At 38.3% G+C, this 61,197-nt stretch overlaps 1 protein-coding gene across 1 annotated transcript; it reads left to right on the forward strand.

The window, feature by feature from the left end:
- The first annotated feature begins 26,847 nt into the window (after window positions 1-26,847).
- PRRG4 (proline rich and Gla domain 4) lies at window positions 26,848-54,383 on the forward strand. Its single transcript, XM_074230434.1, has 5 exons — window positions 26,848-27,013; window positions 33,189-33,352; window positions 35,366-35,414; window positions 37,580-37,712; window positions 49,943-54,383. The coding sequence occupies exons 1-5, from the start codon at window positions 26,908-26,910 to the stop codon at window positions 50,172-50,174; spliced, it is 684 nt and encodes a 227-aa protein (XP_074086535.1). The 5' UTR covers window positions 26,848-26,907; the 3' UTR covers window positions 50,175-54,383.
- The last annotated feature ends 6,814 nt before the right edge of the window (window positions 54,384-61,197 follow it).

The raw sequence follows: 61,197 nt of genomic DNA on the forward strand, positions 1-61,197 counted from the left end.
TTGATTCCCACATTAATGAGAAAATCAAAACCGCTATTTGAAATATGCCTATATTTCCATATTGCTATGCCACTCCAGAAATCTTTTAATCTTCCTCTCCTCTTTTGCTCTGGACTCTGACAAAGAGGCATCTTTTCTCCTTGCCAAAGCTTTGTAACCTTAATCCTGTCCCTTCTTGTCTAGTTTTTGGAACTTGCTCCCTTGATTTCTTCCAGCCTTTCTCATCTTCTATTGTTTTAGCCATTGGAATCTTTCCTAATGCCTAAGAATACTCTCAGGACCTCAATGCCCTCCCCACCCTTGGCCAATTCTTTAAAAACAAGCAAACAAACAACCTTTATTTGATTTTGACATTTCCTTAAGTCCTATTCTTAAACTTTCATTTCTTTTGAAGCAACATTCCTAGAAAAAGTCATTTATTACTTCCATTTCCTTATTGCCCAACTTACTTTTCAACCCTTTGTAACCAACTTTCTGAATGTAAGACTAAAAGAAACTACTTTCTCATAATTACTAACAGTCTCTAGCCTGCTAAATCCAATGACCATTTCTCAGTTTGGGACACTATTGACCACTGATTTTTTCTTTTAGATACTTTTCCTTCCAATGGCTCCTCTGTCTCTGATTCTCTTCTAGACTGTGTTCTTCTCAACTACCTTTGTTGAATCATGATGATGTTTTTCTTTCATTCTGGAAGAAGACAATGAAATTAGGTTGGTGATGCCATGACAAGCACATGAATTGGATTTGAGTGAAGAAATGCTGCCTCATTTTCTCCTCCAGAACCTTCTGGGTCCAGTGGCCAGATATGAATCCAGTATATGGCCCTGGAGGGAAGACAGTCAGGGATAAGTGACTTGCCCAAGGTCACACGAATTTGAACTCAGGTCCTCCTGATTCCAGGGCTCTATCCACTGTGCCACCTAGCCACCCCTAAGACTACAGGGAGTTAAGAAAAAAGGAAAAGGAAAGTTAAGGTACCTTTGCAGATGGCCTTCTCAAGGAGTTTAATTACAAAAGGAAGAAAAGATATAGAGGCAAGAATCAGCAGCAATGGATGGATCAAGGTTTTTTGAGAATAGGGAAGACTGGGGTGGCTAGGTGGTGCAGGAGATAGAGCCCTGGAGATAGAGGACCTGAGTTCATACATTTGATACTAGCAGTGTGACTGTGCAAGTCACTTAACTTCTTTGCCCCATCACACCCCCAAAAAGCGAGAGATAGAAAATGGGGAAGTCTTGGACATTCAAAGGTCATAGGGAAACAACCAGTAGAAATTGAAAAATAGTGAGAGTGTAGATGATAGAAAGGTCAATCTGATGGAAAAGACAGGATGGAATAGCATCCTTAGTGCATATAGATATTTGTCTTTTCAAAAAGGGTGACCTCTTCTTGTGAGACAGGGTGAAAGAGCTAGAGATAGGGGATATCTGAATACATAGAGATAACGGGTATTTATTAGGTTACTTCTATGTGCCAGGGCTACTCTTACTAGGAATTAAGGATAAAAAAAATAGTCCCTGCCTCAAGAAACGTATTACTAATTTTTTCCAGTTTATTTGCTACCATGGGAGAGGGAAGGAGGGAAGGGAGGGTGGTAGAAAAATATAGAACTCATAAATTCGCAAATGGATGAATGTCAAAAAACTACCTTGTATGTATTTGGAAAAATAAAATAAAATTTCACTTAAAAAATACCCTTCTGAAGAAACAACAGGTCCATATGAAATCAAATGCAAAATACATATAAAATAAATATCAGCTAATTTCTGGGAAATTTTTGGAAGATAAGAAATGGATGCTGTGTTCCTTGGTAGAATAGAAGTTCATTGAAGGCAAGACACAGTTTGTTGTTGGTCTTTTGTCTTTGTATCCCTTGCCCCTGGTACAACTCTATGTATATGAGAGTCTGATTGAATTGAATTCTGGTTCACAAGCATGGTTTGTCCTTGGCTATCTAGCTACCTAATTTTCATATAGTGCTTATTTCATACAGGTACTGTGCTAAGTGGAAGCAATTCTCATCTCATTTGATCCTAGGTTTTGTTGTTAGTGTTTAGTTGTGTTTAACCCTTGGGGTTTTCTTTGCAAAAATATTGGAATGGTTTGCCATTTTCTTCTCCATCTCCTCCTCAAAAAGAAGAAACAGAACCAAACAGGATTAACTGAATTGCACCGGGTAAACTAGTGTCTGAGGTCTTCCCAACTCATGGCCTGGAGCTCTCTCCACTGAACCACCTAGCTGACCTTACTTGTACCTTAGTTGTAGGGAAGAAGTGTACTACGCAATCCAGAACTTCAGTCTCTGTATTGGAATTAAATGAACCACTCCTAAAAGATCTGACAGCTAACAAAAAGAAACTCATCCATCCATAGCATAGGAAGGATGTTTAGCAAGGACACTTGGTGGTTTCATCTGAGTCCAACTCCCCTGCCTGTATATTGCCCAGAGGCAGCTAAAGCCCTTTGAAGCTTTTTGTACTTAGTTGAACAGGAAACCAACTCCATGGCCTTGGTCCCCAAAGTCAATTATGGAGAGTTCCAATAGCTTCTAAGGAAAATTAACCTAATCTTCACTGGGAAAGGGACCTTAGAATATTGTTCACACCACAACTTTCAAGTAGTAAATAAAATATTACTGGTATGTGAGACCCAACAGAACAGTATACCTCTACAATATCATCAGTTTGCAGATTGGGTGTCACGGTGGTCAAAAAAAAGACAGTTGTCTTTCTACTAGAAATAAATTAAATCCTTTGGCTGTTGTTCTTCTAGGAGTAAAGGGTAACAGAATGTCTACAAACTATCTCTTTTTTATGAAAATATACTCAAAATCCATTAACTTATAAATCTATGTTAATAATAACAATCAATTTTTATAAATATATTTTAAAGGACTTTTTCTATTAATTACATTTATTTTATTGAGTAACAATTATTTTCCAATGACATGCAATTTTTTTTATATTCCCACAGGAGTCATCAGATCATCAATCTAGAGGCAGAAGAAACTTAGAGTGTATTTAGTTCAAATTCTTCCTTTTTTAGATAAGTGAATCCTACAGAAGTTAAGGGACTTCCCCAAAGGCCCAAGGGTATTAAGTGGTTAAGTGGCCAGGATTTAGACCAGACCAGGTTCTCTGACTCCAAATCCAATAAATGGCAGAACTGGGATTTGTTTTGTTTTGTTTTTTGGTTTTGGTTTTAGGTTTTAGCAAGGCAGCGGGGTTAAGTGACTTGCCCAAGATCACACAGCTAAGTGTCTGAGGTCAAATTTGAACTCAGGTACTCCTGATTCCAGGACCAGTGCCCTATCCACTGTGCTACCTAGCAACCCCCAGAACTTGGATTTAAACCCCATAGCATACTAGTTCTGGGCATCAGATCCCAAGCAAGTCTCAGGGGATATTTTTGAACTTCATGAAGTAAGAAGTTGAATCAGATGCTAAGCTGGTAAAATGAAGGGAAATCATATCTCTAATTTGGGAGTAATTTAAATAATACAAGTCAATGCTCTAATTCTCAGTATGAGATGGGAGCATCTTAAAAGGGATGAATTTAAAGAAATCAAGGGAAAATTTAGCCTAGACTTGAATCTGAAGAAATAATAATAATAATAATTATAATTATAATAATAATAATAATTAGCATTTATACAACACTTTTTAATGTTAATTCTCTTGTTTGATTCTCACAAGAATCCCATGAGAATTCCAGATAATAGATGAGGAAACTGAGGCAAAGAAAGGTTAAATGATTTACTTAGGGTCATACAGGTAGACCTGTATGTCTGAAGCAAGATTTCAACTCAGATTTTCAGTTTTCGAACTCTGACTCCAATGCTCTGTTACCCCATTTCCCTACTCCTCTCACCCCCACACCACACCACCTCGATGCCTAAATTGTCTATGGGAAACAATTGTTCTTTGTGATCTGGACTAACCCAAGTCATTGACTCCTTGGGGCAAATCTCAAGATTGGAGCAGGCTCAATTAAAAGCTTGCTGCTCTCCCAGACCAGGTTCATGACTTGTAAATGAGGCATGCAACTTCCTGTGACTACTTTAAAAACCCTAGGAGGAAAATGCAACTTCACTGAGGTTGAGTTGGCAGTGAAACTCTTAGTATTAGATAATCAGATAAAATGACAAGATAATAATAACTCATGATAAGCCAGACTTGTGAGACAGCCATACAGAGTCATGCTTAAGAGAATGGATGAGGTGATAACCTCTTTGATGCTGGAAAAGGAAACCTCTTCATCTCATCAGAACTCTGGACAAAGGAAACCAGTTTGCCAAAAGTGAGACCAGGATCAGATAGACAACACAACCAGATTGCATTGTTGGCTCTTCCATTCACTTAAGTGAATTTAATGACTCAAGTCTTTTAAGGGCCAAGTTTGCTGAAAGGACCTGACTATAGGTTTTTGGGGAAAGAGAAGAATAACCAAGACAAAGACTCTAACAATTTTTTTCTCCCAATTATACAAAATGTGAATAAAGATTTGACCAGATGGAGCAGAGGAGAAGTGAAATGGATATCATAAACAAAGATTTGGACATTGAAAACCATAGGATACACTCAGGGATCCCTGAGTGGACCAGGTTAACCATAGTAAAGAGTTCACCATCAAGAATAATTAAAAGGGGTAGCTAGGTTTTTTAAGTGGATGGAGTACTGGCCCTGGAGTCAGGAGGACCCGAGTTCAAATGTGACCTCAGACACTTAATAATTACCTGTGTGACCTTGGGTAAGTCACTTAACACTTTTGTCTTTTGTTTGTTTATTTATTTATTTAGGGTTTTTTGCAAGGCAATAGGGTTAAGTGACTTGCCTAAGGCCACACATCTAGGTAATTATTAAGTGTCTGAAGCCAGATTTGAACTCAGGTACTCCTGACTCCAGGCCTGTGCTCTATCCACTGTGCACCTAGTCGCCCCCTTAAGGCTGTTGTCTTGCAAAAAAAAAAAAATAATTAGAAAGATAAGTTAGGGTCAGACTAAGGATGATCTTGAATAAAATACTAAATGAACTTTGGCAAAACTATGGGCAATAAGGAGCACTGAAGCTACCTTGAACAGGAGAGCCAAATGTGCAATCAGTACTTTCTAAAGATATACTCTAGAAGGACAAATTGTCAATTGATGCAATTTTAAAGCTAATTTTACTATAATTTCTCCCATTGGGACAAATGTACATTAACTATAAATAAGCATATATATATATATATATATATATATATATAATATGATCATTTATTTCTTTTTTAAAAATATAAATATTTGATTTGATTTTCCAACTACCACAATGGTAGTTTTTACTGGTCATTTTTAGAAGGTTTTAAGTTTTACAATTTTTCTCCCTCCCTCCCTTCCCTTCCCCCTCCTCCCCAACAGAAAGCAATCCCAAATAGACTCTAAATTTAAAACCATATTATTTTATTTCTAAATAAAAATATTCACCCTACTATTTTTATTTTTCTTTGCTTCTAGGTGGTATAGTGAGTAAAGTAATGAACCTGGAGACAAGCAGACTTGAGTTCAAATCCATTTTCGCTGTGTGATCCCTAGTAAGTAACCTCTGTCTCCTTTGATTTCCTCAGCTATAATATAGGTATTATAATAACAGCACCTATTCTCAGTAATAGAATGGTCTATGACAGTTTCAAAGGACCTATGATGAGAAATGCTGTCCACCTTCAGAAAGGGAACTGATGGAATCTGAATGCAGGTCAAAGCTTACTTTTTTATAACTTTATTTTTCATGGGATTTTTTTTTGGTCTGTGTTTTCTTTTACAATATGACTAATATAGAAATATGTTTGGCTTGACTATACATGTATATCCTATATCAAATTATTTACATTCACAATGAGGGGAAGAGGAGGAAAAAAGTCTTTGGAACTCAAAATTTAAAAAAAAATTAATGTTAACATTGTTCTTACATATAATTGGGAAAATGGAATATTTTTAAAATAAAATATTTATGATTTATTTTTCTTAATGTTTATTTGATTATTTAATTCTGTTCATTATTCTTTTTTAAAAATAGCTCGTACAGATCTGGAAGCATCAAATGAGTAAATATGAGTGAAACATTTAATACAGTTCTTGTACATAGAGGGAACTTAGAAAATGCTTATGCCTTTCTTTCCTTCTTTCCTTAAGGATTAAAAAATGATTCACTGCATCAGTTAATGCTGCTTAGTTCTTCTAAGTACTCTTAAATTCTGAGTCAATTGATGTAGCTTGGTCCCTTGAAGTATTAAAATCTGGCAAGATAATATAGGAGGCTTGGTTCCAGAGGACTGGTGATGAAATATATTTTCCTCCTCTCGGTAGAGAAATGGGAAACTCTAAATACAGAATGTTTTTTATGCTGTGTGCTGAACAAGATGAGTTTTTCTCAACTGTTTTTCTTTGTTATGAGAGGATTCATTGTAGGGGAAGACATCAGGAAATGACCCTATGAGAAAGATGAAAAAGCTTTTAAAAATTAATCTAATGAAATAATCTATAGACACAGATAACCACAGAGTCAAGATTAGGACTTATGACTTCTAGTCTACTACCCTTTTATTTCAAACAATATCCAATAAAATAAAATTAAGACATATTTGTCTTGAGTGAAATCTGCATTACATGAGAGATGGATCACAAAATATTGAATATTGAATCTAGCATCTTAAACTGTGACTAAAAACAAAGGAAGTACTTCATGAGTCACAGGGAGTGAATTTGAAATGAAATTGCTGCATGATTAACTATCACTCAAAAGGCAGGGTCTGAAAATGGAAAACACACAGGTTAGAAACCAGAAACCCTAGTTTCAAGGCTCCCCTGACTCATTGTATCACCTCGAACAGGTAGGTCCCTCCATACCTCTGCACCTGTTGGGCCATGCAATAAATGAAGAACAATTTTTATTGCCAGGATTAAGGAAGATTAATGAGTTAGCATTTAAGGTACACTGAGCGCCTTAGAGTAAAGGCATTATTACATAAGTGATGTCAGCAAGACAGATTGAATTACCCAATAGACAAATGAAGAACATGCTTCATAGAACCATAGAATTAGAACTGGAAGAGATCATAGAATACATCTACTTCAACAAGTTCATTTTACAGATGAGGAAATTGAGGTTAGAAAGTCTGAGTCATTTGCCTAAGGTCACACAGGTAGCAAATGACAGACTAGAGATCTGACTCTAAAGCCAGTGCTCTAGCCTAAGAAAGTTAAAGGGTTTTAGGTAATTCAAAATAACTGACCTCACAGGTCTTGATGGTCTATCAGAATTTTTTTTTGGGGGGGGGGCAAGGATCTGAACAGTTAAAGTAACAGTTCTCAAAGTGTGGTCTGTGGATTCCTGGAGATGACCCTTTTCAAGGGTTCTTCAAGGTCAAAATTATTTTCATAATAACACTAAGATTTTATTTGCCTATTAAAATATTCCTTTCCAATATCTGTATGAGACTGAATTTTTTTCACATACTTCAACCCAACTAATGGAAAACAGAAGCAGAATTGACAGTCTGTCTATCTTCTATTAGGCCAGACACTAAAGCAATTTGCAAAAATACATAAAACAATGCTGCTCTTCTCACCAAATTTGATTACTTTGCAAAATAGTTACTTTTATTTTAAAATGATATTTCATATTAACATACAATTAATTTATTATTATTTTAAATAAATCAATAGTATTTTTAAATTTTAGCAGTTTAAAGGTTAGTAGTTTTTCCAAAGCTAAGCAAATACTTTTATTTTATTTCATTTCATTATTTTTGTTCTTATCTTAAATTTCCATAGTAGTCATGCTGTGAAAGCAAACACAGACAAAAAAAAATAAGAAAGGTTTTTTGTTTGTTTGCTTGCTTTTTAAAGTATGCTTCAATCTGCATCAGACTATATTGGTTCTCTCTCCAGAGAGCATTTTTCATCATGAGTCTTTCAGAATGTCTGAAATCATTGTATTGATAAAAAATAGCTTATCATTCACAGTTGATCATGATATAATTGCTGTTATTATATACAATAGCAGTTTTAACTTCTAATATAGTAAATATAGGTAGATATAACCCATAAAAACAAGAGTTCTCTGGCGTCTTCAGTGATTTTTATGAGTGCTTTCCCTTTTATTTAGTTATTTATATTTATATTGTGTATAACTTGCTTTTCATATATTTGTTTGCATGATATTGTCTCTCCATTTAGACTGTAAGCTCCTTGAGGGCAGAGACTATCATTTATTTCTTTTTGTATCCATAGCACTTAGCACAGTGGCTGGTACATGGTATGCACTTAATAAATGTTTAGTGAGCAGAATTATTAAATATGGGTTGTAAAACTTAATAATTTAGGATTAAAATAAAAATAATAGAAAATAGAAGTTAAACTTGAAATTTATGTCTAAGATTTATCATGAAACCTATATGGAGGTCATCTATCCAAGAGGACCACCAAAACCTATACGTAGAGATCATTAATCCAAGATGACTCCAGGGAGTTTAGGGAGAACAGGATTTTTATATATAAACAAGGATAAGGAGAACATTAAACATCCTTGGAGGCCATTCCATTAGGCTGCACAATTGCTCATCCTATACGATGATATCTTGTCTAAAGGAAGATCCAGTTATCTCTTTTCCTGGACTAAAATATAAGGAGGGCAGGACAAGTTTTCTAATCATTTGTCTTCCTGAGATTGTAATTGACAATAGAAAGAAAATCACTTTTTACCAAGTATGTCGATTTGAAATTATTAAACTTTGACAGTGTATGTATGTTTATTATTATTATTATTATTATTATTATTATTATTATTATTATTATTACTGTCATTATATGCTGGCCTTGCTAAGGGGAATACAAGATAAATACTGTATAGACTCTGTTCTTAAGTAGCTCGTGATCCAATATAAGGCAAGTCTAACATTTGACTTGTGATATATTAAACAATTCACTTAATCTATCTGGACCTCGGTTTTCTCATCTGTAAAATAGGATTAAGAAGCTTCTAAGGTATCTCTAAATTTTTGATCTATGATCCTTTGTCTAACTGCAGAGGGGAGGGGGGGAGAGAAATAAGCCCCTAGATATGTAAAAGAGAAAAGGGTGTGATGTCAGTGTAATGGAGAGGACTAGACAGCTTGCTATTGAGAAGGGAGAGATCACTTTCCCCTCAGAGAAGGGGAAGCCAGAAAGCTTCCAGGCCACAGAACTCTACATGAATTTATAGTTCCACATTCTGAAGCAGAAAAAAACTGAAAGAGTCAGATGATAAAATATAGGAAAGATGCATCAATTCAGTCAGAGATCCACCTTCATATAGGAAGTCAGTCAAGTTGGAAGGTAATAGTACATAGACCAATGGAGAAAAAGAGATTGTGATAAAGGTAAATACTAGAAAGATCACTGACCCTATAGTTAGGGGATATGAATTCAAATCTCATTTATGATATTTCCTATCTCTGTGACCTTGGAAAAATTACATCATCTGGCTGGGCCTCAGTTTCCATATCTGTAAAATAACTCTCATTTTAGTTGGATTAGAAGGTCTCTGAAGTCCCTTCCCATTTTAGATTTATAATCTTTGAGGAACTGCAAGGGTACCTCTAAGTTATGTGATGTTAGGGTTGGGAAGACCAAAAAATACAGACATCAGATTTAACGATTGAATTCTTCCACATAGCAAACACTGGGATGGATGTGGTTTCTGTGTTTATTTGATAGATTTAGATTACCTAATTGTCATAGCAGAGAATTCAGACTTGGTTATGGAAGAAAAAAATTAAAGTTTTTGTCCCAATTTCCATATCAGGGAATAACAATTTACAAAATTATTAGTTTTAATTTTACTTCTAATGTTATTCATTTTAAGTTAGCACTTATTACCATCAAGTCATTAAATTATACTTATATTCATTAAGTCAAAAATGAAGGTGAATGGTGTATAATTATAAAAACTCCTGAGAAAATACATTCTCTCTCTCTCTCTCTCTCTCTCTCTCTCTCTCTCTCTCTCTCTCTCTCTCTCTCTCTCTCTCCTCTCTCCTTTCTCTCTCTCTCTCTCTCTCTCTCTCTCTCTCTCTCTCTCACACACACACACACACACACACACAAAATCTCTCTGCCCCTGTCTTTCTCTGTTTCTGTCTCTCTTTAATCTTTGCAAAAGTGAGGGAACTTGGGCATGAAAGATTGATTATATTATCAGATCAGGTCAGAATCCTTAATCTTTATTGAATCATGGACATTTTTGAAAGTCTGGTAAAGCCTCTGAACTCAAAATACTGTTTTTCAATGTGTAAAATAAAATGCAGAAATTTATGAAGGAAACTAACTATAATGAAATGCCTTGATCAAAATATTTAACAAACAAAATCACAGACCCAATTAAGTCTCCCTTAGTAGCTTGTTGTGGTTATTTTTGCTGAACTGCTTTTATCCCCTTTTTAAAAAAAATGTTTATTCATTAGATGTGGATATATTCTGAGATGTAGGTGATGTAAAAACAAAATATATCAATAAAAATTAAGAAAAATAATAAAACAATCAAGAAAAATTAAGAAAAAATAAAGGTCATTAGTGTATATAAGTAAATGAAACTTTGATTACTCTCCTTGTGTTTACTCTCAGCCAACACTTCCCTTTCCTTTGCTTAGACTGTGAGTTTGGGAGTGAAGGAGGTGGAGGAAATTATTTAAATAACCATCTTTAACAATGCAAGTTCAAACAAAATTATGATTCATTGACTTGTGGTTAATGTTAGTTCTTTAACCACTAATAGAAATAAAACATTGGCTGTCTCTGTCAATGATGTAGAAGTGATGAGTTAGTTTTCCATCATCTCCCCGGTAAGCCAAGTTCAGCAATGCGGAATGAGTTATATTCACTATTTTTCAAAATTTGGGCAGAGAAATTATGGAATCAAAGAATTTTAGAAGTTAAAGAAACCTTAGATATCATCTACTATGGCTCCTTTGTCTAACAGAAGAACAAATTAAGATCCAAAGGTGATCCAAGAGAGGCAGTGGCAAATACTCCTTCATGGATATCAAGTTGCCTTCTAATGTCAACTTTTAGTTTTAAGATATTCTACTTTTAAGCATACTTGCTATGTGATCTCAAGGGCAGCTAGATGGTATGGTGGATAAAGGGCCGGGTCTGGAGTTAGGAAGCCTCATGTTCCTGTGTTCAAATCTAGCCTCAGATACTTATTCACTGTGTGACTCTGGGCAAGTCACTTAACCCTTGTGCCTCAGCTTCTTCATCTAGAAAATGAGCTGGAGAAGGAAATGACAAACTTCTTTGCCAAGAAAACCCCATTGGGGCAGCTAGGTGGCCCAGTGAATAGAGCACTAACCCTGGTGTCAGGAGGACCTGAGTTCAAATGTGACCTTAGCCTAATAATTACCTGGCCATGTGACCTTGGGCAAGTCACTTAACCCCATTGCCTGGTTAAAAAAAAAGAAAATCCCTTGAAGAGTTGGACACAAATTAAAACAACTCAATGTGATCACTCCTTTAACCTACATTTAGAAAATTATTTGATTCCATTTGACATTTGTCGTATTCCAAAAAAGATAGGAAGGAGGGAAGAAAAGAAGGAAGAGAGGAAAGGAGAGAGGGGGGAAGGAAGGAAGGAGGGAGAAAGGAAGAAAATACCCTGAAATAAACCTCTGCCCTTAAGAAGCTTACATTCTACAGGGAAGGTACAACATGAACAGAATAAATAAGTAAATAAGTAAATCTGGCATTTCTAAAAGAAACTGAAAAAAAACACCTTGTAGCATAATTGCAAATTGAGATTGTGAAAGGGGGTCTCTGTTAATATGCTGAGTGTGAGAATGAGTTATGGTTATAAAGAGAATTGTGCTCTGTTACACAGAACAGGGAGTGAGAGTTCCATGACAATTGGTGATAATCGGTGACATAACTCTCTGTCACAGGTGCAGCTCAACCACAATGATTCAGTTTCCGATGAGCACTGTCAGGGATGCCAGAATTACTGTTTGTCAATCATCAAATTCATGTCTTACTACCCCTTCTAACAACCTGGCTCATTGCTGTTGACCTTTCACCCAGAAACCTAAAATTCTCTTGTCTTTACCCTCTCTGCCTGGTAAATTTTTAATGATTCACAGGTATCACAGAATCTAAAAGCTGAAAGAGCCTTAGTTTCAATCTGAACCTGACCAACAACCTCTCCAAAGCATCCCCAACAAGGGGTCACCCAGCCACCAATTAAAAACCCTTCAATGGGTATGGGGTAGGGGGACCCTGTCACCCCTGTGAAGGGGACAATCCACTTCTGGACATTCCAGTGAACAGGAAAGTTATATGTGGGGTTTGGGCTTTCTTTTCCTTAACATCCAACTGAAATCTGCCTCTCTGCAATTTCACTAATATGTCCTAGTTCTTCCATCTTGGGCAAGAACAAAATTAAATCTAATCTCCATTCCACAAGACAACCTTTCAAATGTAGCTATTAGATTCTTTCCACACCTTCTCTGCTTGAGGCTAAACATCCTCACTTCTTTCTACGGATCTTTGTGGAACAAGTCCACACTTGCTTTCACTCCTCTGATAACCCTTTTATAGACATGTTTTAACTAACATCTTGAGGATGCCTAAAATGCATTAAAGACAGCTAGGTAGCTCAGTGAGTAGAGTGCCGGGTCTGGAGTCAGGAAGACCTGAGTTCAAAACCATCTTTAGACACTTACTAGCTATAAATTACCTAATTTCTGTTTGCTTTAATCCATTGGAGAAGCAAATAGCACATCATTTGTTTGCTTTTTGCAAGGCAGTGGGGTTAAGTGATTTGCCCAAGGTCTCACAGCTGGATGATTACAGATTTGGGTGAGGACTGATTTAAACTCAGGTCCTCCAGGGCCCGTGCTCTATCCTCTGCACCACCTAGTTGCCCCCCATTCCAATATCTTTGCCAAGAAAACCTCGTGGACCGCATTGGACTGCTATGGTCCACATGTGACAAAGAAGTTGAGCATGGATGGAACAACAAAAATGTCATGTCTCAAATGAAGCAGAAAAATTCAGATGTGGCTTGAGAATAGCAGAGACTGCCTCATTAACAAGATCTAACAGTTTTACATAGCTTTTTAAAGTTTGCATAAGCTTTTCAGATATCATTTCATTTGATCCTCACAACAGCCTTGGGAGGTAGGTTTGGTTATTATGCCCATTTTACAAATGAAGAAACTGAGGCTGAGAAAGGAAAAGTGATTTGTCCAGGGACACATAGAAAGAAAATATCAGAGGCAGATTTGAATTCAGTTCTTCCTGACTCTAAGATCAGCATTCTTTTCACTCTTCCACCTAACTACCATAGCTGCCCTATCCTTGATATCATTAACTTTATTGGAAGTCACATCACATTGATGTTTCATATTGACCCTCAGATCTTTTTCAGAGAAATTGCCATTTAGTCATGCCTCCTCATCTTCTATATGTGCTATTGATCTTTTAACTCCAGTATAAAATTTTATATTTATCCTGTCAGTTTTGCCTTATTTACAGAATTATAAAACTTGAGAATTGGATGGGGATTTAGTGGTTATCTAGTCTCATACGTGAAAGGAATCTCCCCTGTTCACCTTGGCCCATCATTTGTTAACTGAATCCTGACTCTTATCCGTAGCTACATGTTCCTTAATAAATCTTACAACCTTGTCTTATATGAGAAGATTGGCAGGGAGGTTTCTGTTGATAAAATTTTCTTTATAATTGCTTCAATCTATCACAGAAACTTCTCTGGATGAAGTGAGGTCTAGAGATAAACATTTGGAGACTCCTTCACAAACACCTAAAAACAGTCATAGGAAAGAAGCTTCACTTGCCCAAACCATGCCCCTTCAGGCAGAGAGTACCAATGAGAAGCCCTGAAAGGAAAAGTGAGACTTTTAGTCATTGTAGTAACTGTGCCAAAGACTGTTTCCTGTTCACAGTAGACATACCATGAAATAATAACTATCTAGCTACCACTTGACAATTATTTTATTTGATCCTCACAACAAACATGTAAGACGGATGTTGTTATTATCTCCATTTTTATAGCTGAGGAAACTGCAGTTAAGTGACATGCACAAAGTTATACACTTAAGCATCTAAGTCTGAATTTGAATTCAGGTCTTCCGGACTGCAGACCTGGACCCCTATTCACTGCACCATCTAGCTAACTGACCTAGAGATCACATAGCAAGTTTATTTAAAATATAATGACCTACATGGAACACTATTGTTCTATTAGAAACCAAGAGGGATGGGAATTCAGGGAAGCCACGAGGGATTTGCATGAACTGATGCTGAGTGAGATGAGCAGAACCAGAAAAACACTGTATGTCCCAACAGCAACATGGGGGCGATGATCAACCTTGATGGACTTGCTCATTCCATCCGTGTAACAATCAGGGACAATTTGGGGCTCTCTGCAATGGAGAATACCATCTGTATCCAGAGAAAGAACTGTGGAGTTTGAACAAAGACCAAGGACTATTAACTTCAATTTAGGGAAAAAATCCTGATATCTTATTGTCTGATCTTGTTATCTCTTATACTTTGTGTTCCTTCCTTAAGGATATTATTTCTCTCTCCTCACACCCAATTTGGATCAATGCACAGCATGGAAACAATGTAGAGACTGACAAATTGCTTTCTGTGGGGTGGGGGTAGGGAGGGAAGTAAGATTGGGGGAAAAATTGTAAAACTCAAATAAAATCTTAAATTAAAAAATATATAATGACCTAGTATAATGAGATTCATCAAACTTCCTGTGACACAGACCCTTCAAGTGTGGGGATCACTGGTTGGTGTCACATGCCAACCTTCAGGGTCAAAAGACGACTGGGGAGGAGTCACATTGATCTGAGAAGAAATCACTGAATCGAGAGAAGAAGGAGTTAGGGATAGAATAGCTGTGAAAAAAAGCAGAAACAGCCCTTGTGCTCAAGTCCTACTGAATTCCAAGAGTAAGAATCTCTGATCATAGTGCCATGGCACTAGGCTGGTGTCCCAGGCTACGCACAATATTGCAGAGGAATCGACAGAGCTTTCCAATCTCCCAACTGAGATCCTATTGGCACTCAATGACATTAATGAGAAATTCCATTCTCTTCTGAAAAGGTTGTATATTTTTAATGGTGCTGAATGAGCATCAGAAGAAGCAAAGCGGGGCAGCTAGGTGGCGCAGTGGATAAAGCACCGGCCTTGGAGTCAGGAGTACCTGGGTTCAAATCCGGTCTCAGACACTTAATAATTACCTAGCTGTGTGGCCTTGGGCAAGCCACTTAACCCCATTTGCCTTGCAGAAACCTTAAAAAAAAAAAAAGAAGAAGAAGCAAAGAAATTGGTCACAGTAAGCACAGCTAAGGCTGTGACTGTATTTTCTTTCTTATGGAACTCTAAACAACCTTAGCTTAGAGAACAGTAAGGAAGTACAGCAGCACAGTCCAAACTCACACAAGCCCTGGCTACTGGGAGCATCATGTTGCTGTGGAAAAGAGCGCTCAGGAGTCAGAGGTTGTGGGATCAAATCCTAGCTTTCCCTCTTGTTGTTCTAGACCTCTATTTCCTCATCAATGAAAATGAAAGGATTGGAACAGATGTCCCTTTCTGGGCTAAATTTAGCATTGCTGTTGGTTTCTGTGCTAAATCTAGGATCTCTGTTGGTTTTCCCTTGACTACATACAGTAGGATTATTGAGAATCCCCATGCTAGACTCCATCTGTAAACGATAATAGACTTTATTTCCTCCCTTGCCCTCAGAGCATATTTACTTTGTGGTCCCATCAATTCATAGGCAGCTAGGTCTGGAATAAGCTTTATTAAGGGTAATAGTTTACACTTAGAGGATTGGGGGTAACTATGGCAGCATGAAACTATAAGGAGTAGTTTTATTGTAAGAATTTTTGAACCACCCTGTTAAGAAACTCTTAAACTGGTATTCACTCTTTTGTCATCAATGATGAGGCAAATGTTTCAACCATATCTTGAAATCAAAGAGGCAATGACCCTTTATATTTTTTAAAGATTTTGAGTTTTGAGTTTTACAATTCCCCCCCAATCTTACTTCCCTCCCCCCACCCCACCCCCACAGAAAGCAATCTGTCAGTCTTTATTTTGTTTCCATATTGTACATTAATCCAAATTGAGTGTGATGAGAGAGAAATCACAGTGACCCTTTATAACCTGCATACTCATAGATGTATTTAAGAGTTATTATTTCAATGAATTGATTGTATAAAGTCAATGCTAGCTACCACTGGGCAATTGGTAAATTAATTCTAACTTTAATATATATATATATATATATATATAGATATATAGATAACATTTATAAAACTTCAAGGTTTTCAAAGCATTTTACAAATATTCTCATTTTATCTTCACAACAATCCAAAGACGGCCCTTTTCTACAGATGAGGAGACTGAGGTTGAGAGGTTCAGTGAATTGACCAGCATCATACAACTAGCAAGCATCTGAGTGAAATTTGAATTCAGGTCCTGCTGACTTCAAACTTCACTTTATTCACTGTATCAACTCATTGCCTCTATAGTTACCTATAGATATCTATATTCCAGAAAATGTGGAAAACTCTACAGAGAAAGCCTCCAAAGTGAAAAATTGTGGACTCATCTATGTAAAGACAGTCAAATAAAGATGTCTAAGACAAAGAGGAATTAATTAATTCAACAAGTTTTTATTTTTTTCTGGGTTTTTTTAATTTGTTTTTTGTTTTTTTGCAAGGCAATAGGGTTAAGTAACTTGCCCAAGGTCACACAACTAGGTAATTATTAAGTGTCTGAGACCGGATTTGAACTCAGGCCCTCCTGACTTCAGGACTGGTATTCTAGCCACTGTTTCACCTAGCTACCCCCCCACAACAAGTATTTATTAAGCATCTAGTTAGATGGCATAGGAGTCAGAGGAGGACTTCGGTTCAAATCTGGTCTCATACACTTACTAGCTCAAGTCACTTAACTCTGATTGCCTCATATCCAGGACTATTTCAATTATCCCAATTCATATCTGGTCACTGGGCCCCGATGACTCTGGAGGAGAAAGTGAGGCTGGTGACTTAATACAGCACTCCCTTGCTCAAATCCAATTCACCTTCATATCATGGCATCACTTTCTTGATGTCATGGTCTTCTTTGAAAAAAACAAACAAACTTCCAAAATCACTCGGATCAACATTGACTAATTTAACTAACTGACCAACAAATATTTATCAAGCTCTGTGGGGTAGGTAGGGCAGTTAGGTGTGGCAGTGGATAAAGAGAAAATTCATGTTCCTGAATTCAAATCAGGCCTAGCTGTGTGACCCTGGCAAAGTCACTTCATCCTGTTTGCCTCAGTTTTCTCATTTGTAAAATGAATTGGAGACAGAAAAGGGCAACCAGTATCTTTGCCAAGAAAATCACAAATGGGATCACCAAGTCAGACGCAACTGAAAAGTGACTGGATTTCTATCTTATCCAACTCCTAGACTGTAAAATCCATGAAGGCAGCAACTTACTCTTATCTAAATTGTGTGTCTCCCTAAGCACCTAGCTAATCAATAGGTACCAAATATGTTTGTCAAATGTTAAAAAACTGATACTGTCATTTAATCATCATAATTCATATACATGTGGATGTGTAAAGACTCTCCCTAGGCAAGGGAATCTTAACTTGTTACTACATGAAGGCTTTATTTTAACAAATAAGGGAGATCAATTACAAAGCAAGATATTTTGCTCTGGAGAACAGAATTGGAGGAATATTGCTATAGAATGTCTTATGTTGTAACTGTGTTGCCTGGTTTCATTTCACTATTTTTCTTTATGACAAGGTAAGGTTCCATGGAGAGAATAGGAGCTTGTGGTGTTAAATATCAGGAAATGACTGGTTTTAAAAGGAACAAAAAAAAAAGCATCAACAGAGCTTTTTTTTTTTAAGTTCAGGGTTCCATACCTAAGAGGGGAGGGAGATAACTACCTTGTTCAAAGAGGATCTGAAAGACCCTTTAACCTATTTACCTTTTGGGTTCCCCTGAAAATTCCAGATTGTTACACAGCAACCTGTTCCTGGTGGAGGCCTTTCATTTTCCCTCTGTCTGATGTTGTTGGGCAAGTTGCAGACAGAAAGAAAGAGAAGCTAAAATGTCACAGAGAAGTCAGGTGCCCCAAAGTTGCTGCTCCAGTTCCAACTATGAACAGAAGCAGTGAGGGTGTGGAGGCTGATGCTGCCTTAAGGCATCTGCCCTGGTTGCAATTTTCATATTACCTGTGATTTTCCTTAAAATACCACAAGATCCCTTAGTCCAACTGCCCCGGCCAATTAGCAGGACAGCTTCTGGATCCCAGTCCTTCTGACTCTTTCCTCCTGTATTCTTTTAAAGGAATGATGGCAGGGGCCACCAGGGCCATTGAACCCAAATATCTCATCCTATAAGACAGGAAACCAAGGTCAGGGAAGTTATGGGACTTGTCCAAGATGTCATAGTTGGTAAATGGGGGTGGGGTGGAAATCTGGATCCAGATCTTCTGACTCTAAATCCAGTGTTTATCCCACTGAAGACATTTTGTTTTAGGATAACTCCAAAAAGCTAAACCAGCACTTTTCAAATCTTGGCGAAGACCCAGCATCAGGGCATTGGCTCAGCCTTCCTTTAGTAATGACTGTATGTCTTTTGGCAAGTCCCTTAACTTGTCTTTGTTTTGTCAATGTGGGTCACTGACAGATATATTGTAATAACCAAAGGAATGACTTACTTGGGAGTCCTTTGAACTTTTCTGAAGAGGAGATATGGTTTTTCCTAGAAACACCTGGATTAGATCTAAAAAGAGACCTTTGAGATGATCTCAGATCTAAACAAGGTGGACAACAATGAGGCAACTACACTCTCAAGTCAGGCAGAACCAGATTGAAATATAATTGGGAAATTATTTAACAAAATATGTAAATATAAATATTTATATTTCATTATTTAACAAAATGTATTAAAGATACAATAAAACACACATAATGTTGCTTTTGTTCAGTCATTTCAGTTGTGACCCTTCAGGACCCCCATTTGGGATTTTCTTGGCAAATATACTGGAATAGTTAACAATTTCCTTCTCCAGTTCATTTTACAGATGAAGAAACTGAAACAGAGTTAAGTGACTTCCCCAGGGTCAAACAGCTAGTGTCTAAGATCATATTTGAACTTGGGTCTTCCTGACTTTAGACCAGTACTCTATCTACTGTGCCAAATGGCTGTCTGAATATAATATTAATATGTGGTTTTCTAAATCAATATATGGCCTACAGGGACTCTTAGGTATGCCTTCCCCCCCCCCATTTCCACTTCAATTTGATACCACTGATCTAGTCCAACCCCTCACTAAATACAATACAAAGCATTGGGCCTGAAGTTAGGAAAGCCTGAGTTCAAATCCAACCTCAGATAGTGTGTGACCTTAAGCAAGTCACTTAATTTCATTTTTCTCAACTGTAAAATGGAGATAAGAACAGCACCTACCTCCCAGGGTTATTATGAGATAATATTTGTGAAGCATCTTGCATATAATAGACAGTATATATGCGTATGCCCAGAAAAATGAGATGATTTGTCCAAGACCAAACAAGTAGCAAGAACACAAATTCAGGTCCTCTAACTCCAAATTCATTCTTTCCACTATATTATGCTGCTTCTACTTATTCTGTCAATAGATACAAGACAAGAAGTTGATTCCAGAAGTCAATAGAAATGGAGATCAGGACCCTTGGATGTTGACCAAGTCAACAAGCATTGATTAAACATCTATTATATATACAAAGCATGTACTACATGCTAAGGATCCAAAGACAAAAAATCAGACAGCTGCTGCCCTCAAAGAGCTTACATTCTCCTTGAAGATATAATTCTGTTCTCTTCTCTTTATTTCTGTATTTGCCATCTAACCCCAATATGACTGTACTTCCATATTAGGTGAAGCTATACTAAGCCTGCAAATTAGATTAGGGTCATAGCCAAGCATTTACTTCATTCAGTTTCTCCTTAAAAAAAAATCATAAAATTATTCTCAAAATTTAATTAATGATGGGGCAGTAGGTGACTCAGTGGATAGAGCCAGACCTGGAATCAGGAGGACCTGAGTTCAAATCAAGACTCAAGACACTTCCTGTGTGACCCTGAACAAGTCACTTAACATCGATTGCCTCTCAAAAAAAAAAAGGTCATAATTAATGATTTTAAAGAACCATTGGTTCCTTTTTTAAAGATTTATTAAGGCAATGCCCAGGTTCACACAGCTAGGTAATAATTTAAGTGTCTGAGGCTGGATTTGAACTCAGGTCCTCCTGACTCCAGAGTCAGTGCTCTACCCACTGTGCCATCTAGCTGCCCCCCAATTAATTGATTCTTAATAATGATCGATGGAACTGTGAATGACTTACCTTTTCTCAGCAAGGCTGTGACCAAGACAATTCTGAAGAACAAAGAATATTATCCATCCCCAAAGACAGAGCTGATGGTGTCTGAATACAGATTGAAGCCTACTTTTGTTAACTTTATTTTTCTTGAAGTTTCTTTTTTTGCGGGGGAAGCCAGCTATGTTTTACTTTCACAATGTGTCTATTATGGTAATACTTTGTATGACTACACATTTTTAATCGATATTAAATAACTTGCTTTCTCAATGAAGGGGAGTGGGGTGGGAAGAAGGGAGAGAATTTGGAACTCAAAACTTTAAAAACGAGTATTAAATTTTGTTTTTGCATGTAACCAGGGGAAACTTTTTAAAAATGGTTGATGGATGTCCTGATTATTGAAATACAGGAGCATGAGAAGCCAGGGGATCCTCCAACTTGATACAGGCTTCTAACTTGGTGCACTAGCATGGCAAATGAATAAAGGAATAAAGTGGATCCAAGTGGATCTAATATACATTATTGACTATTCTTCCCTTAATACCGGTGAGTCAACGTTTCCTGTTAAATGTTAGTTAGAAGTTCTACAAGCATCTCATTTCACTCCAATACAGAACTTGAACTATCAGAGCAAGTTGAGCCAGGTCTGACCAAGAATGCATAGTCTAGTCATTTGTAATCTATTGGTTCAGCCCAACCATGGGCAGTGAGCATCCCTTGAAATATTTGTCTTCTGTTAACTTTCTATAAACCAGGAATAAATAACTCATGTGTTCACAGGTTGAGAGTTGGAAGAAATTTACTTATCATCCAATATCATTTCTTATTATTTTTATCAATTTTTTAAATGGGATTGCACTATGGTTCAGACAAACTAAAGGTCTTAAATGTCTTTCATATGCATCTCCCATCCCCATGCCTGTGCAAAGACTGTCCTAATCTGGAACCCTTAGACTTTCTGGCATTAGAATTCCTAGCCTCCTTTAAAGCATCTCATGTTCCTGTTTCCTACACAAATCCTTTCCTGACAATTCCACCCTCCCCAGCACTAGGGCCTTTCTTGTATTTAAGCAAATTTTTGCATATATTTTTGGGGGAGGGTTGACCCCCCCATTGGAATACAAACTCCTTTCAGGGAAGGGACAATTTCATTTTTCTTTGTATCCCCATTACTTAACACAGAACCTAGCACATAGCATAAGATCTTAATAAATGCTTGATTGAATAAGTGATTGGCTAATATGTTATATAGTATTCTTTAGGATTCCATATTGTAATGAAAACATGTAGAAACCATAATTCCAAACTCTGGCAGGTCTATTTTTGTGCTCCATCCTCCTCAGTCAATAGTTTGAGCTATTTGATTTGAGTACAAAGTTCTGTTTATTTTCATCTGTAGCTTGTAGATGTGTGGGTAGAAGCCCTCACTATGTAGGAATTTATTATAAAGTTGATATTTGTTGAAATCAGAGTTCACAACATTCCCCATTTCACTCTTCTTCCCATCTTCTCCCCAATCCTTATCTTTATACAATGTTATGTATTTCTCTTTGTCACCAACCTCTTAAAATTTTCTTCTTTCAAGGTTTAGTTTCTTAAATATCTACCTTTGATGGAATAAAGTTATTTCCTCTAAACTGAGACTTTGGACATTTTTTTGCATAGTTCAGTTCAACCTGGTCAAGAGACAGAAACTTGGACAATGTCCTGGATGTATTTTTTTCTAATCTTACCCATTCTAGTCTCTGCACAAAAAGTTAAATGTCACTTATGTGGTAATATTTGTTCACAACTGGTAGTAACAGTAGAACTATAAACAGGAACTTTTGCACCTAGGATAAGAACAACATACTGGACTTAGGTTGAGAAGCATGACGCTTGCCTTCATTTGGGAAGGAAGTTTGCAGGACAGTGGCTTTAGGGAGACCACCATTGGGGAGATCCAAATATAGTGGGAGGTAATCTCATACTAGTGTTTTTCAGTCAATCAACAAGCATTTGTTAAGTATCTATTGTGGGCCAGACACTGTAAATGGGAGAAAACAGTCTCTGTCCTCAGAGAAAGCCACAGGAAGACAACCTGTATATGAATGGAGTTTTGATTTCATAGATTTGGATATTCTTTCAAATGTTGCAGATGGCAATCATCCAGGCCTGCTTGACTCTTATCCATCCTGACTTTTGACCATATCCTTTCAGAAATTCATAGGATCATTAATTTAGAGGTAGAAAACATCTTCCAGTTCCAGAAACTAAGGCAGAGAGATTAAGTGATTTGCTCAGAGGTATGTAACTAGTAAGCAGGATTCAAACCCAGGTCTTCCAGACTCCAAGTTTAGTATCTTATTCACTACATTATACCACCTCTCACCACTTGTATCCCTCAATTCCTAATGACGTCTCAAAGGGGGCTAACTATCCATCTCTCATCTTCACCCTTGCCATGTGACAAGCTTGTTCTTTTCCTATCATTCGATTCTTTTAAAACATCTTTTATTCCTGCTCTTCTCTGGACTTTTTCATTGAGAATTTGCTTCCCTTGCCCTGAAGTATGACCATCATGTTTAATTTTTGAAGATTGTTGTATCCCATTTCTTGCTGCTCTATGACAACCAAGGTAGAATATCAATATTGCAAAGCCTGGGAAGCCTGTAGTTTTCTTCTTCCTGTTCAACTCTGGACCCAACTCATTTTCCATCTGTCTCAATCTGGTACCCTCCTATCTCAGCTCTTCTTTGCTATTTTTCCTAATTAGTCTTGCTGACCACATGCTAAATTTCATTGTTTCCATGAATTCAAGCTTTCTTAATGCTTTCTAAACTTGAGACTCTGGAGTAAGCCCCAACTGCCTCTTCTCTCCCCAGTTTCATTTTGGCTATTAGAGAAGGAGCTGCCTTCAATTATCCATTGTTGTTTGAAAACCACAAGCTTATCTTGTAAACAGAAAGCACTACAGTTACAGAAGAATTTGACTAAATTTGCTAAAACCTTGAGATTCAGAATTTCAAAATAAAGTCATACCTTTACAATATTACTGGGCAAAGGGAATGTCAAGCAATGTAGTGAAAAAAGAGCATTAGATGAAACCCAGTGTACTCTGGACAGGATCTTGGCTTTAACAATTACTAGCTGTCTGACCTTGGAGGAATTCCTTCACCTCTCTGGGCCTCAGTTTTTGGTAAAATGAGAGGATTGGAGTAGGTGACCTTTGAAGTTCCTTCCAGCTCTTTAAGTTTACGATCCCAAGATCAGAACTTGACTGTGGCATTTCTCAGCTACATTTGGAAATGGTGAAAATGGGGTTCTTAATTTTGAGCCTTTCTTCCCTTGTGTATTACTATCTATGGGAGACTTTGCACGCTAAATCAGTTCAATAAAATATTTTTTTAGGTTTTTTTTGTAAGGCAATGGGGCTAAGTGACTTGCCCAAGGTCACACAACTAGGTGATTAAGTGTCTAAGATCAGATTTGAACTCAGGTCCTCAGAGCCAATGCTCTGCCACCTAGCTGCCCCCTACAATAATGTTTTATGATTATTATAATACAATAATATGTGTTGTTATTATTAAGGGGTTTTATTATTTATTATTATTGTGCAAACTTCATTGTTGTAAAACAATGCCTACCTTCAAGAAAAGCACATTAGGAAGAGGAAAACTATACGTAGTTAATCTAAAGTAATTTGATGAAGGGATGAAAGACTGGGAGATCCCTCAGGTAAAAGAAGGCACCTAAGATGAGCCTTCAAAGAGGATAAAGAGGGGCAGCTAGGTGGTACAGTGGATGGACTACTGGCCCTGGAGTCTGGAGGATCTAAGTTCAAATATGAGCTCAGATACTTAATAAGGACATCTCAAAGGGAGCTATCTGTCTCTCATCTTCACCCTTGCCATGTGACAAGCTTGTTCTTTTTCCTAACTGCAAGACCTTGGAAAACTCACTTAATGCCTTGACCTTGTCAAAAAAATCAAATGAAAAAACAGAGGATAAAGAGAAAGGAGTGTAGTATTCTCTGAAGGGGAATAACCTTCATAAAAATGTGTATATAGGAAACAATATTATGTAGTGGATTGGAATAAGTCAGTCAGTTTTGTTGGAATAGAGAGCAGAAGAAAGGGACCATGGAAATGTCTAGAAGGATAGATCTGGAGATGGATTGTGCAACACTTTAAAAAAACAGTCAATAGGGAGCTGCTAAAAAAGGCATTAATATATATATTTTGAGAGGCATTCAGATAAAATCTATGGACATTTTATCAGAATTGTGTTTTTAAATTCCTAAAACAAAGGGAATTACAAAGGTAACCAATAATAAAGATGTCATTTTCTCTCATCCAAGTTCAGTCTCCCTGAAACCTATCCATGGACTTGGGGTGAGCCACTTGAGTTTCTTAGGAAGCAGTTGGTGGCAGCATAGTTCATAGTCAGGAAGGCTCATCTTGAGTTCAAATTCTGCCTCAGAGACTTCCAACTTGTGTGACCCTGGGCAAGTCATTTAATTCTATCTGCTTTCGTTTTCTCACCTGTAAACTGAGCTGGAGAAGGAAATGTCAAACACTGCAGTATCTTTGCCAAGAAAATCCTGAATGGGATCACCAAAGAGTAGGATACAGCTGAACAACGCCCAACAAAACCCTTCTTGGTCAAGGAAGTGAATAAAGTCAGATCTGTTCTTTAGGGATATCAATTTGGAAGCCGCGTGGAGGGCATGGGAAAGGGGAGAGATTAAAAACAACGAGATGGATGGTGGCTATTGGAATGGCCCACGAGAGGGAGGATAAAGGTCTGATCTAAGGTGATGGTTATGTGGGGAGAAAGTAGGGGCCAGGTGTGAGACAAGGTGCGAAGGTAAAGTCGACAAGACTTGCATCTGATTGGATGTGGGAGTAAAAGAATGGGATATGGGAGCTCCAGAGGAGGTAGTCACTGTGTGAATGGAAACAAGAAAATGGATGTGAAGAGCAGCTAGGTGGTGCAGTGGGCAGGACACCAGCCCTGGAGTCAGGAAAACCTGAGTTCAAATCCAACTTTGGACTCATTAGCTCTGTGTCAGTGTCCACCTGCCGTTGGATGAGGATAATAGCGGCACCTTCCATGCAGGTGGTTGTGAGGATTGAATGAATAGTTGTAAAGTGCTTAGGGCAGTGGCTGGCCATTAGGAGGAGTCAGTGTTGTTCCCTTTAGGATCTCGGCGGTGCAGTGGATAGAGCCAGTCCTGGTCCGGAGGACCCGAGTTCAAATTCAGCCGCAGACACTTGCCGCTAGCTGTGTGGCCTGGGGCGAGTCAGCCTGCCATCTCCGGTCCTCCTGCTCCATAACTGGCCCCTGGACCCAAATGGCTCTGGAGGAGAAAGTGAGAGTGGGGTGGCTTGGCCCGCCCCCCAAATCCAACTCACTCGTGTGTCTTGGCAGCCCCTCCCTGCTGCCGCGGTCCTCTTCGGGTCCCCCCCTCCCCTCCTCCTCCTCCTCCTCCTCCTCCTCGGCGCTTCCCTCGGATCTGGCTCCTGGTCCTGGCGCTGCCCCAGCCTGTCCTGCCCCCGGCCCCGGGCTTGGCGCCCCAGCGCGGCTTCTTCACGCGGGCCCCGGGGTGCAGCCGGCCCGAGCCCCCCCCCAGTGGCCCCACTGGGACGGGCAGGAGCTTCGGAGCGCTGCACCCGGGGCTTGGGGGCCCCCGTGTCTGGCGCCTTTGCACGTGCTGTGCTTGCATCCATTGCATGTCCGTGTGAACGCGAGTGCACGCGCGTGTCGGTGTGTGGGTTGTAGGTGTGTGTGTGTGTGTGTATTGTATGTGTAGGGATGTAAGTGTGTGTGTGTGTATTGTATGTGTAGGGATGTAAGTGTGTGTGTATTGTATGTGTAGGGATGTAAGTGTGTGTGTGTGTATTGTATGTGTAGGGATGTAAGTATGTGTGTGTGTGTATTGTATGTGTAGGGATGTAAGTGTGTGTGTGTGTATTGTATGTGTAGGGATGAGTGTGTGTGTGTGTGTGTGTGTGTGTGTGTGTGTGTGTGTGTGTGTGTGTGTGTGTGTGTGTGTGTGTGTGTCTCCGGGCCGCCCCTCCCCTCCCCTCCCCCCGGCGCGGCCCCTCCCCCGGCGGCGGGGCGGGGCGGGGCGGGGCGGCGGGAGCGGCTGGGGGCGGGGACACCTGCGGGAGAGGAGCCGCCGGGCCGGGCCGCCCTCCGCCCTCCGTCCCCTCCGTCCCCTCCGCCCGCCCGCCCGCCCGGCAGCAGCGGCGGCGGCTGGCTCCTCGGAGGGAGGAGTGGGGGCGCCGGGGGCTCAGCCCGGGCCCCGCGGAAGCGGGCGCGAGGCCCCGGAGCATGTGCGGGCGGCTCCGGGGGGGGGGGGCGGGGCGGCTCCAGGGGCGGGGCGGGGCGGGGCGCCGCGCACCTGGAGGCGGGGCGGGGCAGGGGGCGGGGCGGGCGGCCACCCCAGCTCCCCGCTGCCCGCTCCCTGGGCCCAGGTGCCCGCTCGCCCCGGCGCCGCGCCATGCTGCGGCTGCTGCTCCTGCTCAGCGCCCTGCCGCCGCCGGGGGCCGGGGCCCCCCCTCCGCGCCCCGCGAGCCCCCGGGAGCGCCCCCCGGCCGGAGACGAAGGTAATCAGCGCGGGGGGCGGGGGGCGGGGGGCGGGGCCGGGCCTCGGACCCCTCGTTCTGCCAAACGTTAAAAAGCCCCGTTGGAGCTGAGCCCGCGGGGGGGGCAGCGCGGCGCTCCGAGCCCCGTGACGTCACTGGCGAGAACTTGACTTTCAGAGCAGCGGCGCCCTGGGCCGAGCTCCGCCCACCCTGCGGAGCCGGGGGGGCGGGGGGCCGGGGGGCCGGGGGGCCGGGGGGCGAGACCAGGAGAGGTGGGGTCCCCGACTCCGGGCTCAGCGGCCCGGCGACCACAAGGGGAGACACTCGGGGAGACACCGAGATCCGGAGGCAGCGTGCATGGAGGGGCACAGCCCGCCGGGCAGAGCGCGCCGGGCAGAGCGCGCGGAGGTGCCAGCCAAGGGCTCGGCGTCAGGGAAAGCTGCCAACTGTTGCATGGGAAAGGAGTAGGTCTGGGTTCTAGGTAGGAGCCATCTTCCTAAAGTAGCAAAAAGGGTGCACGTCAGCATTGACAAGGTGCCCCTTATGCTCCAGGGTCCCCACTTCTCAGCGTGGGGAATGAGGGTGAGACGGGTTGCGTGACTTTCCCTAGTCACCACTCATCAGCGCACGGAGGAAGACTCAAACTCGAGTTTTCTAGGCTCAGTTCATCTTTCTAAGAAGCCAGGCTGCTTCTGGATGGGTCAGTGTTTGATATACAATCTTTGTGCCCCCTTTTATTATGTGTATTTCAACGCTTGTTTGTAAATAATTTATGATTAAGATAATTATCATGATAAAGAATGATTTTTTACAATTTTTTAAACTTGGAAAAAAAGTAAGTCAGGAAACATACATGGGAAAAACATCTTGGGGGTGTTAAGGAAGGCCCTCAAGAGGATCCCGGGATCATATTCTAAGACTGGAAGTCTCAGAGGCCATTTAGCCTAATCCTCTCATTTTATAGAGGCTTCTGGTATAATGAGTACACACAGGCACATATTCATACATATATCACTTCATCATTCTAGCCCTCAACTTCCTCTTTTAGAAGATTCAAGCTTAAGGCAAAATCTCTAAGAAATCCTTCCATGTCTGAAATGATGTGGTGACTCTGGTAAAGGCAGAGAAGAAAACTAGGTTAAGTGACATAAATTCTAGGTCACTAGAAGCATCTGATACTTATACCTCTGATGGGTGCCCTGAACCAAGACAGACCTTAGGCAGAATTGAGAAGCAGATAAAGTTTGACTGAATCTCCCACCTAATCCTGTTCCCCTTTGGGTGGTGCCTAGGCTCTGGTCCTATCTCGTCCTTCTTCCCCCATCCACCCATCAAAATGTGTTCTTAACTAGCCATCAGTTGGAAAGAATCCACTGAATGAATCCAATGTAACTTTTTAATGACTGATAAGACAGTGCCAGAGAGAGTAAGCTCCAGCAGGAAGGCCTTCCGCCCAAACTGGAACGGTGACAAGGGGAGGCATGGAGGTGGGATTCTGTCTTTTATCTGGGACCCAGTCTACCTAGATTCTGAGAGGCATACTATCAGAGGATGTATTCTTTTGGTTACAACAACACATGAATTGTCTACAGAAATGGAGGACTTAGCAGGCTTCTTAGGACAGTGGAAAGAACACTAGCAATAAAGTCAAAGGACTTTGTTCTTCTCTTTCTCTGACAATAACAGATATGATCTAGTCAAGTCATTGAACTTGCATTTCCTCAGTTATAAAATGAGATTGGGCTGGATGGCTTCTAGAGATCCAGTGAAATTGTGGCTTCTTTAAAGAAGTGGTTTAAAGAGTGGTTCAATATATATTGCCCTTTCCAGGGCTTTGTCCATTTTAATTGAGGAAGATCTCTAATCTCTCAAGAATTTCATTTCAGGTATGAGAATGGGAAGTCCTGAAACTTATATAGATCATAGAATATGGGCAATCTCCTCTGCATAAAACCAACTAACCCACCTCTAACCAGTGTAGTAAAACACCTCCTCATAAGTTTACGAGCAAACTCCCCATCCCAAAGGAGGGATGGATCCCCAGAGGTGTGATATGCATCTTTGAATGGAGATATTGCAAAGGGAAATGCAACCTAGGAAAGGGAAGCCTCAGTTGGGCTGGGGGAAGACAGACGATATGATCCTGGAGGAGTGGAGTTGTTAAACAGTCTATCAGCATCTGCTCTGTGCCAAATATTGGGAAGAATTGAATGGAGCTAGAAGGGAAGAAATGGAAAATCCAAAATTATTCATTTGAAGTGTAGGATGTAGGGACAGAGTTGGACTATATAATAACTTGGGGTATTATAAATATAAGCTGAATAAGGAAGAGATTCTGGTTTGGGGGATCAAAGGTCTGGTGCTGGTGCCATGCTATTAATAATAGCTGCTAGTTAAATGACGTTGGTAACTGGTAAAGTGGTTAGAGAACCTGAGTTCAAATTTAGCCTCAGACACTGACTAGCTGTGTGACCCTGTACAAGTCACTTACCCTCTGCTTTAATCCACTGGGGAAGGAAATTCTAGTATCTTTTTTGCCATGAAAACCCCATGGACAGATAGATATGGTCCTCAGGATCACGGGGAGTTGGACATAATTGAACAATAGTTATATAGCATTTTACATACATTAAACCCTGGGAAGGAGGCATTGTTCCTTTTTTTACAATTGAGGGAAATGAGATAACAGGAGATTAAATGACTTGTCCAGGATTACACTGCTAATAAAAGTTCTGGATCTGAACTCAGGTCTTCCTGACTCCAGCTTCTTCACTAACAACTGTAAAACCTTGCTACCTCTAAACCAAAGAGATTAAAAAAAAAAAAACTTAGGAGGAGGTAGAAGCATAACTAATTGAGTTGATCAAGGAGATTGCCTTCAAATTAGCTGTTTCAATCGAAGCTTAAAATTCATGAACTGGAGGTTGAACAAGAAATGACTATTCCTTTAGAGCTTCCCCAAGAGGGCTAAAAAAAAGTAACAATAATTGATTTTATATATCCCTCTAAAATTTAAAATTGCTTTACATTCAGTATCTCATTGGAATGTTATGAGGCAAGTGCTACAGGTATTGTCATCTTACTCCTCGTTTACACATCAGAACACTTAGACTCCAAAAGTGACTCTGCCCAAAGTAGAATTTGAACCCATTTCCTAGAACAGAAGGCAAGAAACCAAATACTGTTTTGGCCTGAACCACTTCTCATTCCACATTTTTGTCTAGGAAAAGTTAGCAAGAAGATAAAGCATTTTAGCATTCAATTTTCTGAATATTCTTGATGGATAGGCTGTTTGTCTAGTCCTTTTCACTCACAGGTTTCCTAATATGGAACAAAACACTTGGCTTTGTCTACCCAATGATTAAAAAAACTAGTTGGAAAAAAATCAATAAATTCTCCAGTTATTTTGTCTTTGTCCACTGGTTCCTGTCATCCTCTGAAATATGATTTTGTATGTTTCTCAGGAAGTAAGGTATCAGGGGCGGCTAGGTGGCGCACTGGATAGAGCACCGGCCCTGGAGTCAGGAGGACCTGAGTTCAAATCCTGCCTCAGACACTTAATAATTACCTAGCTGTGTGTCCTTGGGTAAGCCACTTAAACCCATTGCCTTGCAAAAACCTAAAAAAAAAGAATGAAAGGAAGTAAGGTATTATTATGGATAGAGTACTATGGGTGGATCACTTTACATCTATGAGCCTCAGTTTCCTTATCTGTAAAATGGGCACCTAGTACTTCCCTCAGGGCTGCTATAGAGTTCAAATGAGATATTAAAATGTGAAGGTTTTTTACCAACCTCCAAGCTTTCTAGAAATGACAGCTGTCATTCTCTGTCCTATGAGGCCCAATGTGATTGACTGTATATCTGTCATCTTCTTGATCAGCCTCCCCAGTAAATTAGAAGAAGCTTCTGACTAGAAAATTGGCCACAGGTCAAAAAAGCCATTTCCTTCAGGGTAGCAGCGTTGTGGTGGGCCCCAGCAGGGGGAGTGCTTGCACTGACAAAATCCTGGCTCCTCACTGTCACTTATTAACAGCCTCATCTGGTACTTCTGCCAGTGTCTGTAAATATACATCTACATGTATGTATATGCATACATAGATGAGCATATGCTTGGTGTGATGCACAGGACTCTAGTCTAAGCCAAAAACCCGATAATAGATGAGAAAATGTACCTCACTCACTCCCTTGTTTGCAGAGGCAGGGGACTTGAGTTTATTACTTGTATCATTAGTTGGTATGTTGGTTGGTTCTGTTGAACTAAGTTTCCTCTTTATTTTTTGTTCTTTTGATCTTGTTCATTCATAATTTTCTGGATAATGAGGAATATATTTAGAGATAAAGGTTATGTGAAAACAAAAAAGCTCAATAAAAATAGTAAAAGAAAAGAAAGGGGGCAGCTAGGTGGTGCAGTGGTTAGAGCCTCAGCCCTGGAGTCAGGAGGACCTGAATTCAAATAGGACCTCAGATATTTAATAATTACCTAGCTGTGTGACCTTGGCTAAGTCACTTATCCTCATTGCCTTGCAAAAACAAAAGAGAAAAGAAAGAGTATTGAGTCTTAAGCAGTATTGAGTCAGAACAATTAAGTTCTAGTACTTTGCCCCTGGTCAGCTCGCTTAACAACTCTATTTCTCAGTTTTCTCATCATTAAAAATGGGAATAGTTTTACCTACTTTATCTACCTCATGGGAAGACTGTAAGAAACGGGAAAGGATCTCTGCTCTGGAAATTCCAGCTGCATAGTCCTAGGGAATGATCTTATATACATCGAGGTTTTCCTGTTACAAAACTACTAAGTAAACTATTAAAACTTAAAGCTTCTGGGGCAGCTAGTGGCACAGTGTATAGAGCACCAGCCCTGGAGTCAGGAGGGCCTGAGTTCAAATTGGGCCTCAGACACTTAATAATTGCCTAGCTGTGTGACCTTGAGCAAGTCACTTAATCCCATTGCCCCTTAAAACAAAAATTTAAAAAAGAAAAAGAAAAAAAACTTAAAGCTTCATTACAACTATTGGAAAACTGTTAGAAACAGAATCCAGATCTCAGCTCATATCCTAGCCCTTTCTCCACAATATCATCTTCCTTCCCTGCTTTCTGTAAAGAAATCATTTATGAAAAACGTAAATACAACTATTACTGGCCCATGCATCATAGTGTCAGTCACCATTGCAGGGAAGATTCATGGAGAAATTGATTAATAAAAATACTTTGGAAAGATCATTCCCTTTTGGGGTAGAAGGAGGGATTAGAATTTTCTGTAAGAATTATTGAAGTTTTGAATTGGAAGAGATATTAAAGACCTTCATATCTGACCCTCTCATATTTACAAATAAGGAAATTAAGACCCAAGGAGATTGTGAGTTTCACAAGATCATATAGTTAACTAATGGAAGATCACAGATCTCTTGACTCTGATTTTAATGATCTTTTATCATGCCACAGTCTAACTTGGTTCTCAATCAAGAACAAATCAGGGAAAGGCCTTGCCTGTTGCCTTCAGACCCCCTTGAGTTTGTTTTATTTCATTAAATAAGCATCTAAAAACATAGTTTACATCTTCAAAACAATTTTTTGTGTCATACTAATGACAAGGGTTGTTCAGGTAACATTTACCAATTGACTCTCCAAAGAAAAAAAAAGAAAATGTGGACAATGTATTTCTAAGTTTATCTGCATTATTTATATTTACTCCATCTTTTTTAAAATAGACAATTAAAAAACAGATCATCTTGATTTATAGCATTTCGTAATTTCTGAGGTGTAAATGTCCACAATGAAAATTTAACAATGGGTTTTCCTTCATTGAACTGGCCCCAGCATACTCCACCTAGCAAAGTTGGTGTGTATTTGGGGGCAGGGTAGGGACCACTATGTATAATCTACCTTCAGATACAAGGAATGCCCTTCTGATTATTAGTATTTTGCTTTTTTGGCAGAAAATACTTTTACTACAGCAATTCCTTTTTGTCAGAAGTTAAATATCATTTAGCTACAATAGAAATGTTTTCTCCACTGTGAAACAAGGGCCACGATAGTTCTGTGCCCATGGACAAGTAAGTCACTGAACTGCTCTGAGTAGATAATAACTGGATAGTTATTTGGGGAGTTATTTTGAGACTTTGTTTTGGGGGAGGGATTTATTCTACAATTGATTTTAAATGGTCATCATTTAAAACCTTTGATTGTTTCATTAGTCTTTACATCAAAAGAAGAAGCCAGCGTCTTCATACATAGACGCCTCCTCTACAACAGATTTGACTTGGAACTCTTCACACCTGGAGATCTAGAAAGAGAGTGTCATGAGGAACTTTGCAACTATGAGGAAGCTAGAGAGATCTTTGGGGATGAAGACAAAACGGTAACTTAGTTATTTCACAAATTGATTGGAAGCATTAAGTGGTATTCAAGAGGAACTTTCTCTTTTGTTTGGACATTGTACTTATAAAATGCTTTTTAAAATTATCTTTTAAAAATTTTAAACTGAAATACAAAGTAAAAAAAACTTGTGTCAAAATGTCTGCATTTCCATCTTAATCTTTTAAGCTATTGGGTCTGCCCTAATTATCAAAGTATTGGCTCATCTCTTTAGAATTAACATTTCTTTCACTTTAGGACAATTATGAAATCAAAGGTTGAAAAAATATTTCAGAAGATAACTTGGTCTAGTTGAAGCACCTGGTGTCAAAGTGTTTAGAGCACCTGGGCCTGGTATCAGGAAGACTTGAGTCAAAGCTAGCTCAGATACTTAGAAGCCGAGTGACTTGGGGCAGGTCATTTAACTTCCGCCTGCCTCAGGCTCATCTACCCTAAGGTGGGAATAATACATCCCAGGGTTATTGTGAGGATCAGATTTTTTGTAAAGCACTTATCACAGTGCCTATCACATAGTAGATACTATATAGGGGCTCCTTCCCTTTCCCTATTCCCCTGAATGGGGCACATCTGTACTTTAGCCACATGTCTACTTGTGATACTAGTTTGAAAGATTTCCTAGGAGTATGTGGACATTCCCTTATGCCTCTAATTACCTTTATCATAAATTTAATTCCCCATTATTTCTTGCCTAACCTCTATCCTGTTTGAAAATGAACAACCAATGAGGGCTCTCCCTGTTGTAACAGTTTCTGTACTTGACAAGTGTTTTTTTTAAAACCCATAAATTTCTAATTTGAAGATCAATCACATTTCCTTTAATAATTTTGCCTGTGTGTTCTGTTTTTCTCATGAATTAGTTAAAAGTCTCTCTAAATATTCTTGTACAAATATGGACCCCCTAGCTCTCTGTCCTTCCATAATTGTACTTAACCATCATCTCTTAGTATTTATAGCCTTTTTGGTGTCACAAAGGTTATTCTGTCTTTTCTAATTTTCTAATTTTATCACAATTAGTCCTTTATTCCAAAAAATAATGACCTCAAAAATGCCTTCAAATTATACCTTTCTTGATTAACTGTGAGGACCTGATGATTTTGATCCAATTGCAAACCCACCTAGAATAAATTCGCCTAGACTAAGATAGTCCTTCTTTTATGGGTCACCCCATGAATTAGGTGGATTAGGATAATGCATAACCTCTCCTCCAGCCATGAGGAATTTATTTCTTCCCTGCTCAAGTCTCTCCCAACACCAATACATACCTTTAAAAGCTATTCAAATGGTTTCCCCCCTAAAATTCAGGTGTAACTGTATCACTCTCAGTAAATTCCAGTGGTTCCTTATTGCCTTTAAGATTAGTTATGAACTCTTTGTCTTTTAGAGCATTTTAACTTTGTCCCAACCTTCCTTTCCACCTTTATTATATATTAATTACTTCCATTCTCTCCTACTGGTCCATTATCCATCTCTGTATCTTTGCTCAGAGTCTTCCCCTTTCTGAAACAGACTGTCTTCACCTTCTCTTAGAAACGCTTTCTTCAAAAGCTCAACTCAAGCCCCAATCTCTCCTTGAGGGCTTTATCATTCCCCCCCCAGTTACTTTCTATTTACTTTGGATTTGTCCTTCACAAAAAAGGACATGACACCTTCCACCAAAGGATATAAGCTCCTTGAGGACAGGGTCTGTTTCTTGTTGGTTTTTGTATCCCCAGCACCTAGCATATGGTAGATGCTTAACAAATGATTTTTAATTCATTACATTGGTCATCAGGAATGCTTACTTATCCAAATTAGAGCCAGGGGTGAATGAGATAGGCAGCTCCCACCTGGCAGTCGTGCTCCATAACAAGGGCCAAACAGTAGCCCTTGTAGCATGTACTCTGAAGCCCTCAGTTTACACCATATCTTTCTTCTTGGTTAGTGAGGATCTAGGCAGCACTAAATAAAATCATTAGTAAATACGTACTTCACTAAACTTTGACTTACTTCTTTACAGATGGCATTTTGGCAAGATTATTCAGTGCGAGGACCAAGCACAAGATCAGGTAAGTCAAGCACTAGTTAAATAACATTAGTCAGTTTTCTGACTAATGGTTCATACATTCAGTTTGCTTGTGGTTCCGAACTTTACCAATTAAGTACTCACGATAGCTGAGACAAATGGAGATAAAAACTCCAGTACCCAGGTATTGAAAATCGAGTTTGGTGAGGTAGTATGGGAGTGAGATAACAGACTTCTAGCTGGCACCATGTTTCTACATGACTCTTGAAGACTACAGAAGAGAAATAGGCAAAGTCTAGACTTGTATTACAACAAGTCAAATACTCTCTGCCAGAGTCAAGTGGCTAAATATTTAAAAAAATTTTTTAACTACTGCATGCCAGCAAATTGGATAAAGTAAGATTATTAGACTGAGTTGAGAGCCTTTCAGAGAGGGTGATCCTCTTTCTTATCTTGGCTGATTATCTTCAGCTGCTGTTCCTGGCAGGTTTTCTTTCAGTTTCCCCCTAGGTAAGGCCTCAGATGCCTGTGGACTCTGTTAGAGTAGACCCACCCTCCTCCAAAGGGATGGTCACATGTACCTAAGTTCTTGGTACCAAATGAAACTGAGCAGGGAAGATGTTGTTTCTATGACTTTCTTCCTCTTTAGGTCACATATTATTAAGATGCAAGTTGCAGAATGGTTATCAATCTGCATGGGAAGAGAAAGTTTCCTCACCATTGCAACAGCTCAAGGCAGCTAGGTGGTGCAGTGGATAGAGCACCGGCCCTAGAGTCAGGAGTCCCTGAGTTCAAATCCAGTCTCAGACACTTAATAATTACCTAGATGTGTGGCCTAATTAAAAAAGGATATGTAATTGATAACCTGGGCTCTGGAGATGCTATTTTAAAATAATTTAAATACTATTCTAGTAGTCTTGATATGGATAGATTGATTTACCTTCAACAGATTTTAATAATAATAATAATAAATAATAGCATTTTTATAGAACTTTGAGTTTTGCAAAACACTTTACAAATATTATCTTATTTGATCCTCACAACAAATCCAGCCCCAGACACTTACTAGCTATGTGACCTTGGCCAAGACACTTAACTCTGTTTGCCTCTGTTTTCTTATCTATAAAATGAACTGGAGAAGGAAATGTGAACCACTCCAGGATCTTTGCAAGAAAGCCCCAAATGGAGTCAAAAAGAGTTGGACAAGACTGAACTACAACTCTGGGAAGTGGGTGGTATTCTCCCTAATTTTAGAGATAAGGAAATTGAGGCAGCAGTTGTTAATTGATTTTCTCAAGGTTACACAGTTAGGAAATATCCCCCAAGGCAGGATTTCAACTTCAGTCTCTCTGACTCTATCCACTATACCACCTAGCTGTCTACCTTCAGAAAGACCCAAGTTGAGGGGCAGCCAGGTAGCATAGTGGATAGAGTACCAGCCCTGGAGTCAGGAGTACCTGAGTTCAAATCTGGCCTCAGACACTTAATAATTACCTAGCTGTGAGACCTTGGGCAAGTCACTTAACCCCATTGCCTTGCAAAAAAAAATACACAAGTTCAAATCCCACCCCAGACAGTTAACAAGCTATGTGACCCTGAGCAAGTCACTTTGCCTCTGTGTCAGTTTCTTCATCTGTAAAAATGGGGTTGGTAATAATAGCACCCAACTTAAGGGTTGTTTTGAAGATCAAATGAAAATATTTATGTAAGCATCTGCTACATGCAAGATATTGTGTTTGGTTCTCTCATTTTTAATATTATGATTTTAAACTTTTTATTTTCTGAATTACATTTATTATTATTTATATTATACATTGCACAATAATATAATATATTACATAATATAATATTATATTGTTATTGTTCTTTTTAATAATAATTTTCAAACAGCGTGCAAGGCCTATGCCTAGATTCAGGAGAAATGAAAGATTCTAGATGTGCTCTGCAGTTGCTCTAGGAATATTGAAAAGAAGTGATTGAATGATGTCCTTTAAGATGGTGAGAGAGAAAATTAATGTTATAGGACTTCTGAGTGGATTAATTGCAGCTGCATTACATAATAATATATTGCTACATTATTATTTTTAATAATAATTTTTAAACAGAATGCAGGCCATGCTTAGATTCAGGTGAAATTCAGGATTCTTGATCTGCTCTGCAGTTGAGCTAGTAATATTGACAAGAGGTGATTGAATAATTTCCTTTAAGATGGTGAGAGAGAGAAGATTGATGTTATGGGACTTCTGACTGGATTAATTGCAGCTGGAGTGTTCTTGGTTATCACTGGATTACTTGGTTACTATCTCTGCATCACCAAATGCACAAGAAGAAGACAGCCATGGTATGTGGAACTGAGATTTGTTCTCAATAGACTCTGACACCCGCCCTGTGTATTGTTAGCTCCAGGCCACTTGACCATTTCTCCAGGGGCTCAGGATGTGAGACCAGCAGATCACAGTAACTATATTAATACAGCATCTGATATTTCTATCATGCATTACAATTTGCAGATGGAAGAGGAATTCATAATAATAATAATGATAAATCAAATTGTTTTTTTAAGGCTCATAGTCAGCATGTAAAAAAATTAATGTCTGGTGAATTAGCTCGGATGATAGAGCAAGTCTAGATGTGATCCAAAGCAAAAAAGATTTCCTTTCTTTGATAACAAGGTACTGTGTATATGTATTAACTCACCCTGGGAAGTAGGTGTTCTCATCATTATCCCCATTTTAGAGATGAAGCTGAATGAGATTCAATAACTTTCTCAGGGACTAGTAATAGTAACCTGAAGCAGGATTTGAACACAGTTCTTTGTGACTCCAAATTCAACCTTCTATTCCCTGTGTCACTCAGCTTCCTACAGATTTGTCCCTCTTGGCCCCAGCAGACAGTTCCATTCCAATGAATGGAAGACACAAACAGGCAGATTCATATTTGATTATCAGGAAAAATGGCTTGTTGGAACTGTCCAAAAGTAGAATGGATCACCTTGGAAGGGACCGAGTTCGCCCTTCATTGGAGGTTTTTCACCCTTATTGTATATTTTGTAGTGGAAATTCCTTTTCAGATATTGATTGGACTAGATTTACAAACTTGAAACAACATCTTTTTTTTATGAAGCACCTGCTGAATTTATGGATTGATGCTAGGCAGTAGGAATAAATTCAAAGATGAAAAACCACCCAGTTCTTGCTTCCAATCAGAGAAATGAAATTTTGTGTCCTATTAACAACTGATTCAGACCCACCCTCATCCAAATTAATTCACCAGCTATTCATTCAATTTAGTGACTACTGTGTACTGATGCAGCTGAGACACGAAGACAAAAAAGAAATGGACTCTGCCCTCAGGAAGCTTACATTCTTAGAGAGGAAGTGATTGCAATTAAAAAAGACACAACTCAGTAAAGAGAATTCTAGAGAAGGAATTAACTCACAGTCCAGGGGACAGTAAGAGAGACTTTGGATCTGGGGGTGGTTGTTGGGGGGGGGGGTGTCATCAAAAGCTGAGCCTTGAAGGAAGCAAGGCTGCTATTAAGAGAGTAAGGTAGAAAAGGGGAATTCATTCTAGGCATATGGGGACAGCCTTTGCAATGGCTTAGAGAGGAAAGTGGAAGTTCAAGGTCAGGGGATATATGAGTAGACTTGTTTGGTTAGAACATAAAGTTTGAGGATAGAATGCAATGAAATAAATATGAAAAATCAATCAACATTTATTAAGCCCCTATGATGTGCTAGTCACTGTGCTAAGTGCTGAGGGTACAAAAAAGGAGGAAAAGAAGGTCTCAGACCTTAAGGAGCTTAGAATCTAATGGAAAGATATATTGGAATCCAGGAATATTGGAATTAATTTTAAAAGTCAGGCTGAGACATTTGTGTTTTATACTAGAAATGATCAAAAGCCAATGAAGATAGAAATCATATTGTATATGAAATGAACCTTTTATTATATAATGCTTCTTGTATGGTACAATGTAGAAGTTTCAAGCATGCAGCCTCCTAAATATAGAACCAGAACCAGATGAAAATTAATTGGGAAATATTCTAAAATAAATATATAATGTAGACCACATCACTTTTTAAAACCAAGTCCATATGTGGCATGCTAGAATTCTTACGTACAGGTTAGTGACTCCTATTTCTATTTGTGTTTGGCAACACTGGTGATGTGAACTCAAAGCTCTCAGAGTCACAAAGACATGAGTTCAAATTTCATCTATGCCACATTCTGGCTATGTGACCCTGGACAAGTTATTTAACCTCATCTTTGTGCCAGATGACTTCTCAGACTATTAAGTTACTGGAAAAAAAGGGCTTAAACTTCATTAGTAGAGAGAATCCTTGGGAACTTCCCTACACTGAAGAAATTGCAGTTCTAATTAAAAATAATAGTAATTGCTCATTACAAAGTGACATAGCATTCAATATGTAGTATTTATTGCTATCTTCAAAGTCACAGCACATCATAAAATTAGATCGTCACTATTAGAGGGCAATAGAAATCCAATGATGAATGCCCACTTCAGGATTCCTGAAGACAATAATTACTCTACCATTACAATTTCTCAAGTAGCATACTATTGGAAGAACAAATGTACTCATTTTCATTCTAGTTATTATAGGTTTATGGAATGACAAAGGATAAGGAGATATCTGACCTTAGTCAAAAGGCAGCTAAAGGCATTATGGGAAATTCATGTTTATCAACACCAGCTCACACCTGCAAACTGCTATGAATTGACTAAACAGAGATGACCCCACCTTTTAGAATAGCTTGGAGTCATTTGAGCTTAATTCATTTTATTTTCAGTTCTAGTATGGGAGTGGGAATATGAATGTAAAAAAATAAATTTGGAGGGGTGAGAAGCAGAGCACAAAAACACAGATATCTAACAAACAAGTCACTGAATGAATTGGGACCCAGAAAAGCAAGACCCCAGAGGATGAGAGCTCAGCATTTGATATGTCACTGAGGGAAGTTAGCAACTTTTTCTCACTTGTCTTCCATCTCCCCACCCCAAACTATTGCCCTCTCATCATATGGATTTTACTTTCTTTCCTCAGTAGTACTCATTAACTTTTCAACAAAACAAATATTTTTCCAATGAAGCAGACATGATTCTTTGTCATTGTTCCCTCTCTTTTAACAGAAGGGTATTTTGTAGCATATATTCAAAATTACTTAGAGTAAAATACCAGGGCCCTGAAATTGCTAATCAATCCAGCCATTATCATCCATCCACTTTATACTAAAAGTGTCTATAAATGGGTGAATATAGAAATATGAAGAGCATCTTTGATTTCTTCAAGGTAGGGAATGGCCCCCTACTTGACAGAAATCCACAGCAGTCACCAAGATGAAACAGGACAAGGGACTTTATTAGCTGGGGCTATACAGCTAGCATAAGAGGAAACTAGCATCATGCCTGCAGATAGTAGGTGCTTAATAAATCTTTGGTTGATTGAATCCAGACCTTCCCAGTCTAGAGGCAGCTAGATGGGGCAATGGGTAGAGGGTTGACCCTGGAGCTAGGAAAGATGCTTGAGGCACTGCGAGCTTCTGTGATTTGGCCAGGATGTCAAAGTCAGTATTTGGGAGAGGAGGAAACTAGCTATTCTCTTGGCTTCACAGTCAGCTTCCTAACTACTAAATTGTGTTACTTGCCTACTACATGGAATAAGAACAAAACAATAGCAAAACAAAACCTTGGAGTTTAAATCCTGCCTTGGATACTTACTCTGTGATCCTGGGCAAGTCACTTAGCCTCCATCTGCCTTGCTTGCTCATCTGTTAAATGGGGATCATTAATTATAACCCCTTCTTCCCAGTTTTTCTGAGAGTATGTGAGATAATATTTGTGAGTATATAAATGCCAGCTGTTATTATTTTTCCAAGGTAGCTAATCTATTGGATCAAACTACTATTTTGAGTAACTAAATGGGCCACATAAAATTTGATCTCTACTTAAGGAAGACATTACTATAACTGCTGATCTGAGAAATTTCTGATTTGCTATGGAAAGAGACCTAGATTGGGAGTCAGAGTTCCAGCCCTGCCTGCTATCTGCTTTTCTTTGTGACCTTGGAAAATCAACTAACAACTCCATAATCCATTTCCTTATTGTAAATAAACAAACAAAAAAAAAAGTAGGTTAGACTAGTTGGATTCTATATCAGAATCAGATCTATATCAGAAGCACATAAGAGAATAAGATGTAATGAAAAATGTCCTGCACTAAGTTAGGAGACTGGAGTTCCTTCTGAAATGCTTCCCCAAATCAACTCTTTGATTTTAGGCAATTCACTTCTTGGACCCCAGCTTTCTCATCCATAAAATGAATGGGTTAGACTAGATGACCCGCTGCTATTCCTCTTAGCATGTTCCTTTTATCTCTTATAAAAATGAGTTATAGAATGTTTTAAGAGTTTTAAACCACTTTCCTCACAAAAGCCGTGTTAGAAAAAAATGCAGCCGTCAATAACTCTTTTGAGTCTCAGTATTCTTATCTGTAAAATGGATATAACTGACTTATCTATGTAGTAGCTTTTGTAGGTGTATGAGCAGTACTCTAATTCAGGTTAGATTCTTTTTTTTTTTTTTTGACAAGGCAGTGAGGTTACAACTTCCCAGCTAGGTAATTATGAAGTGTCTGAGGCTGGATTTGAACTCAGGTCCTCCTGACTCCAGGGCCAGTGCTCTGGATAGAGCCACCTAGCTGCCTCCTAGATTCTTTTCATTACCATTTATATACTTTATAACTTTTACTGATGGTTTCTCAGATAGAAAAGAGTTCTAAGTTTTTTGTTGTTGTTGGTTTGTTCTTATTCCGTGTAGTAGGTAAGTTAACACAATTTAGTAGCTAGAAAGGTGACTTTGAAGCCAAGAATCCCTAGGTTCCTCCCCTCCCAAAAACTGATTTTGTGACCCTAGGCAAATCACATAAGCTTGCAGTGCCTCAAGCACCTCTCTAAGACTGTAAGGTGCAGAAAGGATGCTCACCTATGCTGATAAAAGGAGTTAGTGTTAGTCTTCTCAAGTGAACACCTAATGAAATCACAGTTCCAGTCCCTATTCTTCTATAGTAAGCATCAGCCAAATGCTTCTTATCTGGTAATGTTGAGTTAATAGAGATTGTAGGAACAGAGTCTTAGGGACAGTGACTATCTACTAAGCATATAACACAAAATAAATGTTTGATAAAGGTTTGTTGAATTGAGTCAACTTATGGTTACTTGGTAAATACAAAAAAAGGCCAAGTTTTACCCTAAAGTATAATACTAATGATATTCTACAGTAAGTAAAGTTTATCTTTTCTTTTTATCAAGGAAAGTATTTCCCTTCTTTTTCTCAAATCTCTTTTACCACTTAACAGATCTGTATCCTTCTGATATCATAGAAGGGATTGCTAAGGGAATTCTCTTATAAAAGGCATGAGTTTGTGGTTTTTTTGTACTTAAAGATTTTATTTATTTTGAGTTTTACAATTTTTCCCCTAATCTTACTTCCCTCCCCCACCCCCCACAGAAGGCAATTTGACAGTCTCTGCATTGTTTCCATGGTATATACATTGATCCAAATTGAATGTGATGAGAGAGAAATCATATCCTTAAGGAAGAAACATAAAGTATAAGAGATAGCAAGATCTGGGGCAGCTAGGTGGTGCAGTGGATAGTGCACCAGCCCTGGACTCAAGAAGCTGAGCTCAAATCCGGCCTCAGACACTTAATAATTACCTAGCTGTGTGGCCTTGGGCAAGTCACTTAACCCTATTTGCCTTGCAAAAAAAACTGAAAATAAGAGAGAGATATCAAAATCAGACAATAAGATAGCAGTCTTTTTCCTAAATTAAAGTTAATAGTCCTTGGTGTCTGTTCATACTCCACAGTTTTCTCTGGATACAGATGGTATTCTCCATTTCAGACAGACCCAATTGTCTCTGTTGCACTGATGCAATGAGCAAGTCCATCAAGGTTAATCATCACCCCCATGTTGCTGTTAGGGTGTACAGTGTTTTTTCTGGTTCTGTTCATCTCACTCAGCATCAGTTCATGCAGATCCTTCCAGGCCTCCCTAAATTTCCATCCTTTCTGGTTTCTAATAGAATAATAGTGTTCCATGACATACATATATCCCAGTTTGCTAAGCCATTCACCAATTGAAGGATATTTACTTGATTTCCAATTCTTTAAGGCATGAGTTTTTAAAAATCAAATTAATTTCATCTGCTGGGAATAGCCTAAGTAACTTTCCTATTCCACTAGACTTACTAAAACTTTTTTTAAAATTAATAATATAGAGATGTCTTTTTAAAAATGGCCTGAAGTGTTCATGGACTCCAGGTGAAGCTTATTAATAATAGGTAAAGAATTCAAATTATTCCTATTTTACCAAATAGAGGAAAAATGAAGAAGAGAAAAAGTCAACAGCTTCCCTTCTTAATTTTTTTTGTTTTTGCAAGGCAATGGGGTTAAGTAACTTGCCCAAGGTCACACAGTTAAGTAATTAAGTGTCTGAGGTCAGATTTGAACTCAGGTCCTCCTGACTCCAGGTCCAGTGCTCTATCCACTGTACCATCTAGCTGCAACCCCTTCTTTATTTTTCAATCTCTTCCTCAAAAACATTGTAATCCATTATTTCCTTAAATTTTAGGTCGCAGAATAGGAAGATATGATAATTCACATAGATCCATTCCAAATTAATACAGAATTCATAAAGTATCTGGAGAGCTATATACCAAAGTGTCCAAAATACTTGTAGAGATATAATTATAAAATATGCCTTATCTGAATGAAGATTGGAGCATATTTTTTAAATTTTATTTTTCTTGGTTTTTATTCTTTTGTCTGTTTTCTTCACAATATGATTAATATGGAAATATTAGATGGCACATGTATGTATGTATGCCTTATTTCAAATTGCTTGACTTCTCATTGAGGGAGGAGAGGAAGGGAGAAAAATGTTAGAACTCAAAAATTCTAAAAACAAATTTAAAAATTGTTTTTACATGTAATTGAAAAAAATGAAATATTTGAAACAAAACAAATCCAAAACAAAATATTCAAAAAAAGAAAACAACACAAATGTCTCGAGGAATATTCTGTGAATTTCTACAACATAATAAAAAGAGTTCATGTAAAGTAAAAGCCAGCAGAATCCTGACCAACAAATAAGTTTCTTTCTACCCATCCATGCCCCCAAATCTGCAGATCTTCTATAGTTTTCTTCAGACTATGAAATTTCCATTAGCCCCTATGTGCTAGCTGTTCTACCTCAACTACTAATGCCACTTTCTTCTGCTATATATTGTCCATCCTACCCGATAAAGCCTCAAGACCAACTTAAGGCATCCTGAGGATGATAGAATGAAAGTTTCTGTAGGGCAGAGAACTTTTGTTTGGAGTTTTTGTACCCTTTGAACCCCAGCCCAGAGCTTTGCTAGGAGTGGAGCCTGATAAATGTGTATTGAATTTAATTGAATGGTATGGATATACTGGAAATGTGAGATATGGGAGATACAATGGAGAAATAAACAGTTCATCTTTTTAAGAATCTCTTTATGCCGTCCTCTCCTTTAAAAAAAATGATATTCTTCTGGTTTTAGTCTTCAAAGTAACTACAATTGTTTTATGCTAGAAACTGGGGGTGGGGGGAATGGTCCCTGTCTTCATGTAACTTTCTATCTAGCAAGAGGAACATGAAACATGTCCTACTCTATGTTTTTCCTTCCTTACTCTTATAATAAGGAAATATTTTTATATTCTTTCTAAAAGCCATATCTTCACATATAGTTGTTTCCAACAGAGTCAGATGGTCTAATTTTGCTGTCATTCACACTTACATCTGTTACTTTTTTCTTCATTTTATACCTTCCATTTTCTCTCCTTTTTTATCTTTCCCTTTTTCCCTCTTTCTTTCCTCACTTTTTTTCTGAAATTTTTCTGAAATTTCTGAAATTTCCTTTTGCCCCCCATAAAGACTATGAGGGTAAATGTAGTAAAGTTGTCATGGGTATCTTTATTCTCTGAAGATTATAGGATGCATCTAATTAAATGTTTCACCTATTTTGAGCTTTTGCAGTGTTAAAGAAACTAGATATTTCATTATGGGGGGGAACTAAGGTGTGGTGGAAGGAGCACAGAACTTGTACTTGGCAAACCATGAGGCTAGTACCAACTCTGTGCCAGTCTTATGACCACTGGCAAGTCCCTAAATCTTTCTAAACCCCTGGGTCTTTATCTCTCATCTATAGATCTCAGGTTAAGAACTGACTCCCACCCCCAATCTAGAGGTATCTACACTGATGAAACCATGATTATTTTGTGTTATTAAAGTGGTTGTGTGTGCTAATGGGGAGAAAGCCAGGGGAAAGACAGGCAGCCTTCCCTCCTTCTTGGTAACACATGTATTTCAGTCGTGGCCTTCAGGAAACAATGCCTCACTTTGTTATCTAATTCAGAGGAGCAACTCGACTGGCAGAACTTCTGACCCAAGGAGGAGGGGGCCGGCCCTATGCCAGGTCTTTGAGAAGCCCTAGTAGGAGCTGGCCAGACTATTACATTTCTTAAATTAAACCTGAATTTGCCCTGCAAGGGACAGCCCTGACTACACCCCTGTCCTGGGGAGGCCTCGGTGTCATTGCACCAGGCAGATCCTGCCCAGGTCTAACAGTGTGCAGTGGTGGCCCGTGAGCTCCTATCACCATAGCTGGAGTGGCAGCCTCCCAACAGGATCTGGGTTTTTGTGGGGCTTCCCAGGGTTGGGGAGATTTCTACAGCTTGAGGCTAGAGCCTGAGATTCCCCAGCTGTCTCTCAGTGGTTTGTTGTGAATGGGTATTAGCCAATACAAATTTTGAGTCCTAACTCCTTCCTGGGTCCCCAGTTAAACTATTCATTCTTTCATTACAATCCTGTTTGTGTAGAATGCTGGGGAAAGATTAAGGGCAGAGGATTACTGCAAGATAAAGTATGCCCTGACTTTGAAATCTAAATGTATGCAAAGTTTAAGAATTTAAAAAAAAACAGAGAGAATAATTGGCAGGAAAGTTTGGGGAAAACTCTGGTATTCAATGCTTACTTTTTTTTTTGAAAGTTGAAATCAGAACATTATTACATCATCTTGGCAATAAATACATGTTAGATAAATGGATGATATAAGATCATTTCATTTCTTGGTTGTATTGGGGGGGGTGCCTAATGTGAGGTTCTTTATTACAAGCTGGGATAACTATGAATTCATTTAAATAAAGCCATAATAGTGTTTCTAGAAAATAATATTTAGAATGTATTTTTCCCCTTCTACTCACAATGGATGTGTGATGTTATACAGAACACTGGAGCCATTCACTGACTTTCTGAGATAATTGCTCTCTTGTTCTCCCAATGAAAAGGCAGATTGCTTTAAGATGACTTGTAATTAAAGCACAACCTGGAATGTGTTGATGATAAGGACTTGTCATTTGCTTGATCCTGCAGCTTAAGGCAATCTGGTTGTTTGCCTTATCTGACATACCTGAGCCTTATGGGCAAACCCAGGGCTTGTCCCCCTCCCGACCAGAGAGCCCTTCACCCCCAATGGAGCAGGGAATGAGCATTTATCATGGACAGTCCAGATCTCTGACAGAAGAGGAAGTATGTTCTAAGCCTTCTAAACACACTTGTACTAGCCTCCCCAGCAGTCCGTGATCAGTTATTCCAGAGAGGATTAGCCAGTTTATGAATTAGCCAAGCCTTTGGCTCTCTTCTCAGTCTGACTGTCTCTGTCTCAGTCTCTCTCTGCCCCCCCCCCCCCGCCCCGCGCTCCCTTTCTTTTTCCTTTCTCTCTTCTTTCCCCCTTTCTCCTTCCTTTTTTCCCCCTGCTCCCAGCCCATCTCTGCCCCCCCCTTTAACAACAGTATTCATCAAGAATAGCTGACATTACATAATGGTTTACATGGTTTACAATATTTAAATTGTTTTCCTCACAGTATCCTAGAGGGTAAATCTTATACAAGTTTTAGTATCTCCATTTTATAGGTAGGAAAAAAATAGGGTCCACTGAAGTCAGTGATTTTTCCAGGAAGTGGTCAAACAGGGTCTGGGACCTCAGCCATTTCCTCTAGTGTCCACTGTTACTTCCTTCCATAATGTCCCCTACCTCTTAACCTTCAAAAGTAAGAGAAATCATTAAATGGAATTTATTTATTTATTAGTAATTAGAAAGGAGGCTTAAGAGGGAGTTCATTCAATAAATCATTCATGATAAATTATAAAATATAAATTATAATGTGTTTAAAATGGAAATGTCATCCATAATTGTAATAATGGCTGATGATAGTTCAAAACACCAGACCATTTTTCAGACCAACTATTCAATCATTATTAATTGAGTACCCAATACATTTCAAGTGGTTGAACCTTCGGCTAGATAAATATCTATAAATAAAGATCTCACAGTTTAAACAAAACTAACACATGAAACATTACAAAGTCAAGTGTAAAATTGTAGGGTGGTGAAGTCATCTTTGACTACTTCAGGCCTTGTTTTTCTCTCTACTTTTTTTTTAAATTAAATTTCCTTATAATTTAAATTAATTTGAAATTAAATCTCCTTATGTGGCCTGGGCAAATCATTAAGCTGCACTGGCAGAGGAAGGTTTTCCATTGGGTATACCCTATGCTAGGCAGCTAGGTGGTAGAGCACTTATCTGGAATCAGAAAGACTCATTTTCATGAGTTCAAATCAGATACTCAATAGCTGTGTGAACCTGGACGAAGTCACTTAGTGCTGTTTACCTCAATTTCTTCATCTGTAAAATGAGCAGAAGAAATTAGCACTCCAGTATCTTTGCCAAGAAAATGCCAAATGGGGTCACAGAGTCAGATATAATTGAAAATGACTAAACAATAAGTGCCCTAGACTAATGAAATCATAATTCCAGACCAAAAGTAGAGTGACACAAATTATGAGTTCTGTAGGAGTTGAAAAGAAGAAAGGAATGTGGAGGAAAAACAATCTTTTTTTCATTGAAAAAATAAGATATAATTCAGAAAAGAAAAGGAGGAAAATTGTGAACTGAAATCATCAAAGAAGACCTCAGAAAGAATAGACAAGCCAGGCTTGAATAGGCAGGATTTGATTTTGGAGGAGTAGTTTGTAATTACTAGTAAATCAAAGATCTGTTCTTCACTGAAAGTGAAGGGACTGACCTGTAGTAGAAAGGTCTTCCATTTTAGGGAGAAGGAAATAACTAGGTAGGACAACTGAGACCAGATTATAGAAGGCCTTGAAGACTAAGACAGTGGAGCTGGACAAAAAGATTTTGTGTAGGGAATGACATACTACAAAGCCATGTAAAAGAAATTAGTCCAAGAGCAAAAGTTTGAAAGAAGTCAGAGGCAGAGTTAATTGCTCCAAGGATCTGAGTAGTAAACCTTTCACCAAGCCAAGATTGGGAGTCACTGCATAATGACAATAGTTGTAGAGGGACTGAATAAAGGGAAAGATCAGTAGACAAGATCAAATTATAGCTAAAGCAGAAAGAGACCTTAGAGCTCATCTCATCAGAGCATCAGCATTTATAGCTGAAATCCAACCTTATTTTATAGATGAGGCAACTGTAACCCAGAGAAACTAAGTGACTTGCCCAAAAATCTCAACACTATAAAATAATTGTTATAACTATTCTATACTATTATAGTTAATTATCATGAATAATTATAATATTGTTGATATAACTAATCATATTACAACTAATTATGAGTCATTACACATATTATAGTCATTATGATAAATATTCTAATTATAATAAAAACAAAATAACTAGGATTTATATAGTGCTATAAGGTTTATAAAGCACTTGACAAATATTTTCTCATTTTAACCTCATAATATCCTAGAAGGTACTGTTATCCTATTTATAGGTGAGGAAACTGAGGCATGCAGAGGCTGAGGGATTTGTCCAGGCTCTTGCTAATAGTTGTCTGGGCAGGATTAGAATTCAGGGCATTCCCATCTCCAAATCTCTTTGGCATGAGAGGCAGCTAGGTGGCTAGGTAGACCACTGATTTGGGAGGACCTGCAAACAAAACTGGCCTTGGACATTAGCAGTTGTGTGACTCTGGTCAAGCTATTTCAGCCTCTTTGCCTCAGTTTCCTCATCAGTAAAATGAGCTGGAGGAAAAAGAATGGCAAACTACTCTAGTATTTTTACCAAGAAAACCCCAAATGGGGTCATGAAGAATTGGACATTCCTGAATGCCTAAACAATAAACAGATTGCTATTAGAGGACACCCCCAATCTATGCCTTCATGGAAGTGGGCAGTTCACAGTTTTTACATGTTTTCAGACTTTTTCAATGTATCAATCGATTGTACTGATTTTTTTCTCTTTAAAAATTACTTTTTGATTTATGAAATGGCTCTGGGAAGGAGAAGGATACTGGGGATAGCTATGGTAATATAATAAAACAGAAGACATCAATAAAAACTTATTTTAAAAAAAAACATACTCTTTGACCTGTAAATATCACCAACAAAGTTTATTATTAGCATGAAAATTAAATGGGTACTTTTGATTTGTCTCTGTTTAGTTCCTCAGCTGTCTACATAAGAACAGGACGACATCATCCAACTATTATCTTTAGAAGACCAGAAGAATCTGCCTTAACCCCATCACCTCTTCCCATAGAGGACTCAGGACTGCCTTCTTATGAACAAGCTGTGGCATTAACTGGAAAATATGAAGTTCCTCCTCCTCCATATCCTGGACCTGCAAGAGGGTTTAAGGTGTTTAAAAAGTCTATGTCACTACCTTCTCACTAAACCCATTATCAGTGCAGGAGATGTATGTTTATTCAAAGAAGACATCATGACTTGGTTCTTTGGTAGTTTAAAGGTCTGACTGGATCCCTTCTGTAAAGGTACATATGACTGTCATGATGATTGCTTATTTGTTCCAGATATCTCTGACATCAGAAAAATGAGTAAATTGGCTTCATGTTTTGCACAGTTAGGAGGCAGCACTCATTTAAATTTAGGAGAGTCCAATTCATCAGCCAGTAGATGGCTGGCCTAGATCTTAGGCAAAGATCACTAATTATAGGGTTCTGATGGAAGAGCATCATACCCATCAACACACACAAAGGGTTCTAAACTGGTTGTGTTGAGAACTGAACTAATGTAATCCAAGAATTTCTTTTGCTCTGAGTCATCTTGAGTCAAGATAATATTTTGTCCCATTTATTTAATTCTCCATCAAAGGAGATCTTGTAAAAAGTTTTTAAAGCCCATGACCTTTGAAATATAAAAAGAATCCTGATGATTATGCTATATGAAATAGCATGATGTTCCTTCTAGGTATTTGTACTGAGATTATATCAGCTAGATGTTAGTGGGGAGAAGGGGAAAACACCATTTTTCTTCTGAGCAAATGGCTTCTGCTGTTAGGCCAGGAAGGTGGGGGAGTAACCCAAGTTGCTAAAGTAACTGCCTACTATAGTTCAAGTTATTGACGATCACCAAAAAATTAATTCAGAATCTCTAGGTTCTCTATGAATCTGCCTGTCCCATGAGGAAGTAAAGGATTCTGTCTTCATGACTAAATGTTTGGTTCATATGGGATGAGATTAGGATTTTTTTAGCTCATAATTAATAATTTAATCCAGAAGAGATTATTTATGCTCCTATTAGTTACATTATGGTTAAAGACATGTCCGATTTTCTCACCTGTGACCCTTTGCATCTGTCTGCTGTATTTGCGCAGGGATTAAGGTATACTTAAAATGATCATTCAACCCAGATTCCCTACAATCTCTCTTCTAGTCATTTTTTTCTTTAAATATTTAAAGAAACTGGAACACTACATATGTGTGTGTGTGTATACATCATATATATAGATGTATGGATGTACATATTTTCCCCCTGTGGGGTGAGATCAAGCAATAGCATATCTCTGAGATCAGAAATAGAAGATTCAATTCCTTAAATATTTATCAGTTATTACCTTTTTTTGTCTTATATGATAATTTACAGACTTTTTTTTAATTTGGGGAGGCTACAGTCCATATCAATTTGATAGGGCATGCTAAACCAAATTGATACTATTGGTTTAATATTCTTGGATATTAAGATCTTATTCAACATAGATAAAAATAAAATCTTTACCATTCTAAACTTTACAAAACTTTTTCACAGTTCCTTGCATTGTAAAGCCCACTTGTCAGGAACCTCTTTATAAACTCACAGGATGTCAGAGGTAGAAGTCTCACATCCTTATTGTACAGAGGAGGAAACAGAGTTCCATAAAGGGGAAATTGTTTGCCTAATATCACCTAGCTCAAAAATGGCAGAACCAGGAACTTCCCATTTGAGAAAAGTAGTCCTTTCTTTTAACTACCTATTAATACCTACCAAAAAAACACAATAAATACTTATATATTACTTTTCCATAACACTTTTTCTTGCATTAGTAGAAAGACTTTTTGTAAAATTTATTTTTTCCCACAACCTGTTTTCTGCCTTTAACAGTGGATAAGCTAAAGCTCTCCCAGGGAGTTCATGGTAGTCTGGAAATAGAAGCATTTCTTCAAGCCCCCACTTTTACTCACAAGATCATACATTACTTAATAAAATGTTAGTGAAAATTTGTCCTCATTTGAAATTAATGACCAAAAGATGCCTTTCCCCAAAATGTCAGCAGTTTTTCTTCTGAAATTTTTGTGAGTCCTACCCCTCATCCATAAGCTCTAAGTCCAAATTAGCTTCAGAGCCTCTGACTCCCTCTCTGCTGTATACAGTTGGCGCTTATCATTTATCATAGAACTTTAATATGATTCATCCTCAGAGGAACTGTGAAATCCATGATGTTTGTAGAGTATCTCTACAGTTCGTGATAAGAGGGAAAATGGCTATATTAAATGCAACATTTCAATAATAACTTATTATAATTTTTTAATTTGTACCCTATTGCTTATTTTTATTCCTTTTTTGTTGTTGGTTAGTATTAACTTGGAGATCTCCATTGTTTCAAAATGCTATCTCCTAGAGCTCCACTGAGCACAAGATTTCACAAATAATTGGAGCAGGACTGGGGTTTTTCATTTTAAATTAGAGGCTGAATGGAATGAAGGCCTTCTGTCAGTCTGATTTGAAAGAGGCTGATAAATCACAGAAGCATAAAAACTTCAGGGTGATGATTCTGCCTGGTCAACAAAGTCCAGGAGATAAGTGATTCACTTTCAGAAACCGGTTCTTTCTAGCTGTCTATAAATTTCTATTAGAGAGTATAAGAAATTTAAGCTTATTAGAAAAGTTTAAATAAATATCTGTTGTATCATCATTTGCTATTGTGTTCTAAACTACCACTGTTTATGGGCATGGGAGTTGGGAGGAACTGTCCCTTACTTAGGGTTCCTTCAACCTGTCTTGTCTTTGGAATTTGCAATGTCTTCCCCTCCAATAAATTATGAGTGTATATATTTTTTATGTATATAGGAAATTTAATTATGGTTCTTGGTGCCACACCAATAGAACTAAAAACAGTAACTCCTTGACTTGTTTCCAAGAACTTGTTTCCAGAATTCCATTGCAGTTTATTCTTGAATGTTTGATTTGGGCATTAATTTCTAGGATAAGAATGGAAGAAAAACTCACTTCCAGGATTGTTTTTATATCTTCATTGAATGTGAACTCATTTGTTTTACCATTAAATGGATATGAAACAATTTAGAAATATGTGTTTATGTGTATATATATTTATAGATATAGAACTATGTATACATATGACTTGTACAGTTTATTTTCTGAGGGGTATTTGTCATTTCTATGGATAAAAAATCTTAATGATATTTGGCTGTTAGGTGGTTTGGTCCAGGTGCTGCTGGATGATTGGGCCAAAGCTCATCTCTTATGGACACTTAAGTCAAATAATATTTTAAGTGCCTGCCACGTACAAATCCTTGGATTAAGCACTTCTATTGCATGATGGAACTCCCATTTTAACAGGAAGTAACTAAACAGTCATACCATGAAGCAATAGTGATAAAGACTGGACCTGTGATTTCATTCATGAGAGAAATCTCAACATGAGAAAAAACAGTTAACAATAGATTTACAAAAATGGTTAACAGTGGGGGTGGGGGAGATAAGCTAAAAATTATAATGAATTTAAAAATTTTCAAAATGATTAATTTAAAAAATATGACCCAAAATGTTACCAATTTTATATCCAGAGAATGTGCATACTTTCTAGATAATTTAATGAGGATTGAGCAATGCCCATATTACAGGTCAATTGTGTCAATAGAAAACTGAAGACTGACCTTAGTTATTGACTCTACCTCCTCTGATCCCAAGGGAGTCAATTATTCCTCTGGCAGGATTTTGATTTTGTTTCAGTGCATCTATTATTAAAGAGAGAATCTAGGATTGGAGGGGGGGAAGACCAAGAATGGAAAAGCTTAGCCTTGGGTGAAAATTATATTCAGTTTTTAAAAGTCTGAGGTTTCTACTGAGAGGCATTTCTCAAAACCAGTCTCATGCTCTAAACACTTTGGGAGGAGAGGGGAGAAGATTCAAATAACCTGTACTTAAAACATGCAAAATGGTGACAAATCACCTACTATGCACAAAATTAACTATTAGTAAAACATTTAAGTTCTGAATTCATTTAGAATGGAAACATTTGTCATGTTTCCTATTCAGTTGCATTTTGAAAGACTGGATTTCCACATTAGTGTTACCCTGATATTGTAGATATTTTTACATTTTTTTCTTATGCAATAATGTGCTATGCTGTGTATTTCCTTCAAAAATTTCTGATGTTTTTTAAACATCTCTCTTTGGTTATGTAAGGCGGTCTGCCCAATGTGTATTGGTAGTTTTATCCACTAGAAAAATTGACTTTTTAAAAAGCATGTCTCTCTAAAGTCCTCATTGTATCATAAATCATCATTTCTTATTGTGTACATTTTTGTACCTATATAATAAACTTGATTTGCAATGGCATTTTATACTAAGTAAATATTACTTATTGTAAAATTTTATTTGGTACAAGTTGATTAAATTTGAATATTAAACTCATTGAAATATCTTTCATGTGTGCTTCAAATCAGCCTATAGGGACCAGCATGGTAAACACAACTTATTGAGGAGTGGGTACCTATTAAAAAGGTCTCTTTGAATGGTTTCAATGTTAAATATTGAGACATCATGCATGGAGGGCAGGATTTGACCTTAGGAAAACCTGGATTCAAATCCCTACTCTGAAACATAGTAGTTCTGTGCTCCAACCAAGTTACATCTATGGACATGTTCCATGGACATCCAGCAACTATCAAAGGTATTGTTTTGTCTCCTAGAATTATATTGGTCAAGGGGTGGCTAGGTGGCGCAGTGGATAGAGCACCGGCCCTGGAGTCAGGAGTACCTGAGTTCAAATCTGACCTCAGACACTTCATAATTGCCTAGCTGTGTGGCCTTGGGCAAGACACTTAACTCCACTGCCTTGCAAAGACTTTTCAAAAAAAGAAAAAGACTTATATTGGTCAAAATGTTACATTATTGTGTTGTTCTCTTAAAAATGGAATTCTTATTTGTGGTCTGCAACTAGGTTTAATCCAATGACAGATTAAAACACAACAGAGTCACCTTGTATTCCAAACCACATCTTGCTTATACTTGGAGATTTGGATAAAAGCATTTATCATAGCTCTGTAATGCATTGTGCATAAAATCAAGCATACTGGTCATTATATACTGATATGTGGCCATATTACATATTTAATACTTGCAGATGGCTTGTGAGTGGCCTGGGATATTAGTTGCAAACAGGAAGATGGATCCAAAATCTACGAGCATGTCCCTATTAACAATCCAAATTCTTTACAGGAAAAAACACTGTCCATATCTACAAACCAGTCTGATCATCTTGACAGATTTGATCAGTTAAGTCAGTAATAAAAAGTCACAATTTAGCTGAGCTCCAAAAAGATACCGACCCATTCTCTAAATTTAAAATATTGAAATCTTTTAAAAAATTAAGCTGATATTAAGACATAATTTCTATTTCCATACTGGCCTACACAAGTTTGCCCTCTCAATGTGCTGGTAGAAAAGATAGGAAAAACAACTAGCATTGGACCTGAAATGGGGAAGGTCCACATTTGAACAAAGCCCCACATACCAACCATGTGAGCCTTGGCAACTTTACTTTCTCATCTATAAAATGAGTATAATAATCTGTAAAATGATTTGTATCTGCATGTTTTGTTTTTGTTTTTGTTTTTGCAAAGCAAATGGGATTAAGTGGCTTGCCCAAGGCCACACAGCTAGGTCATTATGAAGTGTCTGAGACCGGATTTGAACCCAGGTACTCCTGGGCCGGTGCTCTATCCACTACGCCACCTAGCTGCCCCTGTATCTATTTGTAAAATGTATCTACCACAGGAGGTTTTTTTTTGGGGGGGGGGAGTTTGGATGAAGTATTTTATGGAAGAAGTTTATGGAAGTTAAAGTGCTCTCTTTATAAATGCTAGCTGCTATTGTAAGGGAGCAGAAAGAAGAGGCTGCCAAAATTAAGACAGACTTCTACCAGCTTCACAAAGTTATATGATTAACCCTATTTCAAGCCACACTTTCTTCACATCTTCCTTTAACTCAGCCCCCAAACCTTAAATCAGATGTCTGTCACATAGAATTTGGAGGAATACAGAAAAAATTTTCCCCATCATTGAAAGGAAATATAAGGCAATTCACTTCAGAGGGTTATTCTTCATATACCAGACAGTGTTGGCATAATAACTGTTAGTATTTATACAGCTTTATGCCTCATTCATTTTTTTTCTTTTTTAGGTTTTTTACAAGGCACTGGGGTTAAGTGACTTGCCCAAGGTCACTCAGCTAGGCAATTATTAAGTGTCTGAGGCTGGATTTGAACTCAGGTCCTCCAGACTCCAGGGCTGGTGCTCTATCCCCCTGTGCCACCTAGCCACCCCTAGCATTTATATAGCTTTATAAAGCACTTCACAAATGTGATTTCTTTGGATGTTCACAACAATTCTGGGCGTTAGGAGCTATTATTGTCTTTACCACTAAGGATACTAAAGAGAAATTTAAAAATTTGCCCAGGGTCATACAACTAATTAAGGCACAATTGATTTACCCACCAGATCATTTAGCTTCCTAAATGTGTACATAGTTCAAAGAGACCTCAAGTCATCTAATCCAACTCTATTAAACTGTCAATTCCTAAATTGGTTCCTAATATTAATTCAGATGACTCACAAAATTTGTCAGCACTAAAAAAAAACTTATAAGGAATGTCAGCAATTGAGTTAATTTGCCTCAAAAAGAAAATTACTTATGTACATAACTACTTAACTAACACATTTGAACCAAATGCTTTGTTAATTTATACAATAATAAATTTTTTCAAGTGGTAAAAAAACCTAATATTTTCAAAACCTATAACTCCCATGTTTGGTATTGTGTAGATAAAATTTTGTTTTAGAGAGAAAGCAGTTAATGGCAATAGGTTAAAGAGTAAGTATAAGAAGTACAGGTTTTTAATTTCTTGGTAAAATATTGTATCAAAATACCAGAGTTGTGCTGATTAGTATGAGGTGGAGAGAGATTCAGAGAGAGAGAGAGAGAGAGAGAGAGAGGAGAGGAGAGAGAACCAGAGGGAGATGGGGGAAGAGAGACAGAGACAGTGTGAGAGTAGGAGAGACAAGGACAGAGAGAGAGATCCCCAAATCTCAGCTCCAACTCCTCTTAGCAGGGTGGTATAGAGTCCAAGGCCCCAGCTTTGTATCCAAGCTCTACCATTTAATATCTGTATGAATGGGGCAAGTCACCTTGGACCTTCACCTCAAAATGAGGGAAGACGACTAGACAACCCTTAAGGTCTCTTCCAACTTCACTTTTCTGTGCCTCTATTTTCTTCTCTGTAAACCTGTAGTCCCACTTCCTGAACCTGCAGTCTGGCTGGTGGCAGGGTCTTTGGGATCTTCAGTACTGGAATCTGCAGTATTACTTCCCAAACCACACACAGTAAGGCATGGGAGAATGTCATTAGTGGAGAATTTTCTTATTTAAGATATAAATGTTAGATTCTCATTTAAAATGTAAATATAAACAAAGCAGAAGTTAAATATTTTTCAGGAATTATATGTGGCAGGTGTAGTAGAAAAAGTACTAGGTGGAACCAGAAGCTTTAGTTCCATCTCTGCCACTAACTAATTCATTTTAATAGTGATTATTATAGCTAGCATTTATATAGCACTTTAAGGTCTGTAAAGTATAAAATACTTTATAAATATTATTTCATTTGATATTTAAAATAACCTTGGGAAGGAGGTGCTAAGATTATCCTCATTTTACAAGAGGTTAAGTGGCTTACCAAGAGTCACCACAGGTAGTGTCTGAAACAAGATTTGAACTCAGGAATTTTTTATTCCAAACCTAATATTTTCTAAAGCCCTAGACAGATCATTTAACTTCCCTGGGCATTGGTTTCCTCATCTATAAAAATGAGAGGAGGGAGTTGACTCAGATATTTTCTACCTCTATAGTTCTATCATTAAAAATCTGTGTCTAGGGGCAGCTAGGTGGCCCAGTGAATAGAGCACCAGCCCTGGAGTCAGGAGTACCTGGGTTCAAATCCAGTCTCAGGCACTTAATAATTACCTAGCTGTGTAGCCTTGGGCAAGCCACTTAACCCCATTTGCCTGGCAAAAACCTAACCAAAAAAAAAAAAAGTTTGCAAAGTACTTTTATATATTAACTATCTTCTTTGATTCTTAAACAAACAAACATCCTGAGCAATAGGATCCTATGAAACCAGAATTATAAAATTGAAGGTGTGAGGGATCATTAAGGTCATCTAGACCAGTTTCAAGTAAAAGCAGGGGCCAGTAATTCATATATATAAGGATCCCTGGTCCATACTGATTTAACTTTTCAATGTAATGTTACCTATTTTATTTATTTTGTTAAATATTTCCCAATTACATATTAATCAGGTTCAGTTCTGTACTTGGGCTCTTATGTAGACCCATCTAGAAACTAAGTGATTTGTCCAAGGGAACTCAGGTTGTAAGTAGAAGAACTGGGATAAGAACCCAGGTTCTCTGTAAATATATCTAGTCTTCTTTCCCCTGTGCTACAGGGAAGGTATGAGCCCTATTATATTTATATATATATATATATATATATATATATATATATATATATATATATATGATCCAAATCATTTTACAGATTAAGAATTATGCTCAATTTATTAAAATTTTTCTATTTTGTATTATGGAAATGCCTGTTTTTTTCTTAAGTTCAGAATAAAATAAATAAAATTGAAAATAAAAAAAGAAACATGCTCAAAAAGCTTGAATTGCCCAAGGTATCATAGCTAATAAATGATAGAGCTAGGATTTTTACCCAGGTCTTCCGACCCCATGAACAGTGTTCTTTCTATTGTAATATGTTGGGGAGGGAAGAAGGAAGAAGAAAGAGAATTACTTGACCTAGTTATCTGGATAATTGCCTCTACCCTATAGTCAGTCACTGGATAATTAGTGAGCATGGGCAGCAAAGATCAAGATAATCAGTATGCAAAAGATTTGGTTCTTTCCAAGTGTATTCATTCTTGAAACCAATGTTAGTATAAGATTTAAAGAAAGGGAACTTTCACTGATGTACTATTTTGAGGGCTGCGAATTTATCCAAACATTCTGATTGATCCTAAAAATAAATGAATTAATAAAAGAATATTTATTAAATGTTTAATTTGTGTCAGGCACTGGATTAATTACTTGGAATATAGACATAAAAAGCAAGACAACCCCTGCCAACAAGGAGCTTATGATCTAATGTAGGAAGTCAACACGTATGGGGAAGCCCAGAGCGAGAGAAACAGACAGACAGGGAGAGAGAAAGGGAAAGGGAGGGAGGGAAATGATAGGTATATTAATTGCCAGTCCTTTCTGGTCTAATGAGAGAATGGCCAATGAGCCCAGTCTTCATAAGCTTGTGCTTGATTGGTAAACCCAAGTCCCACATGAACTTTATAGCATATGTGGATAGACATTCTATAGCTGGTTCTGGTCAGCTAACATTGTGGTAAATAACCACTTTAAACCTTTTCAAAGTAATACTCTTTGAAGAACTGGGGATATATTCTAAAGGTACTAGTAGACCCATCCTTTCTATTGGCTTGAGTCTTTCCAGTTTTGGGACTTTCTCCCAGAGGTTTGGGGTCCTCCTCCTCAAATAGGGCTCATATGAGGTCCATGAACATGCTCACAAGGCTATTTGCCTCATTGTCAGTTCTTCCATTTTAAGTAAAGGAGATTGGATTCTACAGCCTTATGAGTTTCAAAAGGTCAACCAAACAAACTCCTAGGAGGTCTAGAAGATGAGTAAATGCTGTTTTGTAACCAGCCCAAATTTGAGGCCCTCAGTTACTAGAAGCTACTTTCAAAACCCAGATGGATTGCAGCTGAGACAAAGGCTCATCTAGTTTTTTTTGTTAGGTTTTTGCAAGGCAAATGGGGTTCAGTGGCTTGCCCAAGGCCACACAGCTAGGTAATCATTAAGTGTCTGAGACCTGATTTGGACCCAGGTACTCCTGACCCCAAGGCCGTTGCTTTATCCACTGTGCCACCTAGCTGCCCCAAGACTCATCTAGTTTTGATGCCAAATTTGAAAGTGAACTTGGTGGGAGCAATGTTCTCTAAAAACTTTGATACCATATTTCCTCATGTATAAGACACTCCCATGTATCAGATAGGCCTTAATTTGGAGGCCCAAAATTTGAAAAAAAAAGTATTACATCAAGTTATTGAACTCAAGTTTTATTCATCATAAAATCTATACAGTTCCTCATCACTGTCAAAACTCCCATCCATGAGCTCATCCTCATCTGTGTTGGATGATGTGTAGGAGAGACTCTGACCACTCTCCTGCCTGGGCTCTGGTCTGTGGCTGACCACAAGCACTCCCTGGGCAAGTCTGGTGCATGGACACAGCCTTGTCCATTCTGGTTCATGAACCTGAAGCATTCATTGTGTCCTCCTGTGAAATCAGACTTGCACATAAATTGGATTTAAGTGAGGTAGGGTTGCACTAAGCCTTCAACCTCACTCTCTGTGCCAGATGTCACTTAGCCTCTTTGAAAACAAAGCAAAAACAACAATTAGGAAGCTCTAAAAGAGAGAGTGGACAATAAGGTGGCAAAGTGGATAGAGTTCTGGGTCTGAAATCAGGAAGATTCACCTTTCTGAGTTCAAATCTTGTTTCAGACACTTAATAGCTATTTCACCCTGGGCAAGTTATTTAATTCTGTTTGCTGGAGAAGGAAATGGCAAACCACTCCAGTAGCTTTGCCAAGAAAACCTCAAATGGGGTCACAAAGAGTCAGACAACTGAAAGCACCTGAATAACACCAGAGAGAGAGAGAGAGAGAGAGAGAGAGAGAGAGAAGTGAGGAGAGTTCTCTACATATCAAAATATTCCTAGAAGTTTTTTTGTGATATTAAAAAAAATAAAGTTGCCCATTGATGGATTGCTATAAGAAATGACAAACAGGAGAATTCAGAAAACTTATAGGAAGACTTATGTGAACTCATGTGGAATGAAGTAACAATATATAAAATATGAGAACTAAAACTGTATGAATTACAATAATTAACTCTCTTGGTTCCAGAGAAAAGATGATGAGACATACTTGCTTCTTTGCAGTGGAAGATTGCATATTGAATTATCTCTAGTCAACTTCGGGTTGGTTTGGCTTAACTATTTTGAGTTTTGTTTAAGAAGGTAGAGAAATATTGACAAACAGCTGCACTGG

The sequence above is a fragment of the Macrotis lagotis genome, chromosome 3, assembly GCF_037893015.1.
Source record: "Macrotis lagotis isolate mMagLag1 chromosome 3, bilby.v1.9.chrom.fasta, whole genome shotgun sequence".
Classification (NCBI taxonomy): Eukaryota; Metazoa; Chordata; class Mammalia; order Peramelemorphia; family Peramelidae; genus Macrotis; species Macrotis lagotis.

Coding starts and splice junctions, on each gene's coding strand:
- PRRG4 (XM_074230434.1), top strand. CDS start 26,908: ATGCTGCGGCTGCTGCTCCTGCTCAGCGCCCTGCCGCCGCCGGGGGCC. Junction 27,014..33,188: donor CCCCCCGGCCGGAGACGAAG/GTAATCAGCGCG, acceptor TTGTTTCATTAG/TCTTTACATCAAAAGAAGAA. Junction 37,713..49,942: donor ACAAGAAGAAGACAGCCATG/GTATGTGGAACT, acceptor GTCTCTGTTTAG/TTCCTCAGCTGTCTACATAA.